Source organism: Aulonocara sp. 'chitande type north' Nkhata Bay, linkage group LG17 (assembly GCF_057382095.1).
Source record: "Aulonocara sp. 'chitande type north' Nkhata Bay isolate Kocher_YH1m ecotype deep benthic linkage group LG17, A_spYH_male_GT1.1, whole genome shotgun sequence".
NCBI classification, from domain to species: Eukaryota; Metazoa; Chordata; class Actinopteri; order Cichliformes; family Cichlidae; genus Aulonocara; species Aulonocara sp. 'chitande type north' Nkhata Bay.
In genome coordinates this window covers 14,778,156-14,849,912 of record NC_141360.1, presented here as the reverse complement: position 1 = coordinate 14,849,912, position 71,757 = coordinate 14,778,156, and the positions used below count along the sequence as shown (strand labels likewise).

The window sequence follows — 71,757 nt, the reverse complement described above, 5'->3', positions numbered from 1 at the left end:
GAGGATTAGATCTGCCTAATTTTTACCAATACTTCTTAGCCAACAGGCTTCAGTTCATCTCAGAATGGTTAAAACATACCTTCTTAGTTGAGCCCTGGCTAGATGTTGAACAGGCACTATGCAAGGATCTAGAGATTTCAGACCTACCATTTATTAGCTCAAACATCAAAAGACATGAATGCTTTAAAAGTATCAACATCAGCTTTTCTCTGACAGCATGGTGGGAGTTTCTAAAAATAACGGAGTCTTCATTAATCCCATGCAAACGTACACCTATCTGGAATAACCCTGACATATTACAAAACAATAATATGATTAATTTCCCAGAATGGAGTTGTAAAGGAATTAAATACTTAGAACATATATTAGAGGGAACAGAATTTATTCCATTTGACAGACTAGTTGCACAATATGGGATCAACAAGACAAGATTTTTAGAATATCAACAAATTAAATCCATAGTAAAAAAGAAATTTAACCTCAGTCAAGTTGAATTACAAACACCACTAAGTGCGGCACATTTTCTTACTCTTAAATCCCCCAAATTATTATCTAAAATATACAGAACACTTTCTAAATTAGATGAATCAATATCCCTTCCTATTGCAAAGTGGGAAGCAGATTTATCAGTCAGCTTAGACCAAAACCTCTGGTCTCAGATTTGCTTAAAAACCTTTAAATTAATTAAAAATCCCAGTCTGCAATTAATACAATACAAAATACTACATAGAGTGCACTATACAGGTCATCGGATGTTCAAGATGGGCTTTACATCTTCCAACAACTGCTCACACTGTCAAGGCAATACACCAGACAATTACATCCACGCTCTTTGGTTCTGTCCACCAGTGCAAAAGTTTTGGCGCGAGATATGTGAAGACTTATCAAAGTGTCTGAAATGTAACATTCCAACTTCCCCCTTAGTGTGTTTGTTGGGCAGCTTAGATAATGTCACTTCAGAAAAGAACATAGCCCATATGGTTTTCACTGCCCTATGCATAGCCAAGAAAACAGTCCTCATGAACTGGAAAAATAAAAATAATCTTAATTCTAACCAATATAGAAATTATCTATTAGATTACATTAGTCTTGATACAGCCTCTGCCACCACATCAGATCAATTGCTCTGGGCTCCTTTTATCAGCTCCATCACCTAGTGGGGGTGGGGGGTCATAGTTTGGTCCCCCCTTCACTGTTGTGATTGGTGTGGGGGTAGGGACAGGCTTAGGGTGTCGGGGGGTTCCCCGGAGGCATCTTCCTTGGGGGGCTCAACCCGGGGTAGCGGTCATGTCCGGTTGGGGGCTCTGTTGGCTCTCAGGTGACTGTTTCCTCGCGGCTGCGTGCAGCGGGGCTAGGGGAGGGTCTGTGCTGACGGACGTGGGTTACTGACCTGGTAGCCTGGCTGCCCCTGGGTGGGTCCGGGATGGGCGTGAGGTTGTGGGGGCGCTCCGTCTCCGGGCTGGGGCCCGGGCCGGGCCTCGGGGGCTTGGATCCTGGTTGGTATGTTGCCGGGGTTGTGGGCGGGTGGGTGCATGGGGGCCCAGCCCTGGAGCAGGGTGCCGCCGGTGCGTCGAGCCGCCTGGGGGGCTCTTCAACTGGTGGGGGAGATGGTCACATCTGCAGGAGCTTTCCTCTCTTCAGGGACTCTCTCTGCAGGAGGGGGAGACACAGGAGAGGTGGAGGAAGATCTCAGCCTGGGCGTTTACTGTCTTATGTAGTCTGGAAGATGAGTGGATGGTGGGGTGGGTGCAGTTTTCTCTGTGGTGGGGTTGGGTGAACTGTCCCGGGCTCTGTGGGGCCGGGAGGCGCTGCTGCACTGGGCCCCGGTCTGGATGGGCCTGGGCCCTCTTTCCCTGGCGGGTCGCGGAGTGTGGGAGTGCCTACTGGGGTCAGCGGGGGAGCTGGCCCCAGGGAGGGGTTACCTGCCCCTCCCTTCCTTCCCTCCCCATCTCCAGCTGCCTCCCTCTTCCCGCTCCACCACAACCACCCACACATGCAGGACCTTGGAGTAGGGGTATGTCACCAGGGTGCAGAGGAGGCTACCCCCCCCTCTGTCCCCTTCCGGCTGCCTCTGCCTCAATTTTATCCCACAACTTAGACATTCACATTATTCACACTCTCATTACACATACATATAGGATCTTGGGGGTGGGCACAATCACGGAGTCCATATTACCATCAGGGTGTACACCTCACCCCTGGCGTTGTTGCCCACCTCTCAATTTTAAATACACTTAGACATTGAGGGCTATCAGGAGGGACTATGCGCTTACCTGCTGCTTCTTGGCAGGTAGCTCCATGCCCTCCTGGGTTTTAATTGCACCTTAGAACACACATGCATCAACACTACAATGAGCGGGTGGAGGGAGGTTTGGAGTCTTCTCCCACTCCCATTCTCTGCGGCCTGCTGGAGCGGGAGGGCTAGGAGGAGTTGGCCGTCCGACTGCGGTCTGGAGTGTGGGGCCTCCCTGCTGCTACGGAGTCGGGGCGGTCTGCCTCTCCCCACCGCAGGGAAAAGGGTAACACCACCTGGGTCTGGGTGCAGTTCCCCCCTCCAGGGGCAAGGGTACCTAGACCCGGTTTGTAGAGTACGCTTGGGGAGTGTGATTGTGTGTACAGCGTCTCTTTATGTCTGTCTCCACGTTGGTTGAGTGTGGAGTGAGTGCATATGAGAGCATGAGGGTGGGAATGGATGTTTGTGTCTGTGTGTGCCTGTATGTCTGTGTCTATATGTCAGGTTGGGTATCAGACACCACCTCTCTGGGGACACCTCAGGCCCTCCAAGGTTTGGAGGCCTATCTCCACCCCTCCACCACTTCCCCTGCCGGTGGCGGACTCCCTCAGGTGTCGGTGCGTTGGTGGTTCTTTGTGTCTGGGGGTGGGCGTCCAGGTACACACCGGCTCACTCCTTGGCGGCCGGTTATCGAGGCCTGGAACCTGGGGCTTGCTCGGGCCACTTCGGAGGTGGGGTGCCCCCGGCCTCTCGGCCTGGGGCTCGGTCACTCAGGCACAGCTGGCTGCCGGCGGAGCTCACGGGCGCGTCACTGCAACTCCCCCTGGCTTCTGCTCCGCGGCAGCTGAGTGAGCCCTCATCTGGGACTCTCCTCAGCTCTTGCTGGGACAGTGGCACGGCTGCCCCTCTGTTGGTCTTCTATGGTCTCTTGTGTTCTGGGGGCCTCTGGATGTCTGGAGTTTTGATCTCCTCCATACCTGCTTCATACCCTGGAGGACGGGGCTGTGCCCCCCCCCCCCCCACACTCCCTAGCAGATCGTTACATGGAGAAACCTTTGGAATACAAGCACGCTGATCCACACAGGTATGCACACGGGTGTTCACTGCTCATAGACTTAAATTACACCTTTCTTGGCTACTACTTCGAAGCACATCTGTCCTGCGTACTGCACAACAACATTGAATATTTAGTATTTACTGCTGTTTACACTTAGCTAGATTAATGCGATGGTGTTGTGTTTAGTATGTTGCTTTGTTTTTTTTTTGTTTTTTTGCTTGTTTTCTATTCTTCTCTCAACAGGTGATCCAGGAGATTCTTATTTTTTTTCTCCCCCCCTTTCTCACTGTCCCTCTCCCCTTCTGTTTTTCCTTTCCTTCCTCTTTCTTTCTCCCTTTCCTATCCCTCACTCATGTCTGTCCCATCTGTAACATCTGAAAATAAAATATAATAAATAATAAAAACAAAGATCGACCAAATGGACCAATACGGCAATGCCACGAAGATCCATTTGGCAAAGTAAATCCATTGGGTATCCTTGTTGGTCTTCAGACAACAATTCTGATGGCTAAAGAACCAAATGGGACAGGCAAAAAAAAACAAAAAAAAAACTTTATTGTCATCTCCGCTACATACAGTCCAGAGAGACGAGACGACGAGGCTCCAGTTACAGCAGTGCAAGTAAACAAACAATAAATATAAGAAGAGTAAGAAAATAAATATACACTTTCGGACTCGGGGTAAAGGGATCAATAACAATTTAAAATTTACAGTTTGATGATTTAAAGTCTCACACACAACCTGTCGAAAGGGGAGGGGGCCCTGCTGCTTCCAAAGAGAGCACATTTCATTTATAATGTTGTAAATCCAAGCCCATTATGTATTCATGATTTTAATTCTGGGTTGTCCGAAATCCCAGAAATAAACCCTACACAAAGTGAATCTGTGAGCTAAGGTGTAGGTTTTTTAGGTTATGTTGTGGTTTGGCGCATAGGTGTTCATACTGGAGTGCAACATTAAAATCAAATGAAAGATGGACAAGAAAAGTTTAAAGCCAGGTGCTCAGTTTAGAAAAAAGAGAAAAGAAGAGGAGGAGAAACGAGCAAAAGATACAGGTAAGCAGATGTGTCATTGGATAATGGCATGTCATGTATTCTGAAACAATCACAATCATAATCAGAATACTTTATTAATCCCTCAGGACATTATGTGGGTCACAGTTGCTCCAAGAAGAAATGGTAAAAATAGTAACAGTAACAGACTAAACTCCAAACAATACATCATGTTACAGATTTTACACATTTAAGAAATAGCACTAATATATCCAGATCACTCAATTATAAATATCAAGGATTAACAGAGGGGATTATAAATAAATATCAAGAAAATTGACAAGAATATTACAGAGTAGAAAAGAACGTGTGTAAAAAGGGTGTAACTATTGTAGTGTTTACAGTGTGTTAGATGGAGGAGTTGTACAGGGAGATGGCTGTTAGGTTTATGTTGGCACAAAGCTATTGCTGGAACAGCCGAGGCAATTTACTGCAGCTAGCAAAAGCAGGGAGAACTCTCTGTGTGATCTCGTGCATGAGGGAGACGACTGAGACAAGCGCTGTTCCTGCCACTCGAACCCCAGTCACTCTCGGTCAGCTCCCCTGTAGCACTGCCTTTTATTGTGGTTACATGAATATGCATAGGTTCATTAACATATGACATCTTACACAGGCATACATGTGAACAAAGAGTATCAGTCTCTGTGTGTGTATGTATGTGTGTGTGTGTGTGTGAATGTGGGTCAAGATGTGACCCTGTGAACGACTCCCCAAAGCTAGTGCTAGGAGTCCAGCGGTCCACCTAAGCAAAGGGCTCTTATACTTAAACAGATACAGATGCGTTTACCATACCATATATCAGTAAGACAAGGTACAACCTCTCTCATGACCTTTGGACATGTGTGGTATGCCAGATGGAGTGTTCGCCCAGGGCGCCAAACAGGCTAAGACCGCCACTGAATACAGGGGTAGAAAACACAAGTGGAATCTAATAAACAAATGAACTTAGCTAACCTAATGAACTTAAACATAAACATTTACATCCAAATAAACTAAGACTTAAAACGCTGGGTCAACAGACCCAGGAAAAGTGACATAATTCTTAATAGATATATCAGTTTCTTCTTCTTTGTATTATTGGGGCATATGCTCAATATATAACATAACCATAGCGTTAGTTCACACCATGTGTTTAATCACAAATAGTGTGATACTAACACATAACATCATTATAAAATAAGATGTAATGCTGTAGATCAACTTTAAAACTTTAAAATATATAAAACATATAAAATCTACAGCAATAATACAAACACACATGCTATTAAACCAAAATACACAATGTATTGTATGTCATGAAACTGAAGAAAGAAAACGGACATTTATTTTCAGGTACATTCCGGTGTTGATCTTTCAGGTTTTACATGAATAACTTTTTACTGCCCTTTATACTTTTTATTTGAAGGAAATCTCTCAGCACAGTAGAAATACACAATATAATTGTCTGTAAATTGTGCTAAATTTGTATAGTGTAAGGTTCTTTCTTATTTTATATGAGCTAATTTGGAAAAAAGTTAGATACACCAAATATAATTTAGTCATTTCAACCACTATCTGTATTCCAAAGATTGCACAGGTACTTTTTTCAACATTTTAACACTAACTTGACTTTTTCCTCCTTACATTTAAAAAACAGGCTCTTTCAGCACAACAAATAAAAGACAAACTTATTGGTGTACTCATCATCAGTGCTTACCTCACATGACTGACATGGATGAATGACAATAAATAATTCAATAAATAAAAATGAAATGGGCTTTTTTTTTCTTTTTGAAGACAAAGTCACTCAACTTTCTGAGTTTTATTAATTATTTAATAATAATAACAATCATAATGGTTAATTAGAGTAATTAATATAAATTGAAATAAGATCCCTTGTGTTAATATTAATTTAGGTTTACTTGCAAGCAAATAGAGAACATGTGCTGCTGTAAAATGTTATTGTACCACACCATTCTAATCTTACATCCATTTAAGGCTCAGTTGACCTGCCAAATGTACAAATATATACGATTTAGATTTTTTATAAAATATTTGTACATGCCTTATTGATGTAGGCACTTACAGTTCTCTATTCATCGCTTATGCAAGGAGAGCGGATGGAGAGCGGACTTTTCCAAGCAAAAAAACATCCAGCAGGTCGCTTACAAAAATCATATACCTACATTGCTTGTTCTTAGTGGGTCATTGGTCCTACACTATTATTGCCATAAGAAGATAGTATTTGTAATACTTGTATTAACTAAACGTTTTTGCTAGTTTATGATTAAAAATAACAGTTAGTGTTATGAGAATATATATTTAGATATAATAATAAAATTAGGTGGAAAGTTACAAAATATAGCAAATGTATTCATATATTTTGTGAAAGATACATGAGTAGTGCAAACAAAAATACCTTGCTTTTTCTGCATTAAGTGATATGATTATAGTTTTACTTTTTTGACATTGCGAAAGCTTCATTAAGTTGAATAATTCACGAATGTTGATAGCTGTATGTCTGCCTTTAAGAAAACCTGGTCAGGGTGGATGACTGCTGACATAGGTGGGATGCAGCATGTTGCTTATAATTTTATTGTCTGTATTTATGAGAGAAAGCAGTCTGTAATTAGCTGTTAGTGGGATCTGTATTTTGTTTTAATAGTAGGGTGATCATTGGAGTATTCACAAGAGGAGGAAATCTGGAGCTAGTCATAAATTCTTCGACCTTTCTTATAAATAAGGGGGAAATAGTTGTTTATAAATGTTTGTAGAACTCAGCAGGGAGGCCATCTGGCCCAGGTGCTCTGTTATTTGAGATTTGATAAAGAGCGCAAAATAGATCTTCTGGAGATATCGGCTTATCAAACATCCTAGTTTGTTCTTGCAGTAAATGAGGTGGATCTATACTACTGATGAATTTGTGAATATCTTCTGTATTTGGGACATGGTCAGATTTGTATCAGCTCACATAAAACTTTCTGAAAACATTATTTATACCGTTTATGGAAACGCTTCCCTGATGAGTCCTTTATTACTATGGTTGTTCCTTTTTTCATTTTGTTGAAGTGTGTAAGTACCAGATTTATTATTGCATTCAAACGTAATGCTTTTCCTGTATTTTTGCTACTTTCTACATTGTAGATAAATACTGAAGACATCAAATATTTGACTCAAGATAGATGCAATTGTGTAGCAAAGAAGAAATGGATAAATAACTCTAAATATGTCTTATATTTTAGATTCCTCAAAGTAGCCACCCTTTGTTTGATTGACAGCACTGTAAACCTTTGGCCTTTTCTCAGTGAGCATCATGGCATAGTCACCTGAAATGGTTTTCACTTCACAGGTGTTCCTTGTCAGGGTCCATTTGTTGAATTTCTTGCCTTCTTAATGGTAAATGGTAAATGGCCTGCATTTGTATAGCGCTTTTCTAGTCCGTAAGGACCCCAAAGCGCTTCACACTACATTCAGTCATTCACCCATTCACACACACATTCACACACTGGCGATGGCAAGCTACATTGTAGCCACAGCTGCCCTGGGGCGCACTGACAGAGGCACTAATGGGGTTGGGACCATCAGTTGGGTTGTGCAAAAGTCAGGTTGGTACACAGCTGACAGCCCTATTTGACAACTGTTAGAATTCATATTATGGCAAGAACCAGTAAGCTAAGTAAAGAGAAATAACTGTCCATCATTACCTTAACAACTGGAAAATTGCTAAAACTTTAATGTGTCTCCACAGTTTGAGTAGCACACACATCTCTTTGCTGGTGTTTCTTTGGGGGATTTGTTCAACAGTGAAAGCACACAGAACCAAGAAGGAGAGTGATGGAGTGTTGCACCAGATGGTCTGGCCTCCTTGACTGCCCGCTCAAACCAGCATGCTTCTCTGTCCAGGATGTGTACATCCTCATCATTGAAAGAGTGTCCACTGGCCTGTAGGTGTGAATAGACTTCCGAGTCCTGAGCTCACGAGGTAGCTCTTCAATGTTGTGCCATCCCCTTCACCAGAGGTTGTTTGGTTTTCCCGATGTATAAATCCTGGCAATCCTCCTGACACTTAACAGCGTACGCTATAGTACTCTGTTTATGTTGGGGGACCCGATCCTTGGGGTGGACCAATTTTCGGCGCAGTGTGTTTTGGGGTTTAAAAGCCACAGAGATGCTGTGTTTAGAAAAAATATGTTTCAACTGTTCTGACGGCTGGTCTGAGCGGGGAGACAAGGAGGCCATTTTCGTGAAACGGGAAAGACCATCTTTGAATCGAGGAAGGGGCCTAAGGATACATCTTTCACCATCTTATATTGCTGTGATTGCAGCCATTCCCCAACTCTATGTGAATGGTACTCATGGCCATTGATCAGTGGTTGCTGATCAATGAGCTCTGATCAGTGGATGTTGATCAATAGTCATGATAATTTGCATACTAATGATCAAGGAACTGACCTCCCAGCCCGTTGTTCATTCAGTGGTCCTAGTTTCCTAGTTTCAGTCAGTATGCAAATGAACTAAGGTTGGGGAAACCGGCAGTCATCTGAGACTGAGGGTACATCCACACTAGCCCGGATAGATTTGAAAACGGCGTTTTCATTGGAAAACGCTCCGCGTCCACACTAGCTGTTAGATTTGTATTGTTCATTGTCATTTATGCTTAGAAATATTTACTCACATATGCTTAGAAGTAGATAATCAGTTGTAGATTGAAAGAATGTCTCATCCTAGGAGGTCTGTAACAACTCTGTGTAGCATGAAGAGGGGGGTGCTTTCACTGCTCTATAGACTGTTCTGGCATAGATCACACACCTCCTAGGAGAGGTCGTATCTTCTCTTGTTGATATATGGTATAGCAAACACACGTATATCTGTTTGAGTGTAAGAGCCTTTTGTTTAGATGGACTGACTCCTGGCACCAGCTTTGGGGAGTCTTCATGGGGTCACACTCTGACCCCACACACACACACACACACACACACACACACAAGGTAGTCTTTGTGCGTATGTAGACATCATTTGTTAATGAACCTATGTATATTCATGTAACCTCAATAAAAGAGCAATGTTACTGGGGAGCGGACGAGAGTCTGACGGAGGTCAAGTGGGTGGAACGACACTTGGCTCCAGGCAGGCCTCCCTCATGCATGAGTAACACCAAGAAGTTTGCCTACTTGTGTCTTGCTTTGCTGTGTAATTAAATCGTCTTCAACGTTTCAGCGAATAGGTTTAAGCTACAAACCTATCACTAGTTGTTACAGGAAAAATGATTCTATGTTTCTTTACCTTCTTTTAAATGTGCAAGCATGCCCTTTTGTCTATGGTTAGATTAGTTTAGAATTATCTTTTTAGACTTTCTCAGCAATGACATACTGTTTTGGGACATATTGTTTTAGATTGTTTTATCTCTCACAGCCTTCTCCCAGCTCTCTGCTGACGAGACTAGCGCCACATATGGAGTTGTTTATTTTATTTGTTTTGTATTCTCTTATCCTGTTCTCACTGTCTTTCCTATAAAAAGTGCCCAGCCTCTGTACACGTTGTGAGTTGTTCTGAACAGCTTACCCGTGTGCACGTTAAAGCATAAAAAGTGATCTTGTCTCATTGTGTCTTTATTTCTCCTGGGTCTTTTACAGAGTTTTCCCCCAACATTTCTTGGTCCTTCGGAGCCGGAGCGCCTCCATCGTGTCCCATCTCCGTGACCAGTCCACGTTGTTCGTCTGTCGACAGCCCACACACACTAGGTGTGTGGTCAAAGACCAAGGGCGTTAAATTCGAGTCTTGGCCAACGTTCTAGAAAGCGACCCACGGTGGTGGGGCCCGATCGAGGTGGACCAGACCCGGCGACACTGACCAGGTAGATACAGACACACTGACACAATTTTGCGTAAAAGCGTATTTTAAATTCAGGAAATTTTAAATTCAGGGAGTTTTGAATTCAGGGAATTTAAAATAGCGAAAGTAGCTCCTCGACTGGTAGCATTGGAGCTCGTCGACTGGAAGCTCCCCACCTCTGTGGGTTAGGTTTAAAGTAGCTCGTCGGCTGGTAGCTTGGAGCTCGTCGACTGGAAGCTCCCCACTCTTGTGGGTTAGGTTTGGAGCTCTGGGTAGCTCCCCCAGCTGGGTCAAGGGAATAAGTAGCTCGTCTACAGAAAGACTGGCAGCTCCCCTTATGATAAGGGTTCCGATCGCGCGAATAGGTGTGAATGTGAATGTGTGTGTGTATTGTTTTAATTAACGGAGCAAGCTGACTTTTCACGGTCCGATAAGAGACTGAGCTGCTCCTACTGTGTTTTTCTTTTACTGCTATTCACTGACGTGCTGGTGAGTTGAGAGAACGGTCGAGTTCCGTCTCGTAAAGTTCACACCGCTTTTGGAAATAGTCCGAAAGTAGAAGGGCGTGTGAGCAACCACTCTCGTCTCTAATACCAGCGAAGGTGATAGCAGCTGTATTGTGTATATATTACTTAAACAAAAATAAGTAAATACATAAATAAGATGGGTAATCAAGCAAGTGAAATTAAAACTCACTCCTGCTGACGAGCAGTGGTGAGAAAAGAAAAGTCCAGACGCCGGACAAAAACAGTGTCTGTAAACTGAGAGATTTAAGAAAACAAAATATAAACAGTCAGAAGAACAGAACTCAACTGCCAGTTTAGTAAAACCAGAAGACGAGACACTGTGCAGTTCCCACAATCCTTTTAGAAAGCCATCACTCATTCCTGCAGCCGCATCTGCAGCACCACCCATATCAGGAAGAACTTAATAATCCCTTATTAAGTGAAAACTAGAGATCAAAGTAGTTTGAAGTAGTTTAAAAGGGTTGAAAACAGACCCCACTGAGTAGATATAAATATAAAAAGTACGAAATAAAGATGAAGGGAAAATTACAGTAGAAATTATCTTTAGAGTATTTGAAATTAATAATAGCAAGGATAACAACCTGTAAAGTGATATTATCAATGAAACACAGTTGGCATGATGACCATGCCCACAATGTATAAAATGAATATAAAGCAAATAATTCACACGAAAATATTTTAATAACATAAATAAAGTATATTAAGGCTGTGTCACTGTTCAGCCAAGGACAGTGTGTGAAAAGGTAACTGTCTCCACCTTGGGAAAAGGATGATTCTGCAGGTCATCTGAAGCCCTTGATGGATACAAAATAAAATATAAATAATATATTATAATAGAACTGCCTGGTCCGCCATGCAACAGAGAGAACAAATGTGACCGCAGATTGGATGAATTCAAAATTATCTGTTTGCTGAATAAGATGATCCTAACTATCAAATTGGCTCAGTAGTAGTATAGTGGTACACACTGATAAAATATTATAATATGCTATTGCTGTCATATAAGACAAAGAGGATAATATTAACAATGACATAATATTAATATGAAGAGGCACCTTAATCGGTTATGATGTGAGGTGGATAATTGTTAAGCAGTAGTCTGCATCAAGCTTAAGGTTTGCTGAAACTCAGTGTAATGACATGTGAGATGAAGACAATACAGAGAATAACTAAACTAATGAAGTGCATAGAGGCACTTGACCAGCTTGAAACTTATCATCCTAGAATGACACATTGCTGAGATATAGAGCACACCTATAATAACAACCAATAAGCAAAACCCTGTAGACAACAGCTACAACTACAGGATTGAGAAGCTGAATTAAATATGTAGACACTGCTAAGCTGATGAGCATGTGCCACATTTTCTTTTCTTTTTTATTTATTTGTTTCTTTTAAAGCAGAAGCTGCTATTCTGCCCAAAGAAAGACTCTAGGTCTGACCAACCGTTTCAGTCATGGGCAAAAAGATGTCAGTCAATAAAATTCTACAAGATAATTTATTGACGAAAAATATATCAAGAGATAAAAGATAAAACAGTCCAGTGTCCCACTTAAGAATTGTATAAAAACACACAGTCCCAAGGCCAGAGCCAGCTATGCCACACAGCCAAGTTGCACTCCACATGTTGCCTTTAACAGGGTTAGAAGTTGTCCTTGGAGACCCACCACCCTGCAAGCATATAGTCAGTGGTCACTCAAGCCTCTGGAACTCTGCTGCCTTTAGGCTGTGGCATATAATAGGCCCTGGACTGCACAGAGAGACAAAACAACACAGCAGTGTTTGTAGTGTGGGCTATATGTAGACCAGTGTATCAGTGCAATCAAGTACACCTGCCTCTAATTAGTCCAACCCCATTCCAGCCATTGGCTCACTAAAAATGTGACAACCACCAAACCACTCCCAACCCAGTGCAACTTCACACAATAATATGGAGCTGAATTAACACAGGCACATTAGTCTACCATGTTACAAGCTGCATGCTATTGAAAGCCAACATATGCAGACTTCTTCTGCCTTGTTCGGGTGGCAGCATTTTTCTTTTTCTTTTGTGTCCTGACACGTTTATGTTTTTTGTTTTTGTTTGATTATTTTGTTGGTTTTGGAAACGATTTTAAATGAACTTGTGACAATACTTGAGAGTCACAATGACACATAGTGATTAGGCATATGATTGAAAAATGCCTAGGTTTAAAGCTGTGAGCTATGAGCTGTGAGCAATGCAAAGTTAAATATATATATATATATATTTGTATAAATGGGAAACAACCGTAACTTGAAAGTTTGAAATGTGTGAGATCCATGCATTGTTTGAAGAACTAGAAATTATCTAAAACTGCCTTAAGTGAAAATGTAGAGTTGCATCTATTCTCCCAAACAAAAAAAAAAAAAAAAAAAAAAAAAAAAAGGGAGAAGAAGCATTCTGTAACTTAGAAATAAGGCTGACGTGTTGACAACAGACTAAAACACTAATTCGCAGGTGGCTATCAGGAACAGAGAGGCGAGCAAAGTCACAAACACCAAGGCTGCAGACAGCCACGCAGACACAGCAGATAACATAGAGACAACGCCTGCTAGAACCGTGGAGAGGAAGGTCACTTCACACGAGATTGTAGGAGTAGGCCACAGAGAAATAATGCAAAACAGTTTTGAGGCAGCCACTTAAACTGACAGTTTTCAAAGGACAAATTAGTTGTAAAGTCAGCTTCAGGCCACACAACTGTACAACAATTAACTGCCCCTTTAGAACTAGTACATACAGCAAGTGGCCGCAGGTGCTTTATTAAATGCATATATGACCCGTTGTGTCCAGTAAATTTGCTAGGTAGAGACGCTCTGACAAAACTTAAGATAGCAGTCATGCCATTCTTTTCTGGTATTACACCTGAGTGCATGCTAAATGACACCCGCCACATCCACTTTCCAGAAACCGACCGAGTATCACAACATTCTGAGATTTAAACAAACCCCAGGCCCAGATCCACCTTATGATCAGCAAGTGTGGAAGCTAGGAGAACAGCATTTGACCTTACAGCACAGGCCTAAATTGTGTAGGTTACGCAGTAACCACAGATAGTAAAATAATAGAAGCAAAACCCCTTTCTTCTTCATGTTCTGCACAGAGCGCTGAGCTGATAGCTGTGATACGCGAAAGCTAAATACACAAAGACAAACTAATAAACATACATACAGACAGCCAGTATGTTTTCTCTGCTGTGCATCATTTTGCAAAAAATTTGGCATAACAGAGGAATGATTACACCAACTGGAAAACCGGTTCACCATGCCAACCTCTTACAACGCCTACTGACTCTTTCATTACTACAGGCAACAATTTTGCTGACAGAGCAGCAAAATAGGCGGCACAAAAGACAAACATCACATTGATGGCAGTGAACACACATCAGATTCCACTGGATGTGTTGAAAAATGAACAAAAGCAGCAAGCACAGCAGAGCAGGCAAAATGGCTAAAACACGGTGCAGTTCTGACAAACGACTTAATGATGTGTTATGGCAAGCTAGTGTTGCCAAAATTCCTCCACAAAATGGCGGCATTAGTGACTCATGGCTGTACGCATTTGTCAACGGGGGGACTGACCAGTATTGTCAACTCTCATTTCTACACTGTAAATTCTACACTGTAAATTTTGAAACCTCAGCAAAACAATTTGTCAGAACGTGCATGACGTGTCAAAAATATAATGCTCAGGGAAATCTGAGACCACACAATCCATATGGACTTTATTGAGCTAAATGAATGCCAAGGGAAAAAAAATACACCCTAGTGGTTATTGATGTATTCTCAAAGTGGCCAGAAATCTACCCAGTGAAAAAGGCAGATACAATTTCAGTAGCAAAATGTATGTCTAAGTTGTAGGAAAATAAAGAGATGATTGTAAATGACGAAGAATGTAATGATGTCTATCAAGTGTCTTGCAGATCACAGCCCGGTGACTGGGTTCTGATCAAAGTGCTCCAAAGGAAAAACTGGAGCTTGCAAAATAGCGGAACGACCATCCTGGATCCATCAGAGTCACTGCAGGCGAGTCAGTGAAGCCATCTAAAAATTGCTTAAGATACTTAATAAATAACCTTCACAGACAATTGTTGTATACATTTAAAATAAGTTAAAACAGGAGGGAATGTTACAGGAAAAATGATTCTATGTTTCTTTACCTTCTTTTAAATGTGCAAGCATGCCCTTTTGTCTATGGTTAGATTAGTTTAGAATTATCTTTTTAGACTTTCTCAGCAATGACATACTGTTTTGGGACATATTGTTTTAGATTGTTTTATCTCTCACAGCCTTCTCCCAGCTCTCTGCTGACGAGACTAGCGCCACATATGGAGTTGTTTATTTTATTTGTTTTGTATTCTCTTATCCTGTTCTCACTGTCTTTCCTATAAAAAGTGCCCAGCCTCTGTACACGTTGTGAGTTGTTCTGAACAGCTTACCCGTGTGCACGTTAAAGCATAAAAAGTGATCTTGTCTCATTGTGTCTTTATTTCTCCTGGGTCTTTTACAGAGTTTTCCCCCAACACTAGTGTTTTAAGTCATTTTCACAGAGTTGCGCGTCCACATTGAAACAGCCGAAAATGCTTACATTCCAGTATTGCGCATGCGTGAAATGCAAGAAGATTCGACCTGCCTCATTTCTGACTGCTTCTTATTTACTTTCCGGCTCTTTGAAATGTCGCTGAAAAATGTTGAGGAAAGCACCGAGTTTTTTAAATGGACTAACAATGAGGTGGAGTTGTTGCTGCGAGTAACACAAAAGTACAAAGTTGAAAAAGCGAGTGAGAGTTAAAGAATTTGAAGAAAAGCTATCTGGAGCATGTACAGACTGATATTAATCTTTAATAGGGCTGTCAAAATTGAGAGCAAACAAAAAACTGCTGTATAATGCCCTCTGGTATCTTAGTTAATTGGTCACATGTCTGCATCATATGACTAACATGCGTCATTGTTTTAGAAAGACTCAGTTTTCACTGTCACTGCGACGCGAAAGCACCGTTTTCAAATGTATGCGTTTTCAAAATGCTGCATTTTCCATGAGCGAAAACGTCGTCTCAGTGTGGACGGGAGGCCAAAAAGGAGCGAAAACAATGCATTTTCAAACGAAAACGCATTAGTGTGGACGTAGCCTGAAGAAGTCACTTGGATGGTAAATGGTCTGTATTTGTATAGCGCTTTACTTGGTCCTAAGGACCCCAAAGTGCTTTACACTATACACAATCATCCACACACACATTCACACACTGGTGATGGCAAGCTACATTGCAGCCACAGCCACTCTGGGGCGCATTGACAGAGGTGAGGCTGCCGGACACTGGCGCCACCCTCTGACCACCACCAGTAGGCTACGGGTGAAGTGTCTTGCCCAAGGACACAACGACCGAGACTGCCGGAGCCGGGGCTCGAACCGGCAACCTTCCGATTACAAGACGAACGCCCAACTCTTGAGCCACGATCACCCCCAATGAGTGACAAAATGTTTCTCCCACTGAAAACACTACATCCAGATGAGCAGAATCAACTTTTTGTGATTTACTTACCTGGATGATTGAGCATGCATCAAGACCTCACAGCCCATTGTTTATTCAGTGGGCTGGTTTCAGTTATTGTGCAAATGTATTGTTTATAAGATTGGGGAAAGCTGCAGTCAGGTTAGACTGAAGAAGTCACTTGGATGAGTGATGAAATGTTTATCCCATTGAAAACGCTAACTTCAGATGAACAGAATCAACCTTTTGGTAAAATCCTTAGAAAGGACAATTAATTGTGTCCATCATGGAATTTAGTGAGATGAAATCAAGATTCTGGAATAATATTTAATATTCATGTTCCTCCAGTCCTCCTGTGCATCTGTGTCAGTTCTCTTTGTCTCTCTTTATTCTGGGCCTTTCTATTTCTCTCTGTCTTTCATGGTATGTGTGTGTCTGTTTGAGTAATCACCCTTACGTTACAGGGGTGGGATCTGTCTGGGATCTGGGGAATTGGGTTCATTAATAGAATACTGTCAGGGTCCCTGTGCCTACCCGGTCGGCTCAGTATGGCTACATATGGTTTTATATTCTTTTTTTGTTCCTGCTCTCTCCCTTCCCTTCTTTCCCTCCTCCCTCTGCCTGGGCGGAGCTCACCTGTGGGCTCCTGCCTTTTGCCCACGCACCTGGTCGCAATCAAACACTTGTGGCTCATCACGAGTGTTCCAGCTCCTTTATAAGATGGCAGCTCTGTGTTTCTCGTCGTTGGACCATTGCCGACCCTCGTCAGTGTAACCCCAGCCCAGTTACTTCTAGAGTGTTTTCACAGTGATTTGCCTTATAATCCCTTCGTGTCTCTGTGTACAGATTCCCTGGACCAACCCCTGTGTTACCTAAGTGATTGGAGTGTGAAGAGGAGCGTGAGGAGTGGACGGAGTGTGTGTGTGACTTTTGGCATCTTTCCCGTTCGTGTGTGGACCCCCGAGCCCGGCTTTCCCCTCACCTTTGTAAATAATCACTTGGTGTATCGTAATAAAGACTCTTGTGCTTTCAAGACCTAGAGCCTGCGTGTGAGTCCGTTCAGTCCCGCTGTGACAAATACAGGGAGGGTTTGCAAGACGGTAGTGAGACCTGCTATGATGTTTGGTTTGGTGACAGTGGCACTGATTAAAAGACAGATGAAGGTGGCTGAGCTGGATACTAAGTTTTGTTGAGAGTGATCGGTAGGGGGCAGGTTGCTCAGGTTAACCAACCAAGCAGGTGCCCCAAATCAGCTGACAGGAGAGTAGAGGGCTATGGGGCACCAGACACTTTGTCAGAGCTTGAAATGAATTTTCCTTCTCCACCTCCAGAAGAGCTCCATCTCCTTTGCCGCCTGCTCTAAAGAATTTCCATCTCTGCTGCAAAATACCTTTCCTATGTCGAAGCTAGCTGTCTGCGTCATTCCAACTCAGCTGCCGATCTACACCTGAATCTACTTTTTGGCTCTGTACTTGATTTAAAAAAAAGGGAAAGCCATTAAAATTTTTTATGAGAAAAAAAAGCTGAATGAATATTCTCTAATTTGATTTCATAATTATTATCAGGGATGTTGGATGACTTTTCTGCTTGGTCACAAAACAAAATTCATATCAGTTATTACTTCCATTACATTCATTCATTTTGGTTCTTATGACATGATATATTGTGTACTACTATGTAATGTACGAGCATTAATGAAACTTTTGTATCAAAAAAGTTTCAATAATGCTCTCTGGTCTTATGAACCACTCAAAGCCCTTTAGGCTTTTTAGAACCACTAAAGACCAAAGAACTTCATTATTATTATTATTATTATTATTATTATTGAAATCTGAGTAATAGAAATAGAGATGTATTAGTTTGAAAAGAACAAATACTTCAAAAGATCCACGTCCCTTTTCAATTATCCAAATTTGTATTTCTATTAGAAAAATAGAAAAGCCCAAAAAAGACCTGACATTTCTTAACAAAAAAATCTGTTGATTATTATAAAACATTTTATTGAAGAAAAGTATTATAATATTTCCAAGGTAGTGCAAAGTAGTGTAGTGTAGAAAAACAATTGATTGCATTATTTGGTCTTATAAAGTGTGAAGAGAGTACAAGTCTACATTCTGGGGAGATCAGAGTATCTCTTCTTAAATAAGATATGGATAATTTGGTAATTTGCTCTGTAATTTTAGATATGCTAAAAGTGCAGCCTCGTGTAATAATCAATATGACAGAGAATAATCAAGCGAATAATTGACATATGAGAGTAATCATAACATTTTACAAAACAAACATATTGTCATAGCTCATTTTTTGTCCACCATACTTCCCATCAATGGGATATCTCCAATGCAAAAAAAAAAAAGAAGTTCCCACCGTAATGTCTGTTGAACACTTTATCATGGTCACAGTTGTTTTGGCTTTTTTGGTGTAATTACTGAACTAGTGTTAAAAATGCTGTCACTGAATGGGTAATTCATTTGAATGAATGATGCATTCAGTGGATAATTGAATAATTGTTGTAACATAAAACTGACGATATATATGTATAACAAAAATCCCCATACAACTAGTTATGGGTATATGCATGTATATTTCTATTTATATTATTGCACACTATTACATTTATTCAAGACATTTGGATGATGAGTTTAATGAATAGATAAATACGTTTCGAAGTAAATATATATTACACTTTATAAGTCACTGGGAAAAGGGCAATTGTGTGTTAAATAGTTATCTATTACCCAAGCTGTTTTAATCACATCTGAATTTTATGAAATTTAAATCCCACCTAAACAAGAAGAGAAGAAGCAAACATTGACATTAAAAATGTGCCTTCACAGTTTTATGGGTTATTATGCAATTTCCATCTGTGATTTTCCAATTTAATAATAGAGGGTGAAGACAAAGAGTCCCAGTACAAAAGGGAAAACATTCAAATTGGCAGAAGATGCGCTACTTGTTGTTGTTGTGGATTTTGTTGTTGAAGACATAGTGGTTGGGATTGAAGCTGTTGTTGTGGTTGGAGATTTTGTTATTGGGTTTGGAGCAACAGTTGATGTGATTGATCCCACTGTGGTTGTAGCGGGAGACTTAGATGTCAGAGTTGTAACACCTGTTGTTGCTATTGGTGACACAGTTGTGGTTTGTGCTGTTGCAGTTGTGCTTGGTGATGTAAGTAGTGCAGCTGTTGTCATTGTTGGAGTAACTGTTGTTGTGGTTGGTGCTGCTGCGGTTGTAGTAGGTGCCGCTGCGGTCGTGGTTGCAGCACCTGTTGTTGTTGAAGGTGACACAGCTGTTGTGGTGTGTGCTGTCGTTGTAGTTGAAGCAGCTATTGTTGTGGTTGATGCAGCTGTGGTTGTAGTTGGTGCCTTAGATGTTGTAGTTGCAGCAACTGTTGTTGTAGCTGTTGACACACTTGTTGTGGTTTGTGCTACAACATTTGTAGTTGGTGTTGTTTTGGTTGTGGTAGGAGCAGCTGTTGTTGTTGTTTGAGCAGTTGTTATAGTGGTTGGAGCACCTGTTGTTGTGGTTGATGTTACGGCAGTTGTACTTGGTGCCTTAAATGTTGTAGTTGCAGGACCTGTTGTTGTTGGTGACACAGTTGTTGTGGTTTGTGCCACTGCAGTTGTGGTAGGAGCAGCTGTTGTTGTTTGAGCAGTTGTTATTGTGGTTGGAGCAACGTTTGATGTGGTTGATGCGACCAACGTTGTTGCTGGTGTCTTAGATGTCGTACTTGCAGCACCTGTTATTGTGGTTGGTAACACAGTTGTTGTGGTTGGTGGTGCTGCGGTCGTGGTTGGTGCTGCTGCGGTCGTGGTTGCAGTACCTGTTGTTGTTGGAGCAGCTGCTGTTGTGATTGATGCCACCGCGGTTGTAGTTGGTGCCTTAGATGTCGTAGTTGCAGCACCTGTATTTGTTGTTGGGGACACAGTTGTTGTGGTTTGTGCTGTTGCAATTGTGCTTGGTAGTGTAATAGTTGTAAGTAGTGCAGCTGTTGTCGTTGTCGGAGTAACTGTTGTAGTGGTCAGTGCTGCTGTGGTTGTTGTTGGTGCCACTGTGGTCGTGGTTGCAGCACCTGTTTTCGTTGTTGGTGACACATTTGTTGTGGTTTGTGCTGTTGCAGTTGTGGCTGGTTCCACTGCGGTTGTGGTTGAAACAGTCTTTGTTGTTGTTTGAGCAGTTGTTATAGTGGTTGGCGCAGCTGTTGTTGTGGTTGATGCCACCGCCGTTGTAGTTGGTGCTTTAGATGTTGTAGTTGCAGCACCTGTTGTCGTTGTTGATGGCACAGTTGTTGTGGTTTGTGCTGTTGCAGTTGTGCTTGGTGGTGTAATAGTTGTAAGTAGTGCAGCTGTTGTCATCGTCGGACTAACTTTTGTTGTGCTTGGTGCTGCTGCGGTCGTGGTTGGTGCTGCTGCAGTCGTGGTTGCAGTACCTGTTGTTGTTGGAGCAGTTGTTGTTGTGGTTGGAGCAGCTGCTGTTGTGATTGATGCCACCGCCGTTGTAGTTGATGCCACCGCCGTTGTAGCTGGTGCTTTAGATGTCGTAGTTTCAGGACCTGTTGTTGTTGTTGGTGACACATTTGTTGTGGTTTGTGCTGTTGTAGTTGTGCTTGGTGATGTAATAGTTGTAAGTGGTGCAGCTGTTGTCATTGTTGGAGTAACTGTTGTTTTGGTTGGTGCCACTGTGGTCGTGGTTGCAGGACCTGTTGTTGTCGGTGGTGACACAGTTGTTGTGGTGTGTGCTGTCGTTGTAGTCGGAGCAGATAGTGTTGTGGTTGATGCAGCTGTGGTTGTAGTTGGTGCCTTAGATGTTGTAGTTGCAGCAACTGTTGTTGTCGCTATTGACACAGTTGTTGTGGTTTGTGCTACAACAGTTGTAGTTGGTGTCGTTTTGGTTGTGGTAGGAGCAGCTGTTGTTGTTGTTTGAGCAGTTGTTATTGTGGTTGGAGCAACTTTTGATGTGGTTGATGCGACCAACGTTGTTGCTGGTACCTTAGATGTCGTACTTGCAGCACCTGTTGTCGTTGTTGCTGATGACACAGTTGTTGTGGTTTGTCCTGTTGCAGTTGTGGTTGGTGCTGCTGCGGTCGTGGTTGCAGTACCTGTTGTTGTTGGAGCAGTTGTTGTTGTTGTTGGAGCAGCTGCTGTTGTGATTGATGCCATCGCGGTTGTCGTTGGTGCCTTAGATGTCATAGTTGCAGCACCTGTTGTCGTTGTTGATGACACAGTTGTTGTGGTTTGTGCTGTTGCAGTTGTGCTTGATGGTGTAATAATTGTAAGTAGTGCAGCTGTTGTCGTTGTCGGAGTAACTGTTGTAGTGGTTAGTGCTGCTGTGGTTGTTGTTGGTGCCACTGTGGTCGTGGTTGCAGCACCTGTTTTCGTTGTTGGTGACACAGTTGTTGTGGTTGGTGCTGTTGCAGTTGTAGTTGGTGCCTTAGATGTCATAGTTGCAGCACCTGTTGTCGTTGTTGGTGAGACAGTTGTTGTGGTTTGTACTGTTGCAGTTGTGGTTGGTGCCACTGCGGTTGTGGTTGAAACAGCCTTTGTTGTTGTTTGAGCAGTTGTTATAGTCGTTGGTGCAGCTGTTGTTGTGGTTGATGCCACTGCGGTTGTAGTTGGTACCTTAGATGTCGTACTTGCAGCACCTGTTGTCGTTGTTGCTGATGACACAGTTGTTGTGGTTTGTCCTGTTGCAGTTGTGGTTGGTGCTGCTGCGGTCGTGGTTGCAGTACCTGTTGTTGTTGCAGCACCTGTTGTCGTTGTTGGTGAGACAGTTGTTGTGTTTTGTGCTGTTGCAGTTGTACTTGGTGGTGTAATAGTTGTAAGTAGTGCAGCTGTTGTCGCTGTCGGAGTAACTGTTGTAGTGGTTGGTGCTGCTGCAGTCGTGGTTTGTGCCGCTGTGGTCATGGTTGCAGCACCTGTTATTGTTGGTGGTGACACAGTTGTTGTGGTGTGTGCTGGGGTTGTAGTTGAAGCAGCTATTGTTGTGGTTGATGCAGCTGTGGTTGTAGTTGGTGCCTTAGATGTTGTAGTTACAGCAACTGTTGTCGTCGCTGTTGACACACTTGTTTTGGTTTGTGCTACAACAGTTGTAGTTGGTGTCGTTTTGGTTGTGGTTGAAGCAACTGTTGTTGTTGTTTGAGCAGTTGTTATAGTGGTTGGAGCACCTGTTGTTGTGGTTGATGTTACGGCAGTTGTACTTGGTGCCTTAGATGTTGTAGTTGCAGGACCTGTTGTTGTTAGTGACACAGTTGTTGTGGTTTGTGCCACTGCAGTTGTAGTAGGAGCAGCTGTTGTTGTTTGAGCAGTTGTTATTGTGGTTGGAGCAACGTTTGATGTGGTTGATGCGACCAACGTTGTTGCTGGTGTCTTAGATATCGTACTTGCAGCACCTGTTGTTGTGGTTGGTGACACAGTTGTTGTGGTTGGTGGTGCTGCGGTTGTGGTTGGTGGTGCTGCGGTTGTGGTTGGTGGTGCTGCGGTCGTGGTTGGTGCTGCTGCGGTCGTGGTTGGTGCTGCTGTGGTCGTGGTTGCAGTACCTGTTGTTGTTGGAGCAGCTGCTGTTGTGATTGATGCCACCGCGGTTGTAGTTGGTGCCTTAGATGTCATAGTTGCAGCACCTGTATTTGTTGTTGGGGACACAGTTGTTGTGGTTTGTGTTGTTGCAGTTGTGCTTGGTGGTGTAATAGTTGTAAGTAGTGCAGCTGTTGTCGTTGTCGGAGTAACTGTTGTAGTGGTCAGTGCTGCTGTGGTTGTTGTTGGTGCCACTGTGGTCGTGGTTGCAGCACTTGTTTTCGTTGTTGGTGACACAGTTGTTGTGGTTTGTGCTGCTGCAGTTGTGGCTGGTTCCACTGCGGTTGTGGTTGAAACAGCCTTTGTTGTTGTTTGAGCAGTTGTTATAGTGGTTGGCGCAGCTGTTGTTGTGGTTGATGCCACCGCCGTTGTAGTTGGTGCTTTAGATGTCAGAGTTGTAACACCTGTTGTTGCTATTGGTGACACAGTTGTGGTTTGTGCTGTTGCAGTTGTGCTTGGTGATGTAAGTAGTGCAGCTGTTGTCATTGTTGGAGTAACTGTTGTTGTGGTTGGTGCTGCTGCGGTTGTAGTAGGTGCCGCTGCAGTCGTGGTTGCAGCACCTGTTGTTGTTGGAGGTGACACAGTTGTTGTGGTGTGTGCTGTCGTTGTAGTTGAAGCAGCTATGGTTGTGGTTGATGCAGCTGTGGTTGTAGTTGGTGCCTTAGATGTTGTAGTTGCAGCAACTGTTGTCGTCGCTGTTGACACACTTGTTGTGGTTTGTGCTACAACAGTTGTAGTTGGTGTTGTTTTGGTTGTGGTAGGAGCAGCTGTTGTTGTTGTTTGAGCAGTTGTTATAGTGGTTGGAGCACCTGTTGTTGTGGCTGATGTTACGGCAGTTGTACTTGGTGCCTTAAATGTTGTAGTTGCAGGACCTGTTGTTGTTGGTGACACAGTTGTTGTGGTTTGTGCCACTGCAGTTGTGGTAGGAGCAGCTGTTGTTGTTTGAGCAGTTGTTATTGTGGTTGGAGCAACGTTTGATGTGGTTGATGCGACCAACGTTGTTGCTGGTACCTTAGATGTCGTACTTGCAGCACCTGTTGTCGTTGTTGCTGGTGACACAGTTGTTGTGGTTTGTCCTGTTGCAGTTGTACTTGGTGGTGTAATAGTTGTAAGTGGTGCAGCTGTTGTCGCTGTTGGAGTAACTGTTGTAGTGGTTGGTGCTGCTGCAGTCGTGGTTTGTGCTGCTGTGGTCATGGTTGCAGCACCTGTTATTGTTGGTGGTGACACAGTTGTTGTGGTGTGTGCTGGGGTTGTAGTTGAAGCAACTATTGTTGTGGTTGATGCAGCTGTGGTTGTAGTTGGTGTCTTAGATGTTGTAGTTGCAGCAACTGTTGTCGTCGCTGTTGACACACTTGTTGTGGTTTGTGCTACAACAGTTGTAGTTTGTGTCGTTTTGGTTGTGGTTGGAACAGCTGTTGTTGTTGTTTGAGCAGTAGTTTGAGTGGTTGGAGCACCTGTCGTTGTGGTTGATGTCACGGCAGTTGTACTTGGTGCCTTAGATGTTGTAGTTGCAGGACCTGTTGTTGTTGGTGACACAGTTGTTGTGGCTTGTGCAACTGCAGTTGTGGTAGGAGTAGCTGTTGTTGTTTGAGCAGTTGTTATTGTGGTTGGAGCAACGTTTGATGTGGTTGATGCGACCAACGTTGTTGCTGGTGTCTTAGATGTCGTACTTGCAGCACTTGTTGTCGTTGTTGGTGACACAGTTGTTGTGGTTTGTGCTGCTGCAGTTGTGGTTGGTGCCACTACGGTTGTGGTTGAAACAGCTGTTGTTGTTGTTTGAGCAGTTGTTATAGTGGTTGGAGCACCTGTCGTTGTGGCTGATGTTACGGCAGTTGTAGTTGGTGCCTTAGATGTCGTAGTTGCAGCACCTGTTGTTGTTGGTGACACAGTTTTTGTGGTTTGTGCTGTTGTAGTTGTGCTTGGTGTTGTAATAGTTGTAAGTGGTGCAGCTGTTGTCATTGTCGGACTAACTTTTGTTGTGTTTGGTGCCGCTGAGGACGTGGTTGCAGGACCTGTTGTTGTTGTTGGTGACACAGTTGTTGTGGTTTGTGCTGCTGCAGTTGTGGTTGGTGCCACTGCGGTTGTAGTTTGTGCCTTAGATGTTGTAGTTGCAGCACCTGTTGTCGTTGTTAGTGACACAGTTGTTGTGGTTTGTGCTGCTGCAGTTGTGGTTGGTGCCACTGCGGTTGTGGTTGAAACAGCCTTTGTCGTTGTTTGAGCAGTTGTTATAGTGGTTGGAGCACCTGTCGTTGTGGTTGATGTCACGGCAGTTGTACTTGGTGCCTTAGATGTTGTAGTTGCAGGACCTGTTGTTGTTGATGACACAGTTGTTGTGGTTTGTGCCACTGCAGTTGTGGTAGGAGCAGCTGTTGTTGTTTGAGCAGTTGTTATTGTGGTTGGAGCAACGTTTGATGTGGTTGATGCGACCAACGTTGTTGCTGGTGTCTTAGATGTCGTACTTGCAGCACTTGTTGTCGTTGTTGGTGACACAGTTGTTGTGGTTTGTGCTGCTGCAGTTGTGGTTGGTGCCACTACGGTTGTGGTTGAAACAGCTGTTGTTGTTGTTTGAGCAGTTGTTATAGTGGTTGGAGCACCTGTCGTTGTGGCTGATGTTACGGCAGTTGTAGTTGGTGCCTTAGATGTCGTAGTTGCAGCACCTGTTGTTGTTGGTGACACAGTTTTTGTGGTTTGTGCTGTTGTAGTTGTGCTTGGTGTTGTAATAGTTGTAAGTGGTGCAGCTGTTGTCATTGTCGGACTAACTTTTGTTGTGTTTGGTGCCGCTGAGGACGTGGTTGCAGGACCTGTTGTTGTTGTTGGTGACACAGTTGTTGTGGTTTGTGCTGCTGCAGTTGTGGTTGGTGCCACTGCGGTTGTAGTTTGTGCCTTAGATGTTGTAGTTGCAGCACCTGTTGTCGTTGTTAGTGACACAGTTGTTGTTGTTTGTGCTGCTGCAGTTGTGGTTGGTGCCACTGCGGTTGTGGTTGAAACAGCCTTTGTTGTTGTTTGAGCAGTTGTTATAGTCGTTGGTGCAGCTGTTGTTGTGGTTGATGCCACTGCGGTTGTAGTTGGTACCTTAGATGTCGTACTTGCAGCACCTGTTGTCGTTGTTGCTGATGACACAGTTGTTGTGGTTTGTCCTGTTGCAGTTGTGGTTGGTGCTGCTGCGGTCGTGGTTGCAGTACCTGTTGTTGTTGCAGCACCTGTTGTCGTTGTTGGTGAGACAGTTGTTGTGTTTTGTGCTGTTGCAGTTGTACTTGGTGGTGTAATAGTTGTAAGTAGTGCAGCTGTTGTCGCTGTCGGAGTAACTGTTGTAGTGGTTGGTGCTGCTGCAGTCGTGGTTTGTGCCGCTGTGGTCATGGTTGCAGCACCTGTTATTGTTGGTGGTGACACAGTTGTTGTGGTGTGTGCTGGGGTTGTAGTTGAAGCAGCTATTGTTGTGGTTGATGCAGCTGTGGTTGTAGTTGGTGCCTTAGATGTTGTAGTTACAGCAACTGTTGTCGTCGCTGTTGACACACTTGTTGTGGTTTGTGCTACAACAGTTGTAGTTGGTGTCGTTTTGGTTGTGGTTGAAGCAACTGTTGTTGTTGTTTGAGCAGTTGTTATAGTGGTTGGAGCACCTGTTGTTGTGGTTGATGTTACGGCAGTTGTACTTGGTGCCTTAGATGTTGTAGTTGCAGGACCTGTTGTTGTTAGTGACACAGTTGTTGTGGTTTGTGCCACTGCAGTTGTAGTAGGAGCAGCTGTTGTTGTTTGAGCAGTTGTTATTGTGGTTGGAGCAACGTTTGATGTGGTTGATGCGACCAACGTTGTTGCTGGTGTCTTAGATATCGTACTTGCAGCACCTGTTGTTGTGGTTGGTGACACAGTTGTTGTGGTTGGTGGTGCTGCGGTTGTGGTTGGTGGTGCTGCGGTCGTGGTTGGTGCTGCTGCGGTCGTGGTTGGTGCTGCTGTGGTCGTGGTTGCAGTACCTGTTGTTGTTGGAGCAGCTGCTGTTGTGATTGATGCCACCGCGGTTGTAGTTGGTGCCTTAGATGTCATAGTTGCAGCACCTGTATTTGTTGTTGGGGACACAGTTGTTGTGGTTTGTGTTGTTGCAGTTGTGCTTGGTGGTGTAATAGTTGTAAGTAGTGCAGCTGTTGTCGTTGTCGGAGTAACTGTTGTAGTGGTCAGTGCTGCTGTGGTTGTTGTTGGTGCCACTGTGGTCGTGGTTGCAGCACTTGTTTTCGTTGTTGGTGACACAGTTGTTGTGGTTTGTGCTGCTGCAGTTGTGGCTGGTTCCACTGCGGTTGTGGTTGAAACAGCCTTTGTTGTTGGTTGAGCAGTTGTTATAGTGGTTGGCGCAGCTGTTGTTGTGGTTGATGCCACCGCCGTTGTAGTTGGTGCTTTAGATGTCAGAGTTGTAACACCTGTTGTTGCTATTGGTGACACAGTTGTGGTTTGTGCTGTTGCAGTTGTGCTTGGTGATGTAAGTAGTGCAGCTGTTGTCATTGTTGGAGTAACTGTTGTTGTGGTTGGTGCTGCTGCGGTTGTAGTAGGTGCCGCTGCAGTCGTGGTTGCAGCACCTGTTGTTGTTGGAGGTGACACAGTTGTTGTGGTGTGTGCTGTCGTTGTAGTTGAAGCAGCTATGGTTGTGGTTGATGCAGCTGTGGTTGTTGCTGGTACCTTAGATGTCGTACTTGCAGCACCTGTTGTCGTTGTTGCTGGTGACACAGTTGTTGTGGTTTGTCCTGTTGCAGTTGTACTTGGTGGTGTAATAGTTGTAAGTGGTGCAGCTGTTGTCGCTGTTGGAGTAACTGTTGTAGTGGTTGGTGCTGCTGCAGTCGTGGTTTGTGCTGCTGTGGTCATGGTTGCAGCACCTGTTATTGTTGGTGGTGACACAGTTGTTGTGGTGTGTGCTGGGGTTGTAGTTGAAGCAACTATTGTTGTGGTTGATGCAGCTGTGGTTGTAGTTGGTGTCTTAGATGTTGTAGTTGCAGCAACTGTTGTCGTCGCTGTTGACACACTTGTTGTGGTTTGTGCTACAACAGTTGTAGTTTGTGTCGTTTTGGTTGTGGTTGGAACAGCTGTTGTTGTTGTTTGAGCAGTAGTTTGAGTGGTTGGAGCACCTGTCGTTGTGGTTGATGTCACGGCAGTTGTACTTGGTGCCTTAGATGTTGTAGTTGCAGGACCTGTTGTTGTTGGTGACACAGTTGTTGTGGCTTGTGCAACTGCAGTTGTGGTAGGAGTAGCTGTTGTTGTTTGAGCAGTTGTTATTGTGGTTGGAGCAACGTTTGATGTGGTTGATGCGACCAACGTTGTTGCTGGTGTCTTAGATGTCGTACTTGCAGCACTTGTTGTCGTTGTTGGTGACACAGTTGTTGTGGTTTGTGCTGCTGCAGTTGTGGTTGGTGCCACTACGGTTGTGGTTGAAACAGCTGTTGTTGTTGTTTGAGCAGTTGTTATAGTGGTTGGAGCACCTGTCGTTGTGGCTGATGTTACGGCAGTTGTAGTTGGTGCCTTAGATGTCGTAGTTGCAGCACCTGTTGTTGTTGGTGACACAGTTTTTGTGGTTTGTGCTGTTGTAGTTGTGCTTGGTGTTGTAATAGTTGTAAGTGGTGCAGCTGTTGTCATTGTCGGACTAACTTTTGTTGTGTTTGGTGCCGCTGAGGACGTGGTTGCAGGACCTGTTGTTGTTGTTGGTGACACAGTTGTTGTGGTTTGTGCTGCTGCAGTTGTGGTTGGTGCCACTGCGGTTGTAGTTTGTGCCTTAGATGTTGTAGTTGCAGCACCTGTTGTCGTTGTTAGTGACACAGTTGTTGTGGTTTGTGCTGCTGCAGTTGTGGTTGGTGCCACTGCGGTTGTGGTTGAAACAGCCTTTGTCGTTGTTTGAGCAGTTGTTATAGTGGTTGGAGCACCTGTCGTTGTGGTTGATGTCACGGCAGTTGTACTTGGTGCCTTAGATGTTGTAGTTGCAGGACCTGTTGTTGTTGATGACACAGTTGTTGTGGTTTGTGCCACTGCAGTTGTGGTAGGAGCAGCTGTTGTTGTTTGAGCAGTTGTTATTGTGGTTGGAGCAACGTTTGATGTGGTTGATGCGACCAACGTTGTTGCTGGTGTCTTAGATGTCGTACTTGCAGCACTTGTTGTCGTTGTTGGTGACACAGTTGTTGTGGTTTGTGCTGCTGCAGTTGTGGTTGGTGCCACTACGGTTGTGGTTGAAACAGCTGTTGTTGTTGTTTGAGCAGTTGTTATAGTGGTTGGAGCACCTGTCGTTGTGGCTGATGTTACGGCAGTTGTAGTTGGTGCCTTAGATGTCGTAGTTGCAGCACCTGTTGTTGTTGGTGACACAGTTTTTGTGGTTTGTGCTGTTGTAGTTGTGCTTGGTGTTGTAATAGTTGTAAGTGGTGCAGCTGTTGTCATTGTCGGACTAACTTTTGTTGTGTTTGGTGCCGCTGAGGACGTGGTTGCAGGACCTGTTGTTGTTGTTGGTGACACAGTTGTTGTGGTTTGTGCTGCTGCAGTTGTGGTTGGTGCCACTGCGGTTGTAGTTTGTGCCTTAGATGTTGTAGTTGCAGCACCTGTTGTCGTTGTTAGTGACACAGTTGTTGTGGTTTGTGCTGCTGCAGTTGTGGTTGGTGCCACTGCGGTTGTGGTTGAAACAGCCTTTGTCGTTGTTTGAGCAGTTGTTATAGTGGTTGGAGCACCTGTCGTTGTGGTTGATGTCACGGCAGTTGTACTTGGTGCCTTAGATGTTGTAGTTGCAGGACCTGTTGTTGTTGATGACACAGTTGTTGTGGTTTGTGCCACTGCAGTTGTGGTAGGAGCAGCTGTTGTTGTTTGAGCAGTTGTTATTGTGGTTGGAGCAACGTTTGATGTGGTTGATGCGACCAACGTTGTTGCTGGTGTCTTAGATGTCGTACTTGCAGCACCTGTTGTTGTTGGTGACACAGTTGTTGTTGTTTGTGCTGTTGCAGTTGTGCTTGGTGTTGTAATAGTTGTAAGTGGTGCAGCTGTTGTCATTGTCGGAGTAAGTGTTGTTGTGGTTGGAGCTGCTGCTGTCGTGGTTGGTGCCGCTGTGGATGTGGTTGCATCAGCTGTTGTTGTTGTTGGTGCCTCAGTTCTTGCTGTGGTCGGTGCTGCAGTTGTTGTGGGTGAAGTACAGGTTGGTCCACTTGTTATGGTACCAACATTCTGCATGAAAGGTAGAAAATGTAGGCCTGAAGCAGCTGCACACAAGTTTGTAGATGCACAGCCATAAGCTGGAAAAGTCTTGGTGCCGTCGTTCACTGCAGGTGAAACAGTTTGAAAAATTACAGATATTTTTATGTTATGATGTCATGATATAGCTTTATTTTTAAAGCATTACTAAAAACATCTTAAAAACCTGTTTGCTGATATACCGTTTCAGTTTTATTTGTAGTTAAATGCCACTTGGCAAGTGATAAGACATGTCAAATGGTAAAAGAACGTATAATTGATAAGAGCAGTTAACTGATTTTTCCATCAACAAGAAATCAAAGTGCTACTCTTGATATTTTCGTGTGTATTTTCTTTCCTTGGTTCTTGTTTTGATGGACATTTATTTAGTTCTTCAGCTGCTGTGTTAAACAAATAATTAGTCATGACAATAACTGTCAGATTAATCCATACTTCCATACTAGAAATATTACAATATTTTTTAAAACAGTTTGGGGATTATTTGCTAACTAATATATCTGTGTTGCAGTTAAATCTGTAAAATTTAATAAAGTGATTAAAGATCAAATGTTGATAGTCATCTTTAAAGATTTAAACTTCAAAATAATCTTTTTTAGAAATACTGATAAAATGCTTTTTATCTGATAAAATGCTTTTTATCAGTATTTCTTCCATTGGCTGTTAAAATAAATTCAACCAACATTCCTTTTATAAAAAGAATGTTCGCTGAAGTTATTTTAGGCAGAAAAAATAATTTTAAGATTATCTTTTTTGAAATAAAATGATGAAGACTCACTCGTTGATTGAAAGCATTGGTCCTCCACTCCTTGACATTGTATTGGAGTGTTGCACAAAGGGTTGGAACAAATGTTACATAGCTGGCCGTTACTTGACTGAGGAGTAGGAGCTGAAACAGAAAAGAACATAATTTCAATTCACAACAGAGAACATTTCAGCAGATATCAGAATTAGAGATGGCACGATACCACTTTTTTATGTCCGATACCGATACCGATATCATAAATTTGGATATCTGCCGATACCGATATGAATCCGATATAGTGTTTTTTAATCAACAAAACTGTTTTTTAAATATCTTGCTGCATTTTGTATAAGTTCATACTCAAGTTTAAAACAACAACTACACTAAAGCTATTCTGTTAAACCTGTATCCAAAAAAAATATTTCATAGTTCAGCAATACTGATCAATCTAATAAACTTAAACCTACACCATCCTCCCTATTGTGATATTATTCTGTTATTATATGTTACCTTATATATGTAATCAAAGTAGTTGAATTAGAATACTGCTGTAGATCATATTATACCCTTTAAAATAGAGTGTGTGATCTGTATGTAGTTTAGTTCTCATTATACTTTTGAGTTAACAGAACATATTCACATATTAGTTCATTAGATAAATGTGCATCACTCTGTATCCTTGATCTGCTGGGAATGTGTTACACTGTTTTCTTGACATGCTTAATTGTTGAATCATGAAAAGAAGGTTGTAAGCAGGAGACTCTGTGTCTAAAGACAGGAGAGATAGACAGACCACATTCCACACCCCCACCTTACAGAAAGCAGAGAAACAACTGCCGAGGTCATAACTTAGGCGCTGTAACAGAGAAAAAATGTGATGTTTTGGCTTTTACGACTAGCTGGGGGCCACTAGAGACTATAAAAAGCTGAGCAACCCGTCACCATTTTGAGACATGTGCCTGACCCTCTGGTAGCATCTCTCCCGTCCGGACGTTGTAATGCTCTTATTGTTGAATTGTATGGAAATAAATGATTGTTGATTGAGCATTTATACACCGAGTATTGTCCTTCCTTCAGCCCAAAGATTCAAAGAACTGCGTGTTTTCAACAACTTGGTGCCGTGACCCGGATCTTTGGTGTGCTGAGGAGGTGCAGATTTGACCTTTGGTGAGATCGTGAGGCGAGGTGAACAGAGGACCGGTCCAAAAATAAAAAGGTAAGCACAGCCTGTTGTATTATAAATACCAAATGTGCATATTGGGCTTTCCAAATTAATCTGTTCGCTGAGTCACATGTATTTTCACAGTAAATTTGTCGGTGTCTGGTTTTTGGCGCAAGATACTAACAACATAAGTTGAGGCTGAATTCCAGTGTGTTAAATAAACTGCTTCTACCGAGATACTAATAACATACTACGTTGGTCTAGTTGCAGTAATCTGCTTCTACCGAGATACTAATAACATACTACGTTGGACTAGATGCAGCCACTTTACCTTCCACATTTAATTTTGTCTAATACTGGCTTCTGTAGCAATAATACATTAGAATTTATTCTGAAGACGCGGCCATTAGTTCAGTACATTGAAGTCGAGGTTTGTTTATTTTGTTTATGGTGTCAGTGACGTCCTGGCTTTTGCCGGCTATGAAATAGAAGTTGATTTAAGGACAAGCAGATACTGGCTTCACGGTGCAGTTGGACGCTGGCAACGCGAGAGCGAAACACGTCCGTAGGTTTGGTTTATGATACGGCGTGTTCCGGTGGTGCGGCCGTGAAGTGCAGTAGTGGTTGGTGCTAGTTTTAGTACATTTGATAGAGGTTTTGACGGTGGTTTGTGGCGTCAGTCGAGTATAAAGGGCTGCGGCCATAATACAAAGTAAAAATTTAAGTAAATAGCAACACCTGGTTTATGATGTCAGGTATAACTTCGGGGATGCAAGCATCACTTTTATGATGCGACTTTGCCCCGTGGTGGCGGTCATAATCGCAGAGAAAGGGGTATTTTGGTCTATGGTGCAGTGTGCTTTAAGAAGATCTAATAGTTGAGCTCAGAGGTTTCTGTGTAAAATTCCCGCTGAGGAAAAGTGTTGTGTGTGAGTGTCAAAGCGCGCTCTGGGTGAGAGAGTGTGTGTGAAGCTGCGAGGCGCGCTCTGGGTGCTGTCTTGTGGGTAAAGCGCGCACTGAGTGAGAGTGTGAGTGAGGCGCGCTCTGAGTGTGTTTTTTGTGTGGAGTGTGAAGCGTGAACACAGTGACAGTGACGGTTGATGTGTTTGATTAGGAGGACATTAGAGCAAATACACATTTTAGGATCAAAGGTTGATGCCTAGTGTACCTGTGGAACTTTGCCCTAGGAGTGGCGACCCTCCTGTCCGTGGACGCGTGGCCAGGACCGGCGTTGTCCGGGTGCCGAGGTGGTGACTTGGGGAGGTGAGGGCCCCCGCATAGCTACGGAAATAACACTGGAACGGCCGTGTAATCACGGGTTCACATTTATTTCCGGACTAGAACAAGACACATTTTGCGAACAAACGTTGAGTCTAGATTAGTAAAGAAATATAAAAAGGTTGAATTCCTCGTTTCAGTGGTTGAAATTGTTGTGTGCCTGTCCCCTGACGAGTGTGAAATTAAAATAAAGAGGGAATTTGGAGCCACATGGAGATAGACGGGCATAATTGGGTGTATTACTCTGTGGTGTAATAAAAATAAAAAGGAGAGATAGTAAGAGGTGTGCAGTGGAGAATTATGGAGGAGTACAGAGAGGAATGTGTTGGGAGACTGGCGTACAGTTTACGCTGTCAAGGTAGGCGTGTTGCCTGCTTATCTGTTTAACAGTGATGAAAATGAAATTAAATAAATCTCTTAGTGTGTTAATACAGGAAGCTGCGGACCTGGACCAACTGCCCCCACAAGCACAGCGGCCGAAGCAAAATTATAGGTAATGGGAACCACACCCAGCACGAATCAGCAGCTGTGAAAAAGACAGCAGCGAGGAGAGAATTAGAGGAGAAATTAAGAGAAGTTTTAACACATAAAATTGGGGCCAACGGACTTGTGGAGGTTGGGAAGGCGTCCGGAGCATCACAACAAAAAGGTGAAACAAAAACACACAAGCAGAGAAATCTGAGAGAAAGGCTCCTTTTAAGGTAACGCCTAGTTTGAGAAAAGATAAAATTAACCTGCTTTTATACAAATGCACATACACGCAATGAAGAAACAGCTTACACTCATGAACACGTGAAGATTTTCCAGCAAGGTTAAAGAAAAATTAACATACTTAAATGATGAAGTCTATACATTACTGACAAAGAAACCCTCTGGGTTGCAGGACAACAATTTAACTAAAAAAAAAAAAAAAAAAAAAGGAACACTGGTCTAACCAACCAGGCAAGACGCAACAAATTTAGTGGTTAAAAGATTCAAATTGTGACATGTTTTCTGTTGATTGATTAATAAAAGTGATTACTGAATGAAAGAAAGTTCCTTTTTTGGGCTTTTAAACATGATCTTAAGAATTTTAATATGTACCTGTGTTGTCCTGTCAACTTGGTGGGTTAGGAGTTGATTATATCGGGAGACAAAAAACAAAAAAAGGGGGAGAGAAGGCTGACACAGGGCCTGGCCCCATTGTCTCCCCTCTGAATAACACAGCCAACACAACATCATTTTCCTGTTCGTTTGTTTTTGTTTTTTGTTTTTTGTTTGTTTTTGTTTTGTTTTGTTTTTGTTTTTTCTATACATATTTAATTACAGGCTGCTTTGCCGGCCCTGAAAGCCGAGGCTGACTGGACTCCTGCTCTCCCCCATACGTGACACTGACCAAATGCTGCAACAGCTGGACCCACAACAACGACCTGAGAATGTCAACAGACCTGCAGGAATGTGATCTCATGCAGCCGAGACGGAGAGCACTAAACCTAAGGCCCGTTTCACTACACGGGGGAAAATTCCCAGACTGCGTCAGCTGACAGAGCTGTGACGAGACGCCCGCCAAGCCCGAATGAAAAGTAAGGCCGAGCGAAAGAATGCTGACCTTGATAACTTTGCATTCACACTGTGCAGGACAGTGATGGACCAACACGGATGATCGGGTGGCGAAAAAGGGCGTGACCGAGACAAGAGGAGTAACTGAGGACAGAAGGCACCTCAGAATGGACAAAAACACAGAAGAAGATGCAGGTTTCACCTGCGGTGAACATCGACACTGGAGAAAGGACTGCCCCAATTGGGGTCAGAACCAGGACGGACTGAATTTTGAGCAGCAGCAGTAGCAGCAATGGTCGCAAACAAACTGAAAAAGGAGGGGGGCAGGACCCCAGGGCATGCTTCAGGCCGTGGTTTACCCAGAACACCAGAACAGGAAAGTGATGAACACACACACACACACACACACACACACACACACACACACACACACACACGTCTCCAAACACACAGATTCAGAATGAAGTGAAATACACACATGAACACGTGCACTCGTTGAGTGAGTGAGAAATGACACACACACACACACACACACACACGGGAATGTTGATTCACTGAGAAGTGATGCACACACATACACATGCACACGCTTGTGCAATAAAGAGTGATCCACACGCACACACACATACACGCTGATGCAATGAAGAATGCTTTGCTTATGCTGATATGCAAAATGCTGCACACAAACATCCCAATGCATAATTTTTATGAGGAGCCATTGATTTCCATTGATTACCATTAAATACTTAGAATGTGTTATATGTCACCCAGAGGGCATTTATGTAGATTTTAGGAATAAGGTCTAAAAAAGTTTGGTTATGAAAACAATGTCTGTGCGTGATGTCTGTTTATGGCTCAAGGCCTTGACTGAATTCTTTGCTGTGCTTCACACAGCCCTGATGAGGAACAGTGGCACAGAGTGAAAATGATGAATTAATAGTGTAAGTTTTAGGTCGGAGTACGGCATTTTCTGTGATTGAGTTTTAATACAAGGAGGAACAAAAGGTGTTACGGCACCTGAGGTTCTCATTCCCACACAATATTGTCCCGGCAGGAAGCAAAATGTTCCTGTGAATTTCTGGTTGATTGTTTAGTTTTGTTTAGCGCTAGCTTGATTTTATCAGTGAGCTTTGGCTTGTGTTCTTTCTCGTAAGCGAGAGAGGGATAGTTTTATGCTTGGACATGTCTGCAACGGGCCCTAGTTTGTGTTATTTTAGTAGTATTTTGTTGGTTATGTCTGTTTTCGTTTTTGTTACAGTGCACTGGAGAAAAAACATCTGAGAGGTGTGATCCACCGGTGGTGATATGTTGATATTTTGTGAGTTCATGATTTAACAATCAGCTCTTTAAACAAGGCCTGAAAGATTGAAATTTAAAGCGCTATAAAATATTATTACTGTAAACAGTTGCAAAGTGTGCTTCTCCATGATTGTAATTGGCTTGGGAGAAATTCACTTATAGGGAACACTGATCTAAAAGGATTGCACCGAGTCAATCCGGCCCAAAAAACAACAAGGAATTGTTTTCCTTTAAAATGATGACGTCATCTTGCTGGTGATGGAGGCTCGAATAGGTTGCGCGGGAGACTCCATTATCAGCAACATCTGGTATGAATGTGTATGGAGGTATGCATGCGAATGGACTGTGATGGACTGACGACTAAAAGCTTTGACTGACTTGATACTGAGACAATGACTGCACCCACTTTAGGATTAGTAAATGCCAATAAACAATTCATAAACAATTCACCCAGCCGACAAGAGAAGGGTGGATGCTTCGCTTTGTTTTGTTTTGTTTTTTCAGGAGCAGGAGGATAAGAGAGACTGGAGGAGGAGACTCTAGCTTCACATAAGTATGAACTGCAGACTTAACACTGTGGTTGCTGATTTTGAGTTACTGATGTTTGCATTAAGAAAACTGTGCTATATTAGCTGTGTTTTGATTAAGGTATCATGTTATATTATTGGGAATGCCAAATGCTACAGTGGAGATAACTATTGATATCACTCATGACTGGAATATGTTATTATTAACCATAGCAGGCCACTGTAAAAAGTCAATTAAATTTTATAGAGGAAAATCGCCAAAATTGAACAATACCTATGAATGACTGGCCACATTCAGAATAGAGATATGCAATAATAAACATTGGTCCACGTGATTTAGGTTCTCACTTGAAATAGTAAGTTATTAAATGTAGAATATAATCGACAGGGACATTTGATAGGATGTGGTACTGAAAAAGAACAAGAGCAAAGTAAATAAAGAAAATATTGTGTTTAGTTTGGATAAATTCAAATTAAAATGTACCATTACACTCAGAGGATCAATATGAAATAAAACATATGCAAAATTTGTAGGAAGTACATGACTGATAACTGTTCTGTCCTGAGCGTTTGTTTCCAGAGCACCCACTTGACCACACCAACAGTTTCTCGCCACCGAGGAGGGGTACTTGCAAAAAGAATAGAATAAAAATCTGAGTTTAACAAAACATTTTAAATGTAAATATCAAGCTTACCTTTCTTTTTCCATGAAATGTGCTTGTGGGCACGCCAGCCATTTTGAAAAGGTGGGCAAAACAATTGGCAAGGCCACACCCCCACACGTGTGATATAATTTTAAAGGTACTGTTGCCCTCTCTAAGAAACATCAGGACTTAGAGGAGTGGCAAGTAGAGTATGCGAGCTACAAGCAAAAACTAAAATGTGTACTACAGTGTGCAAAAATGAAATACTGGGTCATCAGGGGGTCATGAGGGACATTTATAAAACTAAAAGTCCCACTAACCTTAAAGTGCACTTGAAAAGCTCACACAAGAAGGCTAACCTAGCTTACCTAGAAGACCTCATCAGGGGGAGCACACTCCCCCTCCTTGAAGAGCTCACCCACTCAACCCGCATCCCCAGAAAACAGCTAACCCCAGATAAGGCAGCGTGATGTATCCCGAGACAACAGGACTGGGACATCTAAATAAAGGTGTGAAACAATCGCCTTCAAAAGATTATCAATTCACTTGAACCAAAATTAGGACCACTCGGTGCGGCAAGAGTAAATAGTTATTAGTCTCAACACCCAAGGATAACCAGAAGAGCATGACTGATATGATGGAACTGGGATTTTGTTACACTTAATTTTTGCAAAACACAAATAAAACTAAATTGAAACTAAGGATTTTCAGAAAATAAAAACTAGACTAAACTAGCAAGGAATTGGTAAAAACTAATTACAACTGGTAAAAATTGAAAATCTGGAGTCGAAACTAAATAAAAATAACAACTAATGGAAATGGCGAAAAGTTTAAAACCCTGGTGCAGAGATTGGCAAATCTGACCAGGAAACGTTATAAAATGGATTGTCAGGATAGTCAGCGTTAAAGCCACTTTTGACAGTCCATACTAGGATGGCATTGGACATCTTCGGGGCAGAAAAGGGTTGGTGTGACCAAGGTGTAGTTTGGCTTGTTGTATGTACATTTCAAAATGTTACAGCTCTGGATGGACCAGTTACCAGGGCATGAAAGGATGACAGACTTTATTACATGAGGAGAAGGGACATTTTCGGGATCGAAGATCCTCAGGGATGACAAGGCTGGAGCAACGGTACTCGAGAGAAGAATTTCTGATACTTTCTGAGATATGATGTCACTAACCTTCTCTTTTAATTGTCTAGCTCCAATGAATTGACACATGGGAGTGTGTCAAAAAGGGGGAGTTGAGTTTGAACATCAAACAATGGTGATATGAAAATTTCTATGAGTTTATTTTTGTGTTTAATAATTTAGCTATGGTAAAACTTAAGCTTATAATGTGTTAGACTTAGAAAGGGTTCACTAATTTTTGATTTCTTTTACACACACATAGATTATGATTAGAATAGGTCCTGAACATAATATTTTAAACCAAATTTGAATCGTTAGAACAACAATGGATAACAATATTAGATTATCAAGGCTAGGGAGAGAGGTGTTTTGGTTTTCTGTCTCTTGCAGAGAAAGGAACAGACACCAGACGGGGACCCGGAGATGTGAGGACCCTTCACAGCAGGGACAGATGTAGGGACTGCCGAGACAGCAACTGGGGTCAAGTGTCATGACGTTTGGGCTCCTGGAGAAGATGGATCCCACAAACACAGCAATAACCATGAAGGGGTTGGCGAAAACCAGGAACACCAGACCAACGAGGTTCGAGAGGCTCTTGGCAGAAAGGGGGACACGCCGGTGAACCCAAAACACACAGATCCTTGTTTGAAATCGGGACAGAATAATCCCCAGAACTGTGCAATGACTAAAGGGTGGTCTAACCCCGGAGGTCGAAGAAAGAAGCTGAGAATCACCCAACTGGAAGACACTGGTAGCTGCAGCAATAAAAATAAAGGTTAAAAGCTCCTTAGACAGAGGTTCTAGTCTAAGTACATTTGAAAGGTATAAGGGGGCATTAAAATGGGAGTGGAAAACTGGAGCACCAAAATAAAGCTGTGGGAAAATGGGGAGTGATGGGAGTGTCATCTGTAACTGCTGTTATGGTTGTAAATCTAACTTTGCTTGCATCTGAACTGCGTGAACACAGAGGTCATCCCCCATATGGTCCACCCGTTAAAGGGGGACAGAGGGCCTCAGGATCAAGAAAACCTGGACCTTGCAACGCTGAAGTGCTTGTTATTAGTGATCTCTTTAATGAGAGATCAAAAGAGGGTATTGTGATATTATTCTGTTATTATATGTTACCTTATATATGTAATCAAAGTAGTTGAATTAGAATACTGCTGTAGATCATATTATACCCTTTAAAATAGAGTGTGTGATCTGTATGTAGTTTAGTTCTCATTATACTTTTGAGTTAACAGAACATATTCACATATTAGTTCATTAGATAAATGTGCATCACTCTGTATCCTTGATCTGCTGGGAATGTGTTACACTGTTTTCTTGACATGCTTAATTGTTGAATCATGAAAAGAAGGTTGTAAGCAGGAGACTCTGTGTCTAAAGACAGGAGAGATAGACAGACCACATTCCACACCCCCACCTTACAGAAAGCAGAGAAACAACTGCCGAGGTCATAACTTAGGCGCTGTAACAGAGAAAAAATGTGATGTTTTGGCTTTTACGACTAGCTGGGGGCCACTAGAGACTATAAAAAGCTGAGCAACCCGTCACCATTTTGAGACATGTGCCTGACCCTCTGGTAGCATCTCTCCCGTCCGGACGTTGTAATGCTCTTATTGTTGAATTGTATGGAAATAAATGATTGTTGATTGAGCATTTATACACCGAGTATTGTCCTTCCTTCAGCCCAAAGATTCAAAGAACTGCGTGTTTTCAACACTATTCTGGTATTTTAAAGAGTACTTAGCATAAATATTAAGCAACCTAACTAATAGGGTTCCAACTCCCAGCAACAACAAAAATAAATAAATAAAAAATAGGGAACCACCCCTCACGCTCCACCTCATGATGCTTAATCGACGTAATCAACCTTAATTTGATGCAGTGTGGAAAAAAAAATGCACAGAAATCAATTATTTTTCAAGAAATATTAAATAGATTCAACATCTTTCTTCAACAAAATTGCAGACTGCACAGATGGTACCTTCACAAAGGAAAAAGTACTATAGCTTACTAGGGTATATATATATATATATATATATATATATATATATATATATTAGACTTAATAGTTACTATATACAGTAATGGACTTCTATTCATTTTGCATCAAATTAAAACTTTGGCTGTCAGATAATTATTTATTAAAAGCTAGACATTTTAAATGAGAATAAGAAAGAAAAGTATGTCTTTGTGCCCCCTTTTCCCTGTTAATGCCCTATCGGCCCCCCTGGCTAAACTTTGCTAGATCCGCCCCTGCACAGTTACCAGCCGTCAGCTACGTAGAAAAAGATCCTCGAGTAGAAAGTAATATTAAATAAATTCTAACAACAGCTTATAGAGCTTAAACGTGCTGCTGTTGTTCAGCCGCTGGTTTCCTCTTTCTGGTGCAAAGTGGGCCAAAAGCAAACTAGAGAGATGTACTCCCGACAGAAAAGCCGATCAGCTGATCGTTAAGCAGTTTCATGATTGAAGTAGCAGCAAGAAGAGGCAGTCGCTCCATATATCGTTTGTTAAGCTTAACGCAGGAATGCTTTACAAACATTCAGAGATGGACTTACACACTTGCTGTACTTCTCTCGGGGATAACTTTGTCGGAGATGAAATGCCGGGTTGCTAGCGAAGCTCCAAATGCTATCCAGACCACCGACAGGTCCCGCATGCCACAGCCGCTCTATCACGTGATGCATACTGCTCCGACGTGCTAACGTTCTGAGGTGAGTTACACCGTGTTGCAAGTTTTGTGAGGTGCTTTCGTGATATTTAATGGATCGGATTACATTTTTTATTTTTCTCCGATATCCGATCCAGTAATTTAGGTCAGTATCGGACCGATACCGATACGTAATATCGGATCGGTCCATCTCTAATCAGAATATTGTTTCTTATCTCTTTCTGTTATTGTGTCTTTAATAAAACACATTGATTTGTGCTTACCAGCCAGAGTTTGTGAGTTGCAGTTATCTGTGTTGCAGCACGTGGCAGATGCAAGAGCACTTTGAACACCCAGGTCGACTGAAAATGTCTGAGAGCCCGTAGCTGGACACAGGGAGGAAGATGCACATGCCTTGTAGATTTCTGTTGTTGTATTTCCAGATGAGGTAGCTGCAAATTCACAGTGTGGTTCATTAATGTTGATGAAAAGTACATATAACCTCACAGTATTTGCAATTTACTGAAGTGTATCACATAATATGAAGAGAAGATTACCTAAAATAGTAGCTGTAACACACATCTTCCCTGAAGAACATGTAATCGGTACTGTGCTTGAACACGTCTGATCTGTGCATGTTTGACACTGAAGGGCTCCAGCTGCAATCAGGAGCGAAACATTGAAAGGACTGAAGTTAAAATGAAACATTACAGGTTTTTGAATACCCCAGTATACTGGCATTATTAAAGTCTTCATCTCTTCTATTTTTTTACACTGTTACAAAGATTGATGAAATGCTGTTAATCTCTGTATCTCTGTATAAATAAATAAAAAATGGATAGGAAACACTAAATTAGAGTTAATTTAAGGTTAATGTATTAAGGATAATTAAACCATGGAGGCCTACTCTAAAAACTGTCACGCATATAACAGACTATGAATCTATATTTAAAATGTTATAATTTTTAGGGCATGTATATCACCACCATGTGGAGCACCTGTTGTCGTGGTTGGTGTAGCTGTGGTTGTGGTTGGAGCAGCTGTTTTTGTGGTTGGTGCTGCAGTTGTTGTGGGCAAAGTACAGACTGGTCCACTTATTATGGTACTGACATTCTGCATGAAAGGTAGGGAACCCAGGCTTGAGGCAGCTGCACACAGGCTTGTAGACGCACAGCCGTGAGCTGGGAAAGTGTTGACACCGTCGTTCACTGCAGATCAAAAATCAGAGTTTGAACAATTTCAGTTATTTTTATGTTATGATGTTATGATATAGCTTCATATTTAAAGCATTACTCAGAACATCTTAAAAATCACTTGATGCATGTTCAATCATTCAAGTAAGTAAGTGGGAGTGGGGGAAATGTTTTGTCACTGATCCAAGTTACTTCTTCAGTCCCAGCTGACTGCAGGTTTCCCCAACCTTATAAACAGTACATTTGCACAATGACAGTAACTAGCCTACTGAATGAACAATGGGCTGTGAGGTCAGTTCCTTGATCATTAAGGATGACTGACAAAATGTTTCTTCCACTGAAAATGTTATGTCCTGATGAACAGAATCAACCTTTTGCGATCTTAAAAATCAATTTGCTGAGATTCAGTTTAATTTATTATATTATGTGGTTCAGTGCCACTGGGCAAGTTAAAAGAGATGTCAAATGGTAAAAGAACTGATAAATTTATTGCTGTTCTCTGCTTTAACAAAGCCCTCGAGGCAATATTGACTACAACTCTTTTACCAGTTCACACACACATTCATACAGCAGTTTTATAGTTGGCCTTTTTCGTGCTCTAACTGTTGCGTGTAACACTATTGATGCATCAGGGTAATTTGAGGTTCAGAATCTTTCATTTTCACATGCGAACTGTAACCATAAAACATATCATAAGACAAACATGACTGTGTAGTAGCCAGTGACCATCAAAAAAAGTACTCAGAGCATTATAATTGAAAATGTTTTTCTTTTTTATGCCCTAACACACCTGTCACAGTAATTTATTATCAAATATATTGTATTACTTTTTTTATTTAGAGCTTATAATCTATTTCTCAGTCAAAAGAAAATCATTAAGCTACACTGTAGATCATCTGTAGAGTTGTGAGCATTGACCATTGTTATTGGTTTGTAAATGGTCAGAGAAGCTGATCTAATGTACTCCATAGTACTCCATGGAGTCCTGGCATTCCATACTCCAGTGGGTAGCATTTTCTGAGAACACCTTTAATGTTAAATAATGAAGAAACATTTAGATTTATAGATGCAAGGCCATAAGCTGGAAACATTTTGGTGGCATCATTAACTGTGATTTACTAAAGAACTAATTCAGCAGATTTTTTTTTCCTGATTCTATATTTCAAACATAAATATCTTTCACATAAAGAGCAATTTAACATCTTTTAATGTGCTCTGTTTGCTGACAGTCTGAAACTTCAAATCTCACTGCAGAGACTTTTGGGTGTACTCTAAAACCTGAGAACACCACTAAAGGGTGTAGTTGTTTGTTCAGCATTTCTGATGTCATAATACCACATCCACCGGTAAACATTTTTGAATTGAAGAGAAGAACAGAGCCTGATTTTCCCTCATTGTTTTGGTGACTTTCACAATAATGCTATTGAAAACATGTACTCACAATGTCAGAAGCCAAAGTGATTTCCTATGAACGAACAGTGTTCCTACACTGTTAAAAAAAACATCTTAAAAAAACGGTAATATTCCGGCAGCTGGGGCGCCAAAATACTACCGTAAAATAACAGAAAATAACTTTCTCATGAAAATACAGTTAATTTCAGTAATGAAAATAGAGTTTGTTGTGCTAATCTTACATGGGGTTCTGCCTTTTCCAAGTGCGTTTAGACATTAAATTAGGAACATTTTAACGTGATCAAACAATGAAATTACCTATAAACAAGGTCAATGAATGTGGCAATATGAATCATAATACGTAAATGTACAGAAATATACAGTTAACAGTTGGTTTAAATAATAATGGGTTGCATGCCCTAGGACAGAGGCAAGGCTGCCATATCGCACCATCGGCCCCTCTGGCCAGCACCAGTAGGTGAAGAGTCTTGACCACGGACACAATACTGAGAGTGTTCGAGCCGGGGCGCGAACTGGCAACTTTCTAATCACAAGGCAAACTGCCAACTCTTGAGCCACGATCGCCCTAAATAGCAATGATAATAATACTGTGATGTAACTCAAGCTTATAGGAATCATGTTATATACTTTTCCATAGCATTACATTTGAATTCAACAGTTCAATCTTTCAAATAACGGACAGATATTTGTGAAATCGTGATACATTTGTGAATGTATTTTAACAATCTAAATATGCATATGTACAGACAGATAGATTTAATAATCATGACAATTATGTTTTATTACATTACAGTGATTTAACGTTAATTTACATTTGAAATGTGAAATCACAGTCTATTTAAGTGACTTTAATGATATTCTAGAAGAACAGAACATTACTGTAAAATACACAGTAAAATACTTTTATATTAGGATTTTTTCCTACAATGCTGCCATACCCGCAACCTTGTGGTTGTTAGTTCACATTCATTGGCCGATGCTTAGTGTCATGTTATTATGTGTCCCAACGTCCAATGGCATGTCACATTGTTTTCATGGCCACACCCTCACCCCAGGTGCAGAGGCCTATTTCTGTTCAGGAATGTTGTGAATACTTTGAGATTTATATTAATTGCAATTCCTACCTCTACATTTATTTTTTAAAAGTTATTTTACCTTTGACATGTAAAATCACTGTCTACTTATGTAAATTTAATGATATTCTAGAAATACAGTACAAAACTGTAAACTATACAGTAAGATACTTTGACATTACTATTTTTTGGAACAGTGTACACTGGGTGTTCTATCATCATGTAAACTGCGTTTTCATTTAAAGTAGGTAACTGATTTTTCCAAGAAATGAAAGTGCTACTCTTGATATTTTCATGTGTATTTTCTTTACTTTGCTGTAGTTTTGATGGACATTTGTCTGTTTGTCTTCAGCGGTTGTTTTAAACAAATGATTGGTCACGACAAAAAGTGGCAAATTAATCAATACCTCCATGCTTCAAATATTGAAATATTTTTAAAAACAGTTTGGGGAATATTTGTTAACTAATATATTTATGCGTTGTGGACAAATCTGTAATCTTTCAAAAGCTGATTAATGAGCACATCTTAATTGTCATCTTTAATGATTCAAAGTACAAAGTAAGATCTATTACAAATATTGATAAAATGCTTGATAATGTTTCCAGTGACTGGTTAAAAAAAACCAAAAAAAACAAACTTTGTTAATGTTATTCTAGGCAGAAAAAAGAATTTAAAGCTGATCTTTGTTAAAGTATACATCAAGAAGACTCACTGATTGATTGAAAGCATTGGTCCTCCACTCCTTGACATTGTATTGGAGTGTTGCACAAAGGGTTGGAACAAATGTTACATAGCTGGCCGTTACTTGACTGAGGAGTAGGAGCTGAAACAGAAAAGAACATAATTTCAATTCACAACAGAGAACATTTCAGCAGATATCAGAATATTGTTTCTTATCTCTTTCTGTTATTGTGTCTTTAATAAAACACATTGATTTGTGCTTACCAGCCAGAGTTTGTGAGTTGCAGTTATCTGTGTTGCAGCACGTGGCAGATGCAAGAGCACTTTGAACACCCAGGTCGACTGAAAATGTCTGAGAGCCCGTAGCTGGACACAGGGAGGAAGATGCACATGCCTTGTAGATTTCTGTTGTTGTATTTCCAGATGAGGTAGCTGCAAATTCACAGTGTGGTTCATTAATGTTGATGAAAAGTACATATAACCTCACAGTATTTGCAATTTACTGAAGTGTATCACATAATATGAAGAGAAGATTACCTAAAATAGTAGCTGTAACACACATCTTCCCTGAAGAACATGTAATCGGTACTGTGCTTGAACACGTCTGATCTGTGCATGTTTGACACTGAAGGGCTCCAGCTGCAATCAGGAGAGAAACATTGAAAGGACTGAAGTTAAAATGAAACATTACAGGTTTTTGAATACCCCAGTATACTGGCATTATTAAAGTCTTCATCTCTTCTATTTTTTTACACTGTTACAACGATTGATGAAATGCTGTTAATCTCTGTATCTCTGTATAAATAAAAAAATGGATAGTGGTGTAACACCACCTAGTGCGAGAAAAGAATCTGACCACAAGATTAGATCAGCTCTTATGGAACATTAAGGTTAAACTTTAACACCAAGCTATCTCTGGGTTAAGTCTGTTTTTTCAAAGCACACCCAAACAATTTACAAGATAACAGGTTACAACATTCACATGACACCACACAGTGAATATGAGTTTCTATTGAATGATGAATCTTAATACCCATTAGCATGCTCATTTCAAATTCACTTTCTGTAGATTTGTTAATTGCTCTTCCTCATTTCTAACATGAAGTAGACCTAATCCGCTCAGTGAAATAATTTGGCCAAACTAAACGATTTTCACATCAGTTTTGCAAACAGAATCAGCAACAGAAGTTGCAAACTAAAAGAAGGAAATACGATTTCCGAAAATCATGGCATTTCTTTCTGTGAGGCTCCTGGTTTTTTTTGCGTGTGTGTATCTTTTTGTAGTTTTATTGTTTTTTTGTTGTTGTTGTTGTTTTTTGTTTTGTTTTTTTTTTGGGGGGGGGGGGGGGGGGGGTCATCACATGCATTAATCGATTTTCCTACTGATAGATCCTAAATAATAAGAAAAGTCCAGTTACCTGTGCTGGAGTGTGCCCAGAGGAGAATCAGAGTAGTCAACTTCATTGTGATGAACATTTCAGTTTTGCAGATTAGTTTCCCTGGACTGTGATACTAAATCTCAGGAGCACTCCTACACTTTATATACTGAACAGGTGAGCTTAGGATTGGGTGTGTTTATATTTTTACAGCATGAACATCAGACGCTCATCTCCTCTTTTGTCAAATCATTCTGCTAGTGCACGTTACCACACCCTTGTTCAATTGCACATTTAAACAAAAAAGGGTATGCAACCGCTTTTTATACAAATTATAAATGAAAAACTATGATGCGTCACTGACCCTTTTCTATTTTTGCTAAACATACATCTTTAGCTTTTCTTTATTCGCTAAATTAAGATGAGTCCATGAATACCTGTTGATAAAAGCTGGCAGAGAGCATGGAATGAATAGTCATGGTGAGATATTTCCTACCTCACACTACATGAATTACCCCTCAAAACCTTTTGACAATTTAAGCTAGAGTTTGGAAACACTGTCAGTTTAGGGAGATATTGCTGCATCTATCTTTTAAATGATGCATTTATTCCCCATTGCTCTTTTCTAAAGGCTTAGCACAGCAAACAAAGTTTTGGCTATAAGAAGCACTAACCATTGAAGCTTTTCTGTCTACATGTAGTTAAAGCCATAATCAATGCAAATCTGTGACTGAGATACAAACAGCCAAACCTTATATTTAAAGGCTGGCCGCCTTAAAAAAAATGAAGGACTGATATACCCACACTTTTTTATTGCAAAAGTTTGGCTCACTTGTACTTTTGTTGTTCCTGCTAATCTGCAATGTTGATAAACCAGGTAACCGGTGTGTTCAGGGAAGTTAATCGACAGATGCTTTAAACTGCTGCAGGAGCAGGTGTGGCAGCAGTCTTACCTTGAGTATCACATTAACATTTGTACAGTGAAGGAACTGCGCTTTTACTTGATTGCTCTAGTTAAGTATATTTTAGCTCAAACATTTGTTTTATTTTTCATAAATTGAAAAGTATATTTTGCAATTTGTTCAGTCTGCTAATAATGTGTTACTTTGACACATCACCAAGTACAGATGAAACTGTGACTCTAATAAAAGCTTAACATTTTTGACAGTATTTAGTGTAATAGGTTAAACAATAGGAAACACAGGACTGTTTCCCAAACAGCACAGTTCTGCTTTTTGATGACTTTGCCGCACCCTCTCTTATTGTGGGAAAACCCATTTATATCTTAATAATAGCATGTTGAAAATCAAACATAAGATATTCTTTGTATCGGGTCTGCGTGTGTGTCACAGGCACACACACCCCTGCCCTATGCACGTCATGTTTTTTTGTTTTTTTTATGTTGGCTCTTGTTGTGTGTGTTTTGTGCATCTATAAAGGGACAACAAAGAGGGTTGATTTTCATGCAGGATGTTTTTATTTGAGATTATGGTTATTCTTGTTATTCAATAGCTATTGTGGAGATCAGGGAAATATTTTACTGCTACTATCCATAACCATTATCATTACCATCACATTAATTATCATTTCATCAAAGCATTTATTCAATAGATTACACATGTTCTTAGTTAAGATGATTACACCTATCACAGAGAGCTTCTGTCTGGGAAAAGGTCAGAAGCGTCAACGGGCGAGGTGAGGCCAAGTGCATTTTGAGGTCGAGACACACACACACACACACACACACACACACACACACACACACACACACACACACACACACACACACACACACACACAAAAACAGTAGTTAGACTCATGTTTAGGTAAGAGTTCAAATAATAGTTTGCAAAACCGTGTAACTGTAAGATTATGTTTGCATAAGGGACAGTTTGTTCCAGGAGATAAGCGAGAGTTAGAAGATTAATAGGAAGCACCTGGCCTCGAGACGAAGAAGATGCCCTATTAAATGTGTCAAAAGTCGTCAACAGAACATTTGTGGTTTTGAAACTTATGCATGTATTGTATCTGCTTTGACACATGAGGGGGCGTCATAAATAATACCCTGATGTTATAAAAAACACTGCTTGTGTATTATTGGGCGGAGATCGATGCTGTCTGTGTGCAGTGTTCATCTCCCCACGTGTGTGTTCATTAAAATCATTGTTTGACCGACTCTCCTGGACCAATTGTTGTTTTTTGTGCTCACCCTCAATATTTGAACCCGTAGCACTATTTTCATCAGACTTCCTCTGTACTCTATGAATCTAAGCTACTTGAGTCTTAGCTGTATCCAAAAGGTGTTCCAAAAGGTACCTTAGTTTGTGATATTGCACATTACCCAGACCTAAATTTACTGATCTTGTATTGAAAGTTTTGTCCCAGTGGCAGGTGGGTAGCACATTGGCCTTAACACTTGCATATGACTGGGTAGCTTTAGCCTGTGTGGTTCATGTTTTTGAAAACAGTTTTCAAGGAAATGCATCACTTTGTCTTGTATTTAAAGAAAAATATATAAGATTGGGATCCCCAGAAAATTGATTTTGTTCATCTGGACGTAGCGTTTTTAGTGGGAAAAACGTTTCCCATCCAAGTGACTTCTTAAGTCTCAGCTGACAGTAGGTTTCCCCAGCTTTATAAATAGTACGCCGGCAAAATGACCAAAACTAGCACTACTGAGAACAATGGGCTGTGAGGTTTTTGATCATTATTATGCAAATTGTCATGACCATTGATCAACAGCCACTGATCAAAGTCAGTTGAGCACTGAACACAGAAAGGCCCCAGCCAGGTGATGGAATTAAAGTCAGGACCTTCTTTCACATTGCTGCCCTTTTTGTAGGCTGTATGTTTTAATCATTTTATATTTTGGTTCTGTATTGTTATTTAGCCTTCTGGCTATCAGGCTAAGTTCACTTTCCTGGTCTTCTGCCTGTGTCAAGCTTGTGTGTGTGTGTGTGTGTGGGGGGGGGGGGGGGGGGGGGGAGTATTTTGAGCATTAAGAACAAGTCTCAGATGTGTTTCTTATGTGTTCGTGCCCATAGTGACAATAGTTTGCATCATAACACAGAGTGAAAAGCTCATTTGCTCCCACCTGATGTTATGTTAGGGCGATATTTAGTTTCGCCAGTAGGTGGCAGTGGCGGCTCAGCCAAACGGGTAACTGGCAAAATAATCCTACACAAAAGTAACGCAGGCCAGTTATTACAATGGAAGCCACCAGTAACACTGAATTGTTTTGCTGTGTTTCAGGTGAGAGCAATATACGAGCATTACATACATTTATGTAAAGTTGATGCTTAATTAACATGTTTGGAGTGTAATTCTTGTTTATATGGTGTTTAATGTGAGCGAATAAGGGAGTTTTTTCACGTTATCTGTGGGTAATGCTAGTAACGTTTGTGCGCTAGCTAAGTCATGTTAGCCTCCTGCATTAATCTCTGTAACCGTGTTGTTCCATCAGTACTGTGAAAGGAAACTGTTAGCTGGTTTCAGTTAAAGTTATAGGAAATAGACCAGCCAGTACATGTTATGTTGTCTATTGTTTACTGGTCATTTTCTGATTAATACAGGGCCATTACACGTAATGCTACAAAAGTCACACAGGCCAGTTATTACAATGGAAGCCGCCAGTAACACTGAATTGTTTTGCTGTGTTTCAGCGCAATAAACCTTCATGTGCACCTGAATGAACCCTGTCGTCCTTCAGTGTGTAACGTGTGTGTGTGTGTGTGTGTGTGTGTGTGTGTGTGTGGTTTCAGTGTCAGTCATTTCCTGTCATATATTGATAGTTTTTTGTCTCATGTGTTTTGGGTTCAGTTCTGCTTCCCCTGTCTTGTTAGTCTGTGATTAGTTTCAGCTGTCCTCCCACAAGTTGCCGGTTATCCTCTGTGTGTATGTATTGTCTAGGTATTATCAGTACCATGCAGGTACTGATTTCAGGTGGAATTATCTGTAATAATGCAGCTCTCCTGTGCTCTATCTGAGTCACAGTCCTCAGGATTTCACACACAGTGACCAACAATTTCTATTAGACGGGGAGACCTTTTGGGGCGACCGTGGCTCAGGGGTTTGGGAAGCGTATCTGTAACCAGAAGGTCACCAGTTCGATCCCCGGGCTCTCTGTCCTGGTCGTTGTGTCCTTGGGCAAGACACTTTACCCTACTGCCTACTGGTGTTGGCCAGAAGGGCCGATGGCACGATATGGCAGCCTCGCTTCTGTCCTTCTGTCAGTCTGCCCCAGGACAGCTGTGGCTACAACTGTAGCTTACCTCCACCAGTGTGTGAATAAATAGTGGCATTGTAAAGCGCTTTGGGTGCCTTGAAAAGCGCTATATAAATCCAATCCATTGTTATTATCCTTAGCTCTATCAAAATAGATCAATTCAGATCAATTCTTCTTCACTCTCCTTTTGTTTATCTAAATTGTTTCACTGTTTCTGAGAGATGCACACATCTATAACCTGAGCTTACACTCTTATTTTTGTAAATAGGTCATTACTGAATTTCTCAGAGGAAACCACCTGAGGGATTAATAAAGTTTCTTCTAATCTACTCGCGCCCTCATCTAATTCATCTCATCTGCTCATTTTTTTGAGATGCTACTTTGGGCTCCTCCTGGCAGAATGCTATCTATTAATGAAGTGAACTTTACATCCAAATTATAATGCACTGTTAGATCACCCTGTGAATACGTCACCATAATAATTTGATTAGTGTAACATAACTGCTCCATAGCCTATGAATTAAATGTTATTTTCTTACACTTATAACTATCCAGCAGGTAAATATAACTCCTTTCCTCCACCTTGTTTGATCACTGAAGTGAAATTCCCTCTATCAATCACTTATTCCAGTTGACTCTAAGTAAAGGTTAATTCATGCTAATTCTAAAGACATCATTAAACTTGGGCTGGAAAAGTATAACTTGAACTAGGTAATAATCATTACCTACTTTCTAGGAAGCATTTTTGTAAAGAGGAAGAATTTGCTTACTTTTTAAATACATAAAGAAAAAGGCCTGTTTTATTTTTTGTTTATTTGATGTTCCTCATTTTATTTATTGAATGTCTATCTGCATTTTAACCTACGCAGACATAGTAATTTGTATGTCTGTGTAGGTTCTAAGTCATCCAGGTCATGGCAATATTTGTAGTAATAGTAGTCTTTACTTTTCAATCTCTCTAGAATAGCAATTTGTAGTAGTGTTACTTAGGGCTGCTCGATTATGGCAAAAATGATAATCATGATTATTTTCACTGAAATTGAGATCTCGATTATTTCACGATATTTATTTAACAATAACAATGTATTGAATAATGACTTTAAAGATTGTCAAAAAATAATATAAAATAGTGTGCAAATACTGATAACAGTGCAAATGTTTGCAATATAAAAATAAATGAAAAATGTAAACATCTATGTTTAGTAAACTTTGCAGTGTTGCTCTGTGGTGCAGCTACGACACTGTAGCAAAGTTTACACACTATGTCTACTTGATCCATGTCTGACTCCGCGAACCCATAATGTTTCCACACCACTGAAGTTTTTTTTACCTCTCTTTTCAACCAACGGCAGTCACTCTCCTCTCCAAATAACTTCTGCTAGCTTTCCGAGCTTCCCTCAGGTCCTCTTAATCAGCGGTCCCCAACCCCCGGGCCTCGGACCGGTACCGGTCCGTGAGTCGTTTGGTACCGGGCTGCGAGAGTTGAGGCTCAGGTGTGAAATGTATATTTTTCAGGGTTTTTATCGGTTTTGAGCGTTATTTTGTTATCGTTTTTATCGTTTACTCGGTTTTCCTTGGTCTTTTGTGTTATGAATAAATTTTCTTTTTTTCGGTACCAGTACAAGTTTTATTTTGTTGTATTTATCCGCGACACCTTAAAGGCCGGTCCATGAAAATGTTGTCGGGCATAATCCGGTCCGTGGCGCAAAAAAGGTCGCGGACCGCTGCTCTTAATTGTTGTGACACGTGTTCGAAATGCACAGAGGTGTATTTTAAAGGTCAGTGTCTCAGGTTATTGCATTCTGTTTTACTTCCCTCACTCTCGTCAGCTCTGATTTCCCCCAGTTGTGTCTCCCTCCTGTCTCCCATTCCCTGATTGCACTGTGTGTATTTAACCCCTGTGTTTTCTGGTGTGTGTTGCTGGTTTGTCTGTGTGGTTTCCCTGCATCTTTCTACATCTCCCTTTAGCGATGTTTCATATCTCAAGATTTCAGGTTTGTTTTTGTTTTGTTTTCCCAGTTTAGGTTTTCAGTTCTGTTTTTGCCACTCTCACCTTTGTTGTATGTTCACTCTTTAAATAAAGCTCCCTCACATCAGTAGTGCTTGCATCTTGAGTCCTTTAATAATTTCCACATGGCTCACCCCGGCAGCGGTGACAACTCCAGCACAGTAGGCAAACGTAAAATACGTAGCACTGGTGTTCTGCCAGGAGAAACAAGGCAAGCAGGACTGGATTTGTTTAGATTTTTACAGCATCGAAATTCAGAGAATTATTTCCTCTTTTGTCAAATCATAGTGGCAGTAGAAATTACCCTAGCCTTCTGTAAACAACATAGATTGTTTTTGTTTCTATGAAAAAGACAAAGTACAACAAAAGAAAAAATGAGAAAACAATCATAGTTTTCTGAAAATGGAATGAGAATGATTTCTTTTAGTGTCTCTGCAAGTGCCTTTGTCTTGATTACTTAAATTTTTTTAAATTACTCTTCTTCACTCATTTTTTCCCTCTTTGCCAGGTGTACTAAAATATATTGTCAAATGTTTACATTAAAAACTATATGACTAAATTCTAAGAGCTTGAAAAGAAAAGCATCTGGAGTTGCACCTCTAATCCAAGAAGCTTCTTCAGTCTTTTGAATATGTGGCTTTACAGCTGAAGGCCCCATCCAAAGTTGTGTTTCTTAATGTTTACAGGCCTCCCAAATACTGCACAGACTTTTTTAATGACCTCAGTGAACTGCTGTCTGTGATCTGTGTTGATTTCGACTGTGTAATTATTGTTGGGGATTTTAACATCCATGTGGACAACCCTCAGGACAAAGGGACTAAAGACCTGAGTAACGATCTGGGCAACTTTGGGCTGACTCAGCATGTAACAGAGGCCACACATAATAGAGGACACACTCTTGACCTACTGATCTCCAAGGACCTGAGCATTTCAAACATTACTGTGTCTGATGTGGGCCTGTCTGATCATTACTGTGTTTTCTTTGAAAGTAAAATCTCAGCCCACACAAATATATCAACAGCAGTGATCACAAAACGGTGTATAACTGAAGACCCTCCTGTGCCAGTGGCAGCTGAACTTCATTCAACCATGGCCTGCAATGACTTTGCCAAATTCTTCACAGAAAAAATCCAAAAGATTAGACAAGCAATTGGTACATCAACAGCAGATCCAGACTATGTACTGTGTCCACCGAAAAACTGTTTAAACACCATGAAACAGTTTGACCCTAGTAACAGCAAAGACCTGGAGGACATCTTAGGTCAACTGAACTCCTCTTGCTGTGATGTCCTGGCAACAAGTTTTTTCAAAAAGGTCTCAAAGACTTTAGAGTCAGACCTGTTACAGATCGTCAACTTTTCTTTATTATCAGGTGTATTTACGGAACCACTAAAAACTGCTGTAATAAAACCTATACTGAAAAAGGACAATCTTGACAAGACACAAATGAACAACTAAGGCCGATCTCAAATCTCCCATTTTTAAGTAAGATCATTGATAGGTTTGTAGCTTGAACCTATTCGCTGGAACGTTGAAGACAATATAATTACACAGCAAGCAAGACACGAAGTAGGCAAAGTTCTTCATGTTTCTCGTGCAAGGGAGAGAACCGAACAGACGCCGTTCCTTCGCTTGACCCCAGTTGCTCTCGTTCGTTCTCCCGTAACACTGTTCTTTTATTGAGGTTACATGAATATGCATAGGTTCATTAACATATGACGTCCACATGCAAACAAAGAGTACCGTGTGTGTGTGTGTGTGTGTGTGTGTGTGTATGTGTGTGTGTGTGTGTGTGTGTGTGTGTGTGTGTGTGTGTGTGTGTGCTGCTGATCAAAGGGTCATATAACATAAAAGCACAAACGCAAACATCCTTGGTCAGGAAGAGGGTAGCCTCCCCCTCACCCTAGATGGTTCACCCTAGATAACACGGTGAGGAAGTCCAGCAGTTAAAGCACTTAGACTAGAACAGACGTAGCTACGTTAATCCTACCATAAAACAATAAAACAAGGTACGACCTCTCTCGTGCTCCCAGAGTGCTCTCTAATACACACAAAGTTTGCAGACTATCACTACACAATTGATTATATACCTCTAAGCATATATGGTTAAATATTTCTAAGCATAAATGACAATCAAAAATACAAAACCTAACAATCATTGAAAAAGCAGTTTCTCAACAGCTCAATTACTTCTTAACACAGAATAACTGCTATGATGCCTTCCAGTCAGGTTTTAGACAGAACCACAGCACTGAAACCGCTCTGACCAAAGTGTTTAATGACATATGTCTGAACACAGACAGTGGAAAAATGTCTTAGTTTTACTGGATCTCAGTGCACTGGAGAACTGGGCAGGTCTTTCAGGAACTGTATTAAACTGGTTCAAAACATACTTAGAAAACAGGAAATACTTTGTATCAATAGGTAACTTCACATCTGAGCAGACAAGTATCACATGTGGAGTTCCCCAAGGTTCCATCTTGGGACCCCCTCTGTTTAACATTTACATGCTCCCACTGGCACAGATTATAAAGAACAACAAAATAAACTACCACAGCTATGCAGATGACACACAAATATATATTACAATGTCACCAGGAGACCAAGGCCCTGTACAGGCTCTTGGTAAATGCATTGAGGAAATTAATGACTGGTTGTGCCACAATTTTCTCCAGCTAAACAAAAACAAAACTGAGGTAATAGTCTTTGGCGCCAAAGAAAAACGATTACAGGTCATCAGAGAACTTCAATCTATACGCCTAAAAACCACAAACCAGGCGAGAAATTTGGGTGTAGTGATGGATGCAGACCTAAACTTAGAAAAACACATTAAGACAATAACAAAATCAGCTTACTATCACCTCAAGAATATATCAAGGATAAAAGATCTGATGTCTCAACAGGACCTGGAAAAACTAGTCCATGCATTCATCTTTAGTAGGCTTGATTACTGTAACAGCATCTTTACAGGTCTACCTAAAAAAATCAGTCAGACAACTACAGCTCATTCAGAACTCTGCTGCTCGAGTCCTCACTAAGACCAAAAAAGTGGATCACATCAGTCCAGCTCTGAGGTCTTTACACTGGCTGCCTGTCCGTCAGAGGATAGACTTTAAAGTTCTGATGCTGGTCTATAAAGCTCTGAATGGTTTAGGACCAAAATACATCAGTGACCTTCTGACCCAGTATGAACCTTCCAGATCCCTCAGGTCATCTGGATCCGGTCTTTTATCAGTTCCCAGAGTCAGAACCAGACACGGAGAAGCTGCATTCAGCTTTTATGCTCCTCATATCTGGAACAAACTCCCAGAAAGCCTCAGATCAGCTGAAACACTCAGTTTATTTAAATCCAGGTTGAAGACTCACCTGTTCTCAGCTGCATTTGAATAAAGCACCAAATCCACACTTTTAAGCTTAAATTTCAAAACTAACATTTTAACTACTTTTATCTATTGTTCTGATTTTATCTGTTTTGATTTTATATACTGTTTTGTTTGTTTGTTTGTTAATTAGTTAGTTTATTTGTTTGCTTGTTTTAATCAATTTTAAATCATGCTTTTTATTTATTTGAGTTTCTAATGTCTCTGTAAAGCACTTTGAATCACCCTGTTGTTGAATTGTGCTATACAAATAAACTTGCCTTGCCTTCCCTTGCCTTGCCTAAGAGAGAGTTCTAGATAAGCCCTATGGGAGTGTCCCCAAGAGGGTCATGGGCCCCCTATTGATCCTCTACCTAATCACACAAGCAAGGTGTGAAAACAGAGTAAGGTCACAATCAACCAAGGTCTCAGGGGAACCCATTGTGAAACCTAGCCCCACCCTATCATGCGATGTACTGAGGTCAAATGGTCCAGCATTGAGTGGGTGTTAAGGTGTCTGGGAAGGGATCTAAAAACTGGATTACAGATGGCAGACAGTTGGTGCTGTAAACCACCGCCTTTGTTCAAAGATGGTTGGGTTGTTCACCATGGACATAGATGGCTTCTTTCACTCCTCATCTTAAAGAAATCCAGACACTTTCGAAGCTCCTTAGACTATGATGACCTGGATGACTGAGAACATTCACAGACATATATAACTGAATTATATGCTGAACAGGTGACCTCAAGACTGGGTGATTTTTTGAAGTCCAAACATGCTGTTTGTTCTTATGAAAAAAATCATGGCATAAGTACATGTCCCACACCCTTTTCATTTAGCATTTAATGCTACAAAAAAGAGTGAACAATGACTTACATTTCTAAAATGAAATGAATGACAATTGTCTCCTGTTTTGTGTCATTCAGACTTATGTCTGCATTTGAGTTTTTTGTGAACTTCAGTTTGCGCGTCATTTGTCTTTTTTGTGTGTATGAGCCTAAATGCTTCTTTCTAATTTGTCAAACTGGCAGAATATACACAGCAACTGTGTGATTAAAGTGAGAATGTTTTTCTGAAATAATTTGTTTTTAAATTTAATAATTTTAAAAGTGGCTTTGAAGGAACGGTAAAAGTTGTATTTTGCATTTTGCAAGATGTTACATTTTATGAAATACATATGCTTCCTTTAGTTAATAATATTAAAAACTATAGCTTGCATTTTCATAGCTACACAGATGATACTCAGCTTTAATTATCAATGAAGACAAGTGATACAAATCCATTAATTAAACCATAAACATGTCTTAAAGACACAAAAGTGTAGATGAGCTTTGATTTCATAATTCTAAATATAGACAACACTGAGATTATTATATTCAGAACTAAATATCATAAAAGATCATGTTAGATACTGTGCTTTGAAGAAACACAGTATCTAAGGAGATACTTACTCTAAATCACATTTCCTTATCTGCCATAGTATCACTGTGAGAAATCTTGGAGTTTGGTGTGCATTCAATCTGAAAAAGATATCCTTCTGTCTGCACAATAAACCTGTTATGGCAGCAAAGGCCAGTGTGTGAAAATGGACCAAAATGCAGATGCAGGCAGAGGCAAAAACTGGTAGGTTTTCAATTAGACTTTATTTATAGAAACACAGCCTTTTTGAGTGCTAAAAAGAAACTTGGTAAGAAAACTGGGGTTCCTATTTTCTTCAGTCACTGATGAATAGTAAGATGACCTAGCTTTATGGAGCTTTTTATAGTGTAATAAACTCTTTACAGGTTGCAATGAAAATCTCCCAAATTAGCTAGATACATTTTTGTGAATAATTAGTTAATTTGGAAGCTCTGGCACTGTGCTTAAAACTATACGCAATGTTCATCATTCCGACTTTCCAAATAAATTAACAGTTGTAGCAGTATCTTTGCAATCTGTTTTAATACTCTGGTTCAAACATGTTGCTAGAAATCCGCTACCTGGTACATGTCTTGCCAAAAAGGGTCGAACCTACAGTATTTACTTATTTAATTAGAGGTGGAAAAACTCCATGTGCTGACAGGTAGGCAAGAATAAATAGTTATTAGTGTTAAAACTGGTCTTAATTACCAGCTATACAAACAGTGCTCCCTGCCTCCAGAATACAATTTTATTCAACTATGCAATCAGGAGATTATTAACAGCAGATACCCAATTTATACATTTTCTATATTGTTTCTTGAGATTGTGCATCAATTGTGGAAAGCCTCAGTCTGCCAGACAGAAGATTGGCTTGAGTGAGTCCTGCAGAAGCACAGACTGCAACTGAGCAGGCTGTTATGATAGGCTAGAAAGAGGCTAGCCAGACCACGGAGACAAAGGGTGCCACTGAGGCGCACCCAACACCCACTCCCAGAACAAGAATCTTGATGCCATACTCAGGCAGTAGCCCTGAGAGGGCTCCTGCTCCTTCATGAGCGAAGCAAGTGAGTGGAGGCAGCCAGTAACTCGAGAGGACCAAAATGGATGACAGATTGGGTAGAAGGCCTGAGTAGATATGGCCCTGTGCAACCTAGCCAGAAGCAAATCTTAGAGTCCCTGTGGATGCAGCATCTTGAACACTGTGATTCAAACATGTAAACAAATCTAACCAGGCAAATCCCACAGGATGGAGCTAAATGAAAATCAAGGACAATTTCTTTATAATTTTTTTTTTTTTAATTATTGTTAGAGAGAGGGATTTTTACCAACCCTCTGAGGGTGGTGATTTCAGCAGCGAGTGTTTCTGCCTGCTTCTGACTAAATCTTTCTAAAGAATTTCCAAGAGTGTCGGGTACAGGTTTTTAAGGATTTTAGGGATTACCAAATCCAGATTATTAGGGTTTTAAATAGTAAGGATGGTAAAATGAAGCTTTATGAAGCACTGAAATGTGTAATGAAAAACTGTTCATTAATCAAGGTTTTCAACACAGTCGTCTTTAGTGCCATCTTGTGACCAAAAAGACAAAGAGCAGTTTGAATCTACAAATGAAAAAGAACTGCTTCATTGTGGTTGGTAACTCTACCAACAGCTACTGTTTAATATCATGTGACAATTCTGTGTGATATCCAGTGTTGGGACTAACGCGTTATTGAGTAACGCATTACAGTAACTACGTTATTATTGCGGTAACGAGCACGGTAACTAGTTATTATGCCAAAATCAGGAACGCGTTACTCGTTACTGGGATTTAGATAGGGTCGTTATTCGTTACTTTGTGTGTTGCGTTTGACTTACCTCGGAAATCGGAACACGAACCTGGGAATAATGTCACACTCGAGTGAACGGCGTTCTGGTTAGCCTCGTTGGAGAAGTCTGGATTCCAATATGGCGACACCCTCAAAAATGCTTGTTTTGCTAGCCCTCTACAAAAACAAATTACTACTAAACACATATGCAGCTCATCTGCAGTCCCGAATTTCCGAGTCCCAAGTACAAAGGAAAGCACCACGACTGCAGTTTCCGTGTTGGACGTAAAAAGGGCACGTGACACTGTGACGTAAGCTACAATCATGGTGGCAGTCGAAGATGGTCCAGGCATGGGTTTTCTGTCCTGGAAATATTCACATTATTTCTCCTTTCTGGTGGTAAAAGACAGGAATATTGTCATAAACTGTACTCTCTGTGGAGGTTCTAAAACTCTTTCGACATCAAAGACTAGCAATTCTAATCTGATGAAACATCTTCAGAAACAACATGCATCTACCAACTTAGTTGGAAAAGAACCCGAAGGCAACGTCGGTGACTCTAGCTCTGTTGACGCTATTCCAGCAAAACAACGAAAGCTTGATTTTGGACAGCCTGCTGCACAGTCCATCACCCAGCCCCAGCTACACAGGCTGATTGTCAGGTATGTTGTGGAAGACATGAAACCCATCTCAACGGTTGAGTCCCATGCTTTCAGACAACTGATTAGTCATATACCTGTGCGAGGGAGAGCTGGGAAGGCACCATCCAGAAAGACATTTTCCAGTTTCCTAGACCAAGAATATGCCAACATGGAGTCAGAGCTCAAAAATACACTTGACATGGTAGAATACATCTCCACAACAGCAGACATTTGGACTGTGCATAATAAAAGTTTTCTTGGTGTGACCGCGCATTGGATAAATGCACAAAACATGAAATGTGAGAAAGCAGCGCTGGCATGCAGGCGATTTCTGGGTCGACATACGTATGACAGTATTGCATCTGAGCTGGACAACATTAACTCATCTCATGGCCTATCGTTTAAAATCACATCAACTGTAACGGATAATGGCTCCAATTTTGTCAAGGCTTTTAAAGTGTACCAGCCACCACCTGAGTCAGATGACTCTGAATATGAGGAGGATGAGGTGACTTTTGTTTCGATTGGGGATGTGCTGCAGAATGGTGCTGATGATGCAATTTCTTTACCGCCACATCAGAGATGTGCATCGCACACAATGAATCTTATCTCTTGCACTGATGTGGAGAAGTGGCTATTGTCTGAAGGTGCAACAAAAACCATCTACAGAAGTGCCACCACAAAATGTGCAGGGCTGTGGAACATGGCCAGTCGTTCCACAGTGGCTGCTGAGATTGTGGAAGGCATTATTGCAAAGAAGCTACTAGTACCTTGCACAACAAGGTGGAACTCGTTCTATTATGCTCTGGAGAGAATTTCAAAGATACCTGTGGTGGAGCTGAACACAATCTCATCCACATTACAGTTGAAATGTTTCAATGAGAGGGAGCATCAGTGTATCAGAGAGTACTGTGCAGTCATGAAACCACTTACTGTGGCACTGGACATTCTTCAAGGAGAAGACCATTGTTTTTATGCCACACTCCTACCCACACTGGAATCGCTGATGACCAAGACTCTGGCTATAAAAAATGGTCTGCAAATTCTTGTTGGGCTACCAGATACAGTTGTCCAGGTAAGAGATGATATTTTCATTTGTGTTTATCTTTAATGAAATGTTTTACTCAATTGCTTTTTATATTGTGCTGTGCTGTTCACATGCAAGTGAATGCTGTTACAGTTACAGATACTTAACCCCAATAAATAAATAAAATAAATACAGCGTAGTAAAATACACACTATTTACAAATTAAAATACATTCTATATAAAACTACAGCATGCTGTTAATGTTTAATTAATTTAATGTTGAAACAATGCATACTTTCTCATGCAAAAATGTTTTTTGCACTTTTACTGTGTCGTTATTACTGGCAGTCAAAACAAGGTTTGCACATGTCCTTGGAAGTGAAGATGCTTTGCTGGCTGCTGTGACACTACCAAAATTTAAGCTTCGTTGGCTACATGACCAGGCGCGGAAGGACCTCGCAAAGGCACGTCTGCTGGTAGAGTGTCGAAAACCTCTCCCTGAAAGCTCATCAATGTGGCTGAAGTAAAAGAAAGAAGAGTGGGCCAAAATTCCTCCACGCCAATATGAAAGACTCAGAAGATTGCTGTTCTTGCTCCCAAGGGTGGCACAACCAGTTATTACATTTAGGGCTCAATTGCTTTTTCACACAGGGCCAGGTAGGTTTGGATAACTTTGTTCCCTTACTAAAAGAAATCATTATTTAAAACTGTATTTTGTATTTACTTCATTTTTGCAGGAAAGAGGGAAATACATATTGGTAAGGTTCTCTTAGGGAGCCTCTGATGGCGCTAGACCAGCTGTTTCTAGTTCTTGTTTCAAGAAACATTTTTTAAGAAACATTTTTGCTGAGAAAAAACAGTCCATTTTAAGTCTAAGAAGAAAGAAAACAGCATTACTTTCCAAAATACCAGTATATTTTCCTTAATTATTACACAGCACAGCTGTGTTAGCTCACCTTCAAGCAATTCATAATGTCAGGTGGTTTAAAGTTCACATACACATAGAAGAGAACACATACATGCCTACAAGCAATGTGAAGGAGAGGGGTTCATACTGTGAATTACTTTACTGCTCAGCAAACATAACAAAACTCGTAAACTTCAATATGCACACACACTCATGAAGTCTAAACACTGTAAATTAACCTTTAAAAGGCCAATTCTAGCCCCATAGCTATTAGACCTTTAAACACTGCTACCCAAGCAATACACACACGCACACCCACCCGCGCACACACTCACACGCACACAAACATGAATAAACATAAACACAGAAAAGCCATGATTGCGAGTGAAATTCTATTTATGTAACACACACACACATGCACAACCACACTATGTTGTGTAATGGAAATATTCTTTCTGCAAAATTGGGTAATTAACTGTAAAATGAACTGATGTGGATAAAGAAGGTTACTGACTACTTCACTCTGAAACTTACCTTCAATATGGCACACTCCTGCTCCGGGCCATCTCTAAGTGAATGTGTGTGCATGTGTGCATTATTGTATTTATAATGAAATTCAGTGTTGGGGAGTAACGGAATACATGTACCGCCGTTACGTATTTAAAATACAAAATATGAGTAACTGTATTCCGTTACAGTTACCGTTTAAAAAGGTGGTATTCAGAATACAGTTACTTTGTTGAAATAAATGGATTACACTACGGTACTTTCCTGTTTCATTTTGTCGCGGGTCAGGACTGTTTGGGTTTTGTTTGACAGCTACGTTCTGTTGTTCCAGGCGGCAGCGCTACGGTTGCCATGGTTACAGGGCGACGCTCTCTCTCTCTCTGCGACTGTGTGTTTCCTAGGTGAGAGAGCGCCTTTTCGTTGTTGTTGTTGTTGTTGTTGTGCTAAGCTAACAGGCAGAATGCTACAAGCATAGCTCTAAAGAATGTAGCATCATGGGCAGTGTAGTCCGTGTTGCAGAGAGAATGGACTGCCATACACGTTATGGGTCTGTGAGCGTGAGGAGGGAGAGAGAAAAAGGGGAGTGGAAAGGTAGGAGTTGTCATCGAGGAAAAACGGGAGCTGGAAGCAGGTAAATATAATAATAACCACTTCAGCCAAGCTATCAAGACTCGACTGTACGTTCGTGTTTTCCTCCGAAAACAATAAGTTCCGTTGGAGCAGTCTTTCAACGCCTCTCTCTGTCTCTCGCAAGAAAAGTTGACCCACACAACAAAGTAAAGCTAGTTTTCGGCTACGAGCCGACAGGGACCCCGCCGTATTAGTCAGAGGTCCCTTTACTACAGTTCGGAGTCGCGGACCTTCAGTAATAGTAATAAATCACACGGCAATAGTACATTCACGTTGTTGTAAAAAGCATGATAATATATTAAGTAATCCAAAGTATTCAGAATACGTTACTGTCATTGAGTAACGTAACGGAATACGTTACAGAATACATTTTGGGGCATGTATTCTGTATTCTGTAATGGAATACATTTTAAAAGTAACCTTCCCAACACTGATGAAATTAAAAAACACTGTGGTAGGAGTAAGAAAAAGGTAAAAAAAAAAAAAAAAAAAAAAGGAAGCCTAGAGTAATTTGGGAATAGTTTTAACCTGTACTCATTTATATACTGTAATGCCAAGTATTCACAAGTCTGCCTTTACACACATATGAACATGAGTGAAATCCCATTCTTAATGCATTTGGTTCAGTATGATGCTGGCCCACCCTTTGTAGCTCTAACAGCTTCAACTCGACCATTCTTCCAGAAGTGCATTTGTGGGGTTGAACACTGATGTTGGACGAGAAGGTTTGGCTCACAAATTCCACTGTAACTCATCCCAAAGGTGTTCTGTTGGGCTGAGGTCAGGACTCTGTGCAGGCCAGTCAAGTTTTTCCACAGCAAACTCGCTCATCCATGTCTTTATGGACCTTACTTTGCGCACTTGTGCACAGTTCTGTTTCAACAGAAAGGGACCATCCTCAAACTGTTCCCACAAAGTCAGAAGCATGAAATTGTCCAAAATGTCTTGCTATGATCAAGCATTAAGTGTCACGGTCTCGCTGGCAGACCGTGGGGATGTGGGGAAAGGAGGACCCAAAATGCAGGACTCTACAGTGCAACAGTGTTTATTTACAGTGGTGACAATCCGAACAACAATAAATCCCCCCGTGCGATCCCAACTCCCATTCCGTGTCTTCTCCTTTATCCCGTGCTCCGTGCTCTGTCTCCGTTCCCTGTGTACTCTCCGTGTGCTGCCTCCTGGTCGCCACAATTCTTCCTGAGGAAACACGCATACCAAAGGCAGCCGTGAGTACAAAACCTAACAGTAGACTTGCACTAACCTTGCACAATACACTTAAGACTGACGGGAAGTCACTCAACGATCCAGCGTCGAGGAGCTCTCAGCCACACTGTTTTGAAGCTCCTCTGACGAGGCTTGATCGGCGCCAGGTGTGTGTGGATTCCTGGGTGGGACCGGTCAGCTGGCAGGGCCACACCCACCAGGCCTAAAAGTGCCTGCCACGACCGCACCCTCACATACACAAGCACACACCCCTAAACACCTGACAGTACACCAACACGGAAAAACAGGACAGCAGACACAACCATAATAACAACAACCACAATAATGATAATAATAATAATAACTACAATAGTAGTCCACACTGCTCACGGACCCCGAATCCCTGGAACTGGGTCCGTGACAGTACCCCCCCTCTAAGGGTCGGCACCCGACGACCCAAAAACAAAAACAAAACAAAAACCACAGTACAACCAACCCCGGGCGGGCGGCGGGGGGTCCCGGACGGAGGGCCCCAAAACCCCAGTTCAAATGTCCAACCACTGCCATGGTGGGAACAACAGTTCTTGCGGCCGACCCAGTGGACCGCAAGCAGGCAAAACTCGCTACGGGTCAGGCAGTGGTGGGAAAACAGTTCGGGCGGCCTACCTCCAACCCCATGATGGAAGCGGAACGCTTCAGGCGGCCTGCCGCGGATCCGGTGGCGGCGGCGCTGCTCCTCCGGCGGCCTGCCACGGGTCCGGTGGCGGCGGAACGGTTCTGGTGGCCTGCCACGGGTCCGGTGGCGGCGGCGCTGCTCCTCCGGCGGCCTGCCACGGGTCCGGTGGCGGCGGAACGGTTCTGGTGGCCTGCCACGGGTCCGGTGGCGGCGGCGCTGCTCCTCCGGCGGCCTGCCACGGGTCCGGTGGCGGCGGAACGGTTCTGGTGGCCTGCCACGGGTCCGATGGCAACGTCGCTGCTCCGGTGAGCAACAGCGAGGCGTGGCACATGGTCTATGACGCGCCGGTCGCTGACGTGGACGCACTGGACGTGGATGGCGTGGAGGCCGCGCTAGACGTGGAGGTCCCTCCGGTTCGCTGACCTCCGGCTGAGCGGGTCCCTCCTCGGCTGGCAGCGAGAGCCCCTCCGCGGCTGGCAGCGAGAGCCCCTCCGCGGCTGGCAGCGCCGGTTGTTCCTTCCGCTCGCCGAGCTCCTCCGCTGGTGGCTCGCCGAGCTCCTCCGCTGGTGGCTCGCCGAGCTCCTCCGGCTCGCCGAGCTCCTCCGGCTCGCTGAGCTCCACCGGCTCGGGCATGCTGAGCTCCACAGCTGGCGACGCGGGCTCCTCCCGCTCGCTGAGCTCCCGCTCGGGCATGCTGAGCTCCTCCGGCTCGCTGAGCTGCTCCTGCTCGCTGAGCTGCTCCTGCTCGCTGAGCTGCTCCTGCTCGGGCATGCTGAGCTCCTCCGGCTCGCTGAGCTCCACAGCTGGCGACGCGGGCTCCTCCCGCTCGCTGAGCTCCTGCTCGGGCATGCTGAGCTCCTCCGGCTCGCTGAGCTGCTCGGGCATGCTGAGCTCCTCCGGCTCGCTGAGCTGCTCCTGCTCGCTGAGCTCCTCCGGCTCGCTGAGCTCCACAGCTGGCGACGCGGGCTCCTCCCGCTCGCTGAGCTCCCGCTCGGGCATGCTGAGCTCCTCCGGCTCGCTGAGCTCCACAGCTGGCGACGCGGGCTCCTCCCGCTCGCTGAGCCGCTCCTCCGGCTGCGACGCGGGTATAGATGGTCGTTGATCCGGAGGTGAAGATGGCGATGCGGAAGCTGCAGGTGGCGAAGATGACGGTCGAGCGGGTGATGTGGATGGTGAAGTCGAGAGTTCTGCGGTCGCTGCAGTCTGATGGGACGCTGGTGGAGAAGTAGCTGCAAAGGGCGGATGTGATAATGGTGCGGCAGCTACTTGTGGTAGACTGGACAGCGATGTAGAAACAACAGGCGGGTGACATAATGGCAGGGTAGTTCCAGCAGGCATATAAGCCTCCAACTGAGGATGAAGACGAGAGGCTGACTGGACTGGCTGTGCTACGGCTACAGGCTGGGCAGCTGGCTGTGCTACGGCTACAGGCTGGGCAGCTGGCTGTGCTACGGCTACAGGCTGGGCAGCTGGCTGTGCTACGAGGTTAGCTTTCACACAGTCCCGTGAATAAACAGATGAGGTGAATGAAGATGAATTGTCCATATGACTCACCACAGCCGGCTGTTGGAAAGTTTTAGAGTCTGACTGCGGTGAGGCACGCCGGCGGCGCAAGCGTCGCTTCTTTAACGATGCCGGGGCCAGCGTATCAGGCTGAGGTTCCACCAGCCGGCCGGACAGGAGAGCAGCTGTGTGATTTTGAGCTGCCGGTCCTTGGTCTGCTGACTCAGCAGGTGCCGCAGAGGTGAGTGGAGATGTGGTGAGGTGCAGAGGGCGTGTGAAACGTTTCTCCCGCAATGGAGGGTCCAACAAGCGAGCTGCAAGCAACGGCGGGGAGGCTATCAGCCTATGAAAAAAGAAATAGGCAGCAAGGGCTCCCAGGGAGGTTGCCATATCCTCCTCGCCCGGACAGCCCAAACCAAACAGCTCAAAACAGGAACTTTCCCTCAGCGTGGTTATAATCGAAATTAGTCTCTTAATGTCCAAAAAGCTCACAGATGAGGTGATTGAAGACAGGAAGGCATCAAAAAATACGACCTGCATGTGTCTCTGATGTGGATCCGCCGCCTGGATAATGCTCCGACAGTATTTCCAGAGCTGGGCGAGCAATTCCTCCTGTGAGACGGTCCTTGAGTCCGCTGGGCCCATAATGGCTGGATCGTTCTGTCACGGTCTCGCTGGCAGACCGTGGGGATGTGGGGAAAGGAGGACCCAAAATGCAGGACTCTACAGTGCAACAGTGTTTATTTACAGTGGTGACAATCCGAACAACAATAAATCCCCCCGTGCGATCCCAACTCCCGTTCCGTGTCTTCTCCTTTATCCCGTGCTCCGTGCTCTGTCTCCGTTCCCTGTGTACTCTCCGTGTGCTGCCTCCTGGTCGCCACAATTCCTCCTGAGGAAACACGCATACCAAAGGCAGCCGTGAGTACAAAACCTAACAGTAGACTTGCACTAACCTTGCACAATACACTTAAGACTGACGGGAAGTCACTCAACGATCCAGCGTCGAGGAGCTCTCAGCCACACTGTTTTGAAGCTCCTCTGACGAGGCTTGATCGGCGCCAGGTGTGTGTGGATTCCTGGGTGGGACCGGTCAGCTGGCAGGGCCACACCCACCAGGCCTAAAAGTGCCTGCCACGACCGCACCCTCACATACACAAGCACACACCCCTAAACACCTGACAGTACACCAACACGGAAAAACAGGACAGCAGACACAACCATAATAACAACAACAACCACAATAATGATAATAATAATAATAATAATAATAATAATAATAACTACAATAGTAGTCCACACTGCTCACGGACCCCGAATCCCTGGAACTGGGTCCGTGACATTAAGAGTTCTTTTCACTGGTACTAAGGGGCTGAGCCCAGCTCCTGAAAAACAACCCCACACAATAATCTCCCCTCCTTTACACATGACACAGTGCAGTCTGAAAAGTACCGTTCTCCTGGCAACTGCCAAACCCAGACTCGTCCACCGGATTGCAAGCCACAGAAGTGTTATTCGTCAAAAAAAAAAGAAAAAAAAAAAAAGAAAACCTCTCCCTGAGCAAGATCAGCTACAACCAGGTACCAGCGCCACCAACACAACACAGCACGCGGATTCTAGCAAAGAGGATGAGTTCTTCTCCTTTGAAGAAAATGAGGACATATATGCCACTGCTGAAGGTGAGGTAGCCGAGTACCTCAAATCAGGAGCAACAGGGTTAGACTCTCTGAATCATTGATAAAGAAACTCTCTCTTAAACTTAATGCAGCTACTCCTTCAAGTGCCCCAGTTGAAAGGCTTGTCAGCCTGGGAAACCTGATTCTCACTCCAAAGAGGAACAAGTTGTCTGATCAGAAGTTTGAGAAGCTTCTCCTCTTGAGGTACAATCGTTGGTTTGATGGAACCAAAGTTGAGTAGTGCTCATATGATGATGATGTGTTGCCTTCAGTGGTGCTCTACAAGGTAAAGCAGGGTTATTTCCAAGTGAAACTTGGGCTTCTGAAGCACTTAAAATACCATTATATTTAATTTATCTACATGGCCTGTATGGAGGCAATATTATTTTGGTTTGACTGTTTATGAAGCTGAAAATACTTATTATTTATTTTATTTCTGTTTGTGGGGCTGAACATACTTGTAATTAATTTTATTTCTCTTCTCTTTCTCTGAAAATACTTTTATTACTGAACATGAGGTCTCCAGTTGGTGCAATTCAGCAGTTAAGTTTACAAAGAATGGACAAACCTCACCGTGTTTATGTTAAATCATTTTTTGCACTACATGTTTTTGCACTTTGATACCTACTTTGATACCTACAGGTCCTAAATTGTCTGAGGTACAGTTTAATGTTGGCACTGCTAAAAGCATACTTTCTGTCCATTTAACACACTGTATGTTGTGTTTTGTGATCCACTGCTTCTTCCTAGTGATACTACGTACAATGATTAGACACTGCTGTAACAACCCCAGAATGATAAGTTTGCATTTGTAGAGGGTTGAAACAATTGAAATAGATTAAAACAAACAGATACAAAAATGACACATAAAACAAACTTTGTTAATTTCTAATTTAGTTTCATTCATTTCATCATTAACTTGCACTCGCACTACTACACTGCCATTTTAACCATTTTAGGTTCAGGCCATTAGGTGGCACAGTGTACTTGTGGCAGGATAGTGCTAACATGTAAGCAAGCTAGAAGACTGGCATCCTTGCTGGGTATCCAGTTAGGGAAGCAACACATTAATAAGAGAATTCTGGGTAAAACCAAAGTTACTTTCCCTAGTAACTAGTTACTTTGAAAGTAATGAGTAACTTGAAGTAACTGAGTTACTTTTGATAGGAGTAACTAGTAATGTAACTAAGTTACTAATTTAAAGTAACTTACCCAACACTGGTGATATCGGACTACTATTAGGGTGCTTTGAACAGCAATCAGTCAATCAATCAATCAATTTATAAGCACATTTATAAACTACACAAGTTGACCAAATTGCTGTACAGAGTAAAAAGTAAAACAAACACAAACAAAGAGAACAAAACAAAACTCAGTCACAATTAAAAGCTAGGGAGTGAAGATGTTTTCAGACAGGATTTAAAAATGTCAAGTGTTGGAGAGGTCCTAATTTGAAGAGGCAGACTGTTCCAAAGTCATTTTTAAAAGTAAAAAGACCACTTTTGAGCCGTGTCTTTCTTGGCCCTAAAGAATCCAAAGAACCGGAACTTAATAGGACATAAGGCTTACCCATCTTTACCAGCAAAATGAGGTGGTCTATGTGCACTAGTGAATTTGTCTGATCATGTTTTCTTCATGGAGAGAATTAAACACCATCCAGGATCAAAGACAAAGAGAGACATACAGAGTGCAAGCACAGGGCTCACGGATTTGAGCAAGGTCTATGGGCAGAAATCTGTGCCATCAGAAACTGAATTTGAATAAGTTAAATTTGAATTTGAATTGCTCAGATTGAATCTGAATTGTAACTTGAATAAATGCTTTTGAAAACCAAATTTGAATTAGTCTAATTTGAAATTGAATTTATGGTTTGAAAATGATCATCACTAAATTGAAATTGAATTTTATATTTTGAAAATGAATTGATTTGCTTTGAAACTGCATTTTATCCTTTAAAAATTCAGCTCTCGAATAATTTCAGTTTCACTTCTCACCATTCAGTTTCAGTTCTACAATTCAATTTCAGTTCCAAAATTCAGTTTTTTGGAACTTACATCCGGTTCCGGTTCAAGCGCAGATTAATAGAACTACATTTTACTAGCGGACCGAAAGTGTTACCGACGGGAATCTACAGCGTCTTGAGCTGAATTAAGACTTCAGAAGTCATTCGTCATGTCGAATGACCAGTGGATGAACTCTCAGGTTGGTAATAAATGTACTACATGTATAAGAACAAGCGTCATGTTAACAAATGATAGCCGTACGGTAACTTTTATGCTTATTGTAGCTCCTAGCTAAAAACGCTAATTTAGCGTAGTTTGCCCTGAATTCAGCTTTGACAACAAATATGATCGACTGTTTCTAGTAGAATTCCAAAGTTGTCATCTTGGACCCTCTCAGAGTACCCCCTCTGTATGCTTGCGGAGACCCCTACAGTAGGGAAATATGCAAAACGGTGTCCAAACCTTTGTATTTTAGCTTTATTTATGTCTTACACAGCATCCCAACTCTTTAGCTAACTTAATAACTTTAGCTAAAGTGAATAGTTAGTCTAATTCATTAGTGCAGCATTACTGGATCACCTCTGTTTGAAGTGATATAATATGATATACAACTATCACTGTGTTTAACTACCATAATAATTCTACTTAATTCGATTATTATTATTATTTTTAACATACTGCTCCATTAATATGTTTGACAGGCTGAAGTTGTCGGGTCACCTCCTAAATCGACCATCTTTTAACTCTCCTGGTTTTAATGGCACTTTGGATTTCCTTACTTTCTGTTCCACTCCCAACCCCAAATAGATGCTGACAAGCTGCCACAGTAACATGGAAGAGGGAAAGAAGTTGGAAAGGACTACTACAAATAAACCTAATGCCTAACAATGTAAAATAAGAACAATAATAAAGATAAGATGAAGTAACAAGTTTTTAGTATTTTGTTTATTCCAAATGATCATCCAGATGTCTGTGACATGTGATGACAAACACCATAATGGAAGGCCTTAGTCATCACATGCTTAAACTCATATATTTTTGCATATGCTGAACAGGCAGTCAGACATGCTGTAACTGTGGGGTAGAAAACAGCATAAATACCATACGGCAGGGGTCTCAAACTCCAGTCCTCGAGGGCATGGAAAAGTTGCATGACACTGGCCCTTGAGGACTGGAGTTTGAGACCCCTGTCATATGGAATATGACAGGTGTGGTTGAACTGCATGAAGACTCTGAAGCTTCTCTTCTCTTCTGGCAGGACAGGAATGTAGCCTTGTCCTGTGAGCCACTGTAAGGATGTACTTAGAGTGGAACTGGACTGTCACCGGCCTCAGGCTCTTCACCCTTTTCAAAGACAAAGCAGTCAGATAAAATATTAGATATTGTTTACCTGTAAATGCACAAAGTAAATTTAGAAATGTAATTATTGTTAAGAGTGAACAAGCACTGATAGTGTAATCTACAGCTGTGGCCAAACGTTTAGAGAATGAGAAGTGTTGTTTGCTTATTTACA

At 42.0% G+C, this 71,757-nt stretch overlaps 3 protein-coding genes and 2 pseudogenes across 4 annotated transcripts in view; 2 read left to right on the top strand and 3 right to left on the bottom strand.

The window, feature by feature from the left end:
- Positions 1 to 1,157, top strand: part of LOC147309791 (uncharacterized) — a 5,105-nt gene extending 3,948 nt beyond the window's left edge. Inside the window, exon 1 of the mRNA XM_086269823.1 lies at positions 1 to 1,157. This exon is cut by the window's left edge and continues 3,948 nt beyond it. The gene's annotated coding sequence lies outside the window, so the exon portion shown is untranslated.
- Positions 1,158 to 18,258: 17,101 nt separating this feature from the next.
- Positions 18,259 to 23,242, bottom strand: LOC147309790 (uncharacterized). Its single transcript, XM_086269943.1, has 5 exons — positions 22,804 to 23,242; positions 22,576 to 22,677; positions 21,473 to 21,594; positions 20,177 to 20,986; positions 18,259 to 19,552 (listed from the first exon to the last, which is right to left on the bottom strand). The coding sequence occupies exons 1-5, from the start codon at positions 23,240 to 23,242 to the stop codon at positions 19,067 to 19,069; spliced, it is 1,959 nt and encodes a 652-aa protein (XP_086126069.1). The 3' UTR covers positions 18,259 to 19,066.
- A 526-nt stretch (positions 23,243 to 23,768) lies between these two features.
- On the bottom strand, positions 23,769 to 46,759 carry LOC147309789 (uncharacterized; annotated as a pseudogene).
- Positions 46,760 to 59,795: 13,036 nt separating this feature from the next.
- LOC147309788 (uncharacterized) lies at positions 59,796 to 61,544 on the top strand. The gene is made up of 2 exons (XM_086269942.1): positions 59,796 to 61,187; positions 61,488 to 61,544. Exons 1-2 carry the CDS (start codon positions 59,796 to 59,798, stop codon positions 61,542 to 61,544), a joined length of 1,449 nt encoding a protein of 482 aa, XP_086126068.1.
- A 2,841-nt stretch (positions 61,545 to 64,385) lies between these two features.
- LOC147309787 (uncharacterized) lies at positions 64,386 to 67,795 on the bottom strand (annotated as a pseudogene). Its single transcript, XR_015125855.1, has 2 exons — positions 67,547 to 67,795; positions 64,386 to 67,457 (listed from the first exon to the last, which is right to left on the bottom strand). The product of XR_015125855.1 is annotated as an uncharacterized LOC147309787 (transcript).
- Positions 67,796 to 71,757: the final 3,962 nt, after the last annotated feature.

What these genes read in the sequence shown, in the direction of transcription:
- LOC147309790 (XM_086269943.1), bottom strand. Translation starts at nt 23,242, where the DNA reads ATGACAACAGCTGCACTACTTACATCACCAAGCACAACTGCAACAGCA. An exon ending in GTCACCAACCACAACAACAG is followed by an intron (nt 21,595 to 22,575) that starts GTGCTGCAAGTA and finishes CAACTGCAACAG; the next exon opens with CACCAACCACAACAACTGTG. An exon ending in TTACTCCGACAACGACAACA is followed by an intron (nt 20,987 to 21,472) that starts GCTGCACTACTT and finishes ACAACATCTAAG; the next exon opens with GCACCAACTACAACCACAGC.
- LOC147309788 (XM_086269942.1), top strand. Translation starts at nt 59,796, where the DNA reads ATGGTGGCAGTCGAAGATGGTCCAGGCATGGGTTTTCTGTCCTGGAAA. An exon ending in TACCAGATACAGTTGTCCAG is followed by an intron (nt 61,188 to 61,487) that starts GTAAGAGATGAT and finishes TATTACTGGCAG; the next exon opens with TCAAAACAAGGTTTGCACAT.